Source organism: Triturus cristatus, chromosome 4_1, assembly GCF_964204655.1.
Source record: "Triturus cristatus chromosome 4_1, aTriCri1.1, whole genome shotgun sequence".
Classification (NCBI taxonomy): domain Eukaryota; kingdom Metazoa; phylum Chordata; class Amphibia; order Caudata; family Salamandridae; genus Triturus; species Triturus cristatus.
The window spans coordinates 510,097,706-510,169,794 of record NC_140585.1 but is presented as its reverse complement, the minus strand read 5'-3'; positions in this window follow the sequence as shown (position 1 = coordinate 510,169,794).

Genomic DNA, 72,089 nt, shown 5'->3' with positions numbered 1-72,089 from the left:
TACTATATAGGAAGCACCTAACCATGTTGCAAAAACAGATGGATGTGTCATTGCCATCCAATGGTGAGAGATCTTTCAATGGTCCATTGTCTTCGTCCTCGAGTCCCACAGTAAACATTCATGTCATCACGAAGTCAGTTAGAGATGGTGGCAACGTATTACAAAAAGTTACATCTATGGAGGTTCTCGTGAGAACCTTTTGCAAGCCTACTCTGTCTACCTGGTGTCCCATCATATAACAATGAGCTACTCTATAAAATGAAACGTTTTAAATTCAGGTATGTCCTGGTAGGATCGCAAACTGTAAGCTGCTACAAGCATTTTCTTTTCCTTAATACGCTTGTGCATGAGGTACATGTGGCAAAGAATACAATCTAAATACAGTGAAGTCATATGGTATGGTTCACTGATAGAATATCGACCCCCAAAATATCCCCATACACAAATATCGAGTTATAAATACCGATGTCAAAAATATCAACATCCTATATTTATAATGGTAAGTACAAAAATATCGAGAGAGAAAATACTGATGTAAAAAACTATAGCTGAACAACATATTGATTTATAAAAAATATTAAAACGATTAAATAATAAAATTACCTTTTAAAAAACATTTTAACAAATATAACAAATAAATGTAATACATTTTTTTAACACCTATATAAAATGTAGTATATATATATATAAATATATTTACTTTAAAGCAATTAATAAACTATTAATTTTAATTTATTATATAATTGTATATATGAAAATGTATAAATAAATATATATATGTATTTATATATATATATATATATATATATTCACTGAAAAAACCATAGGTTTCACACATGTTATAGTTAGCTGGACATTTCACTCATAAAAAACCAATGAAATTCCCCCGTTATAGTTAGTTCAGCTAACTATAACTCGCGCGCCCGCAATCCACTGCTGATGACGTCACATATTACATCACTCATGACATGGTCAGTGACATCACTCATGACATCACTGATGACATCTCAAATGACATCACTGATGACATCACTCATGACATCATCCATTGAGTATGTGTTTCTGAACAGTTTTAATATGGTTAATATAAATAGGGAAAGGCCTGTTGAAGAATAAGTGGGTGTACAAGTGTGTAAATGGATGATTTTCTGTGGTGCGTAACTGACTCTGTAAGTGAGTCATTAAATGTATCTTACTGCAGACTAGTGAGTAAACTGTGTAAATGTTTGTATGTGTCTGTATGTTGGTGTATAAGTGGCGGCATGGTTTTGTGAATACCTATATAAGTGTCTGTATGAGTTATTGATTGCTTGTCTTAGTATCCTTATGGGTTCCTCAGTGTTTGTGTGGGTAGGGTGTGTGTGACTCTGTGACTAGATGTGTGAGTGGGTGATTCACTGGGTGCATGGTTTTAAGAGTGCATCTGTGATGGACTGTATGGTTGGGTGAGTGTATGTATGGGTGTGTTAGTGATTGAATGTATATCTCAGTTGTACATGTGTCAGTAACTACATATGTGAAAGGGAGTATATATGTGTGTAACAGTATATAAGTGGGTAGATGTGAGAGTGTGTGATTGTGACAGTGACTGTATGGATGAGTGTGTGCTTGTATCAATGATTCTATAAGAGCGTAAGAATGTGGTACTATTTTTATGAGTAAGTGAACTTGAGTGTGTATAACCGCATAGGTGAGTAAATGGGAGTGTGATTATTTGCATGACTGAGTAGGTGTGAGAGTACCTCTATGGATGATTGGTAGTGTGTGAGTGTCTATATAGGTGTATAAATGCATATGTTAGTTTTGTATGGAGTGACTGTAAGTATGAGTGACTGTACAGGTGAATGAGTGGAGGTGTATGTAGACCTAAGAGTTAATAAGTGGGTATGTAGTTATTGGTATTGCAGTATGTATGGTTTTGAGAATGGAACTCTTAAATTATGAGTCAGTGTATCAAAGGTAATATTAGGGTGTGAGAAGATGTGGTAACTTATCACATGGATGACGTCATCAGTGATGTCATCAGTGATGTCATTTGAGATGTCATCAGTGATGTCATGAGTGATGTCACTGACCATGTCATGAGTTATGTAATATGTGACGTCATCAGCAGTGGATTGCGGGCGCGTGAGTTGTAGTTAGCTGAACTAACTATAACGGGGGAATTTCATTGGTTTTTTATGAGTGAAATGTCCAGCTAACTATAACATGTGTGAAACCTATGGTTTTTTCAGTGAATTTGCAAGGTTTTTTAAATGCTAATTCCTAACTATAACGTGTGTGAAACCTATGGTTTTTTCAGTGAATTTGCAAGGTTTTTTAAAAGCCAATTCCTAACTATAACGTGTGTAAAACCTATGGTGTTTAAGTGAATTTGCAAGGTTTTTTAAATGCTAATTTATGAATGTATTATTATATGTTTTATTTATTTATTTTACAATATGCTACCTATGTATATAATTATAGATTTACTATATCCTGCAATAAGGAATGGCTCAGCTTTTTTTTTTTTAATTTTAGATATAGTTGAACAGCATAGTTAATATCTTCTATAAACCTCTAAACATTTTTTGTTTTTATAAGGGCTTTTACCGTGCGCGCACCGTTCGCGTACCGTACGCGTACAGTACGGTACGCGTACGGTGCGCGCACGTGGCTTGCATGCGTACGTGCTCCGTGTGCGCATGCGTATGTGATTTACGTGCGCATGCGTACTTCGTGCGTGATGCGTACGCGCGTGCTCCGTATGCGCATGCGCGCGTGCTCCATACGCACGTGCTCCGTATGCGCATGCGCACGTGGTCCGTACGCGCATGCGCGCGTTTGTCGTTCGCGCGTGCTCTGTACGCGCATGCGCGCGTCTTACGTACGCGCATGCGTGCTTGTACCGTGCGCGCACCGTAAGCGTACCGTGCGCGCACGGTAAGTCATGTGATCAAGAAACAACACTTTTCATTGGTTTATAGTAGTTTCAGTTCCAGAAACTTCCAACACCACACCCACTCCCCTCATTATTTCTTCTTATTCCCTGGGAGAAGGAGCTGAACTGTTTTTGTGATACAATGGCAGAGCAGCAGCCATCTTCTGGGAGTGAGCAGGAGACCCTTGTGAGACAGAGACAGAGGAAACAGAAAGACTCTTTTATTTGGCAATTTTTTAGATTTCCAGAGGGGCAGAAGAAAATGAATGCTCCCAAAGTCACCTGCACTCTTTGTGAACGTGTCTTATCAAGAGGAGATCCTAAAAAGAAGTACTCTTTTAGTATCTTCACTATGATCAGGCACGTTAGGGATGTACATCCTGTGGCTTATGCTCAAGCTGCTAGAGAAAACCCACCAGCAGCTCAGCCGAGCACATCCGCAGCAGCTCAGCCGAGTACATCATCGGCAGCTCAGCCGAGCACTTCATCTGCGGCGGCAGCTTCACCTTCTTCAGCTCCTCTGGATATACACCATCTGTTTAAGAGAGTGCATATAAGGTGCAATACGTGTAATGCTCTTCTTGCTTTGGGGGAGACCAGCATTCACCTAATAGAGATCAAGATACAGCAGCACACGTGCGGCACCCTATAATTTTTGCCATTCTTTTCTTCCTCTGTCCCTCAATTAACACAACGGCTCTTTTTTGTAATCTTTTTTTTTTGTTTTTTCCCCCGCCGTGCGCGCACCGTGCGCGCACGGTACGAGCACCCCTGGATTTTTTTTATAAAAAATAAAATGTTTTTTTCACCCTTCATGGTCCTTCAGGGACCTCCTGTCAAAAGGTAGGGGGTCAGGAACTCTGTACCCTGCCCCCTTTTCACGTTCTCCACCTTTTTTTAAATGGAAACACACATTTCTTTTTTTTGCATATTTTAACCCTTTGCAAATGATTTCTACCCCCAATATGACTTCCGCCTGCAAGCATAGCATTAGATCATGTAACACTTGTGTGTGCAGAGATGTCAGAAGTTCAGCACATAATGTTTCTAATCCAAAGAACAAGAGTGCTTGACTTTTCAAACCTAACAGCAAATCCAAAGTAATGTTCTGTGGGAACACATTTTTCTGAACCAATACAAAACATGCTTTTAAAAATGTAAACATACAGCCTAGTTTTTAGTGTTGAATGGTCTGAAACAGCCAATGAGTTCTTTTTATTAAAAAAAAAGTATATAAGCCTCCATTTTACAACTACCTTTCTTTTCATTTTGTCATTCTATTGAAAGACACCTTCAGAGTGCATCCAGGTCTCCTCCTCACTCCCTGAAATACACTGCTGTTCTACCATTTTCAATTAAAATTGATTGCTGCTCAGCTCCTTGTCCCAGGTAATAAGAAGAAATAGTGAGGGGAGTGGCTATGGTGTATTAAGATTCTGGAAGAGAAACTACTATGAACCAATGCTTCTGAGTGCATCCAGATGTCCTCCTCACTCCCTGAAGTAGAGTGCTCTTCTGCCATTTACAACTAAAATTGATACCTGTTCTGCTCCTTGTCCCACGAAATAAGAAGAAATAGTGAGGGGATTGGCAAGGCATTTATAGAGTAGACGGTGTACATTTCACAGATGAAGGGAACAGAGTCTTCCTCTTGATCTTTACACTCTGCATCGATACTTACATATAGGTACCAAAAAACACTCAATTAACACAATGGCTCTTTTTAGAGCCAACCAACATCCAAACACTTAAACTTTATTTTTAATTCTATTTTTTATAAGATTTTTTTGTCGCATCTCTATGCTTCCCCTGCGCAGGTGTACAAACTGCAGCCATGCGCCAGCGCAGGCTCCCTTGCACCATGGTACAAAGATGCCTGCGTGGTGGGGAGATTGTTCTTGTGCAGGAAGGGTCACTTTCCTGCCCAAAAACAATCACAAGAGGCTTTTACCTCTTTCAATGCGTGCTGTAGAATGGAGGACGCACTAAAAGAGGAAAAAACGAGGAGAAATAAAAACATTTCTCCTCGTTGTGCCTCGCAACACCACCTCTAGGGTGGCGTAGCATTCACACGCATCTCCAGAGTTACGATTTCTCGTAAACCTGGAGATGTGTCTAGTTCTTTGTGTGTTGCGTGGGAACACCCACAACAACACCCATGGAACGCCTCTTCAACACACAGTGCTGCGTATGAAGTGGCTGTATTTATGTGGAGAGGAAAAGTCACGCAGGGTGGCTTTTCCTCTCCTTGTAAATATGAAGGAGCTCCCTGCGCCACCAGTACGTTATGAAAAGTAACGTAGTGGTGGCGCAGAGACCGTGTTAATCTTCCCCAGAGATGTTAAGCAAATTAAGGGTAAGACAGACAAAGGGAGAGAGACAGAAACAGAGACAGAGAGCAAGGAACTGAGAAGGAGTAAGGCAGTTAGAATGACTGAGACACATGGAGACAGGGAGAGAAATATGGTTGAAAAAATAGTGATGGAGGCAGTAAACCTAGGGGAGTAGTAGAGAAGGAGTGAGGGAGTTAGGAAAGAGCAGTAAAGGAAGAAGACAGAGAGAAGGGGAATGAGAAAAGCAGAGTGAGGAGAAGTGAAGAAAAGGGAGCATGAAAGTGAAGGGGTGAGAAATACAGATATTTCAAACTTACCTGACCAACAAAATAACTTAATTATAAATAAATTGATTTTTTTAATTGCTAGAAAAAAGGATTACATTTCCTAAATTTTCTTTCTCGATCTGAAAAAAAAGAAAAAAAGTAGTAATATTTAACAATACATTTTAGAATACAGAACACATATTTTCATATTTAACAAAGTAATTTTTTGCCCTTATTTTGCTGTTTTCAGAATATATTGAATTTCACTGCAAATTGTGAAATCAATTGCATTCATCACTTAACAGCGGGCAAAAAAATTAACAATCTGAAAGATTGTTTAAAAAAAGGCCTTAATCTCTCCTCAGTAAAACATACCTTGATAGAAATGTAACATATATATTAAAAATATCATCTAAGAACAATAACTATTTCCAATAAATAACGTCAGTAAATCTTGTTGCTTAAGCTCATACACCAAAATAATATCTGTCAAAGAAGTCCACAATCGAAATTTTTACCTTTCCATGAGGCCAAATGGTAATTTTTAAATTCTTTTTTGGTGAAATATCCAATGTTAATGCTATAAAATCGAAATATTGGTTTCTTCAGATGCTGCAATTTATATCTAAAATTTTGGTTTTAGAAAAATTAAGTAGGAATTTGGTAATTCTGCAGGCAAACGTTGCTTGAAAATCAATTGAGAATCATTACACAGTGTCCAGCCTTTTTCACATTTTAGATACACTGTGTAATGACCAGAAGTAATAGAAAGTCCATCATGGAAAATTATTGCAACTGCAACAAAAGTTTTTCCAGATATTGATAATTGATTTCCTGTAAACTTCTTTATTAAAGTGTCCAATTTTGTTCCATCAGCTTTACAACGTTGCATCATTAAAATTACATACTGCCCATATTTCGTTAAATATAACGTTGATAACATTTCTGATTTACATTGAGAACATTCCATGTTGTGATTTGCATCTTTAACTAATTTACTAAAAGTCACTGATTTACTCTCTGGTAATGTTAAATATATGAACCTTTCAGAATCAACATTAGAGCTGCATGTGTTCAAACAGTTTTCACAACTATGTTCCCATTTATAAGAGAGACCAAACATATTTTCTATTTCTACCCCTTCATCTTCCAGTACCATAAGCATATACATTAAGAATTCCTGTGCATCTTGATGGACATTTTGAGTAAACTGTGTACATCCTGAACATACATCTAAAAGATTTCTAACATCAGAAGCACTATTTTAGTTTTATCATTACTCAGCTTCTCATAAAGAAAACTCAACAGAGAACAGAATCTTTTTTCATGATTTAGTATTATCTGCTCTTGCAAACTTTCAAGATAAAATACAACATTCAGCACTACATTAGCGTAGTAGTTGACACCAGAGCTATTTTCAAAATGACAACCAACAACCTCTTCAACATTGTACTTTTTCTTTTTGCTTGGAATCACATCACTCTCCTTTTGTTTTCTCTTCTGTACATCCTCATTACAGATATTCTCAATTCTCCTTTTCCGACAAACAACACATTTTTCAAACACAGGATACTGACCTAAATGAGGAGCATAGCTTCTTCTTAATCTATTATATTCCTTTACACAGTTTGCATCAGCACTAACTTTTGAGTCATCAAAGTCTATCATGAATAAACCAGATATTTTTTTCACGCGTGATAAAGCAACATATGCCATACCTTCTTTAAACACAGTAGATCCAATGTTTACAAAAGCACTATCTACAGTTAATCCTTGAGATTTGTGAATAGTTACAGCATATGCTAGAGAAAACGGAAACTGCTTCCTAAGTACATATAAGTCTTTCACAAGCAAGAAACAAACTGAACAACGACTAATGTCTTTAACCTCTTCAATCTGATCAAATTTTATTTTTAAAAATTCAATTCCATCTTTTTTTCTGGTAATTAACAAAACCCACAACTTTACCCATAGCTCCATTCACTAAACCTTTTTCTACATCCAAATTACGTCTTAAAATTACTCGACAGTTCATACATACATAAAGATTCTTTTCTAAACCAGCTGTTTTCGATATGTTTTTCTCTAGAGAATCCAATTTAGTATTCAATTTGCTTGTCAATATAATAGTTATTCCTTCATGTTGTATTTTATCCACAGCTTCCAGTTTTACAAGCTCTTCATTTTCCAATTTCAAAAGTTCTTGATTGAATATAGAGCATTCATGTAGTGTTGGAATTAAGCAGATTACAGTATTACAGTATTTTTTCCAGCAATTTTCTTGTATATTTTCTCTGGAACTATTTGTTGGAAACAAATTACATAGCAATCGACTCTGTAAAGCTTTTCTTCCATGTTCTGTGAGTAGTCCAATTCTGATATCTTTGAGAATACTTGCATAATCATCATCATTCGCTTGCCGCATATTGGTAATGAGTTCTTTGTACTCAAAGTATGTCCAAATATTCACATTACCTATACTTCCTAATGACTTTTTCGTGTCTTCATGAGTAAGAGTATGAAATACTGGTTGTCCTTTAACTGGTGTGAGCTGCAATAGATCCCCAAAAACTATACCATGTTTTCCTCCAAATAGTACGTCATAGTTTGTCTTTAGAATTTGCTGCATTCTTAAATGCACAAAGGCAAGCATTAAGTTTGATACCATGCTTACCTGATCAATAATGAGAACTTTTCAATACTCTTGAAACTTCAAAACATGCTTCTCCTGTTAGCTTGTGGTATTGTATTTTGTTCTCATGCTCTACTGGTAACGTTAGCAAACGATGGAGGGTAATTCCTTTTATGTTATATACTGCTAACCCAGTTGGAGCAGTAACAACACAAGACAAAGTTGAATCAGTTTTTTTCTGTAGGTAGCTTCTAATTACTTTAATCAAGAAACTTTTTCCAGTTCAAGCTTGTCCACTCACATACATTCTTTATTTTCATGTAGTAATCGATGATCAATTTGTTTTGTGACTTCCTCATAAATTTGTTGGTGTTCATCATTCAGTTGCTGTTCCAAATTTGGTAAGTTTATTAAATCTTCCTGAGCTTGATTCATATCTGTTTCCACTTCAGTCATGGCTATTGCAGCTTCATTTTCGACGATTGGTTGTCCTAGGGGATCTTGACTGAGCGTCCCAGAACTGTGACTGTCTTGAGAACTGTCTCTAGCTACTTCAGCTGCAATTGTTGCTTCTTGTTCAATTTCTTCATTTAACATTTGTACATAAGTTGTGAAAGTACTGCATTCTATGGTATCTTTGCATGCATTAAAGGAATCTTCATAGCTTTGAAAATGTCCAAGTAATTCATCCTCTGAGCGCCATGGTTTAAAGAACTGTAAAAGTGCTAAGTGATAAAATTCCTTCTTGTCAGTAGTGTCGCAACTCAGCTTTCTGTGATTAATCAAACTTCCTTTTGTTTGTTTTACCAAACATCCTTCCTCACCAATGACTTTATATTTTCCATTGTTGATGTCTTCTGTGGCATTCCGTTTATAAATTTAGTTCTGCAGCACTTCATAGAGACACTGTTCTCAAGATGATGACTTCTCTTTGGGTAATATGTGTCCAACATGTTTGTTCTTAAAATGTCTGTACTTTCAGGTTCGTACTCTGCTAAATATTCAATTTCTAGAATAGATTTCAGTACCCGATTTCGCATTCCTGCAAGGCCTAAACTTACCCAAATTATTCTTCTGGATTTGGAGTACAGACTTGCAGATGATAACCTATCTGAGCATTCGTATGACCCAATTTCTCGATGCGATAACATCTTTAAACTGAAACTGTATAGCTTTTTACTGACAGTCTTCTTATGAGAAATCTCTTCCCACATTTCTTTCAATTCCGTTTTCTCAGATTTAGTGATGTAAGATGTGACATACCGAGCAACAGCAATAGAATTGTCAGCTACATACTGAATATCCATGTTAGCATTCCACATGGATAAAATGACTGGGTTGTAGTCATTTATATATTTTGACTCTTCTTTTCTTCTTAGGTTGTAGGTATTCTTAGGCGATTTTCTTGTAATAGTATGTCGCACAGCTGACATAAAACTGTTTACTTTTCCTTTTGAAAGAACAGGTCGTGGAAATCCAAATCGACATTTTGTGTAGAATTTATCTTTACTCTTGTACTTTCGTCGACAGTATTTTCCACACCGATGACTTTGGAAACGTAAAACTTGCTCTTTTAAATTTTTTTCTTCTGTGCTTTTAGGTATAGCACATGTTGCATATCCTTCAATGAAAGATAAAACTGCATCATCAGAATCTGTTCCAAATTTTGGGGCATCCTTGATCCACAACAGCATATGAATATGAGGAGCACCTCTTGCTTGGTACTCTTTTCTCCAAAAGAAATCCACAACTTCTCCAAGAGGTGGATTTTTTTTATTGCAGATGAAGGACATCATAGCCTCAAATCTATGATTGAAGTATTTGCAAACATTAACCGGATCCAATGAGCACAATTCTCCTGCTGTCTTGTATTGGATGTTTTCAATATTTGAATTTGCCTCTCGAAGAAAATCCAGTAAATCGTCCCAAGCGTACTCTGCACAGCTTAGGGTAAGGAACTATGTAGGAGTTCCTAAATTCCGTAACATACATTTCAATTCTCCATGGCGTCGGTACCAATATTCATTAGTCCCACGCTGACAAGCCATTAGATTAATCAATTGAGATTCCAAATGATCATCTCGCTGTTGCACTTTGTTCAGAAAATCCTTTGCAGACACATTATGTAGATGTACTCCAGTTTTCAAAATGTGATTTACTGCATAAGATAGTGCTGATAAGTCACTTTCAAATAAAAGATGGAACAAATAAGGAATACTTTGACGAAATCTTGGATCTTCTGCATATAATCTTGTAGTCCGATACTCAGAAGCAGGAATCTGTACTGGACGTTCATCATATCGTCCACCTTTTCCTGTAGGAAACAGCTGGCGAAAACAACGAGCTTCCAAGCTCTCCTCCCATACACTCACAGGAGTTCCTTTTGCTTTTTTCATCTGAAAGAGATCAATAGTGTTTCCCATAACTTCTTTAGAATGAAGAGGATGTATGCTGAAATGTTCATAAATTTCTTCTTCTTTTGACTTATCCACTTTTTCAATTTGCCCAGTTGGCATTCCTGTGTCTGCTAGTAAATCTTCTCATCTTCTTCCATATAAATTGATTCATACCATTTATTATTTCTTTTCAAATATAAATTTGCTCTTTGTACTTTTCGTACATCCACCAGCTCCTGCCAAATTTTCTTATTCTTTGTAGGTACACCATTAACCAGAATAACTAATGGTTCAGTTTCCAAACTATCTGCATCAATTGTTTCAATAATTTTTTTTCAAATCTAATGGCAAATAGACAACTCTTCCTTTTAAACCTCTTTGTAAATCTATAGGAGGTTATTTGCCTGTTTTGGGCTCCATACGAACTATAGTCTGAAACGGATGGACACATTGAGTGAGTATAGACTCATACGTATTTAAATCACTAAGTTCTGCAGGAATATCAACCAATTCTAAATTAGTATGTACAGCTCTGGCAGGCATTTTATTTTCTTCTAACTTGTTACAAATACGGTGATCTTCACCCAAATCAAAACAATTTTCCAGAAATAAATATGTAGCAAAATCCATCCACTTAGAATTATTTTCTTTTTCACTTTTTTTATAGAGATCAACATTCCTTGTTTGATTTTTATAATGGCTTCTCCGGCAACAAATACAAGTAATATTTAGTCTTTCATTAGAGATGACAGTAAATTTTGTCATTTGATCTTCAAATGTTTTACTAACAGTGGGTTCTACATTCTCTTCCACATTTTCTTCAATAACTGTGTCATTTCCTGCACTTTCTTGCTCTGGACCAAAGTAACAAAACTCAATATCCTCACAAACCTTCTTCACATCTGTTACAGATCCACGGAACAGAGCACTATTCAACTCATGTAACTTTAGTGCTGGACTTTTAGCAAAATACAATCTTCTCACAAACTTTCTCATTTCAGTATGATGAACTGCCAGCATCCTAAAATGGTGAAAAACACTTTGACAAACTTTCCTAGAAAGACAAGCCAGAGAATGTCCTTGCAAACCAGTATTCTCTCTCACTCTGCATGGATCTAGTCTTTGAAGCACCTTAATCTTCTGTTTAACACTTTTTTTACTATATTCTCTTAGAAAGTCACGAAATTTATCAATAGATTCCTGTCGTACAGTACAAATACTACTACAATTCCAAGTGTACACTGGGGCTTTAGGACGTCTCCCCATAACCTCATCAGCCAACACTTCTTCCTCATTTCTTGGAACCATTTTCTCCTTTTCCATTACACAACCATCCTTAACTTCATATGCTCGACCACTGGTGTCAACTGCATGCAGCAAACTATTACTTTGAAGATAACTCTCTTCATTAAAAAATGGTTCAGTACTTGAACTATGCTTCCATTCTCCTAAGAACACTTTACAAAAGTTTTTTTTTCACTTCTCTTTTTCTTTTGCTTTTTGACTTCATTACATTCACTAATTTATCTAATGTACGGATCCTGTTCAAAATTAAAATGAATAGTTTCCTTTTTAATTCCAAAGCCTTTGCAACAATTGTTTCAATATGTTTCTTTTTCTTATAAAATTTGGCTTTCTTCCTATATTTTTTCACATCCTTTAGCAAATTGAACATCACTCTTCTCTGAAACATTTTTCTACGAATGTTTTTAAAATCTATTTTTCTTTTTAAGTCATTCTTTCTTACTTCTGTTTGTACATTAGCATTTAGTATATTCTGTCGATTGTCTTGTTGTTTTCTACTTGAAACACTATTTCCAGTGGATATATTTTTTACATTTTTTCTTTGCTTGAGGATATTTTAAAAAAAATCCTGAGTTGCTTACCAGAAGGCTTTTTCTTTTTTCCAACATGAGGTTCTTCAACTAATTTTTGTTGTCCAGTTGTCTTCAAATATAGATGTTGTTGCTGTTCTTTTCTCTTTCTTGATTTTATAGGCATCTTTAATTTATTTCGGTCTTGTTCAGCAATACCTGAAAGAAACTAAAAAAAAAAATACCTTTATGTAATTTATATATATTACTATATTTTTTATGAGCTTTTCAAAACATATCATATGAGCTATCCCTTTTCTACGACTGCAATTCTTACACAATAAAAGCTACACAAATTAAATCTCTGACAACAATTCCTGTGTGCACACAGACTCATGGTGTGATTCTAGGCAGAAAACAATATTTGATTGGCAATTTCAAAGCACATTTACTACTCTGGTTGAGCAAGTGATAATTACTGTAACAGCCTGACACATTTTGCTTATAGTTTAGAGAGGCAGAAAAGAGCACATGTCCTAACAGCTACTTGAGAGCATGAGCATGTGGAACCTGGGTGAGTGATTAGACTAGAGCAAAGGAAATGAGCCTTGGTGATGTTGAATGTGGTAGCGTTACACACTACTATCTGAAATACCACACAGTGCTGAATACTTAGCATGGGAGTGCAGGAGAAGCAACTGCCTGAGTGCTAAGAGCGTGCTTCTAGAGACTGTGTATTGTCAGGTGCAAGTGAGATCTGCATGGACGCTTGCAGAACTGCATGAAGACTGCACAGATGTATGTAAGAGTACATGTGGGGTAAGGGTTAATTGCAGTTTTGAACATGTAGCAACTACCTCACCCATGGCAGGAGTGGAATGAAAATCTACCATGTCGATTTCAAATGTGTTAGCATTTGCCTCTCTTTTGTGAGATATTGATTTGTGCTGAATGCTAGCCATCACAGTTCAAGAAAACAAGCTGCCCCTTTCCTGCGAATGCAAGTCTTAAAGAACCAGACCAACTCGAATTAAATCTCTGACAACAATTCCTGTGTGCACACAGACTCATGGTGTGATTCTAGGCAGAAAACGATTTTTCATTGGCAATTTCAAAGCACATTTACCGCAGTGGTTTTGCAAGTGATAATTACTGTAACAGCCTGACATTTTTTCCTTATAGTTTAGAGAGGCAGAAAAGAGCACATGTCCAAACAGCTACTTGAGAGCATGAGCATGTGGAACCTGGGTGAGTGATTAGACTTGAGCAAAGGGAATGAGCCTTGGTGATGTTGAATGTGGTAGCGTTACACACTATTATCTAAAATACCACACAGTGCTGAATACTTAGCATGGGAGTGCAGGAGAAGCTACTGCCTGTGTGCTAAGAATGTGTTTCTGGAGACTGTGTGTTGTCAGGTGCAAGTGAGATCTGCATGGACGCTTGCACAACTGCATGAAGACTGCAGAGATGTATGTAAGAGTACATGTGTGATAAGTTTTATTTGCAGTTTGTAACACATAGGAACTACCTCACCCATTGCAGGAGTGGAAGGAAAATCTACCTTGTTGTTTGCAAATGTGTTAACATTTTCCTCTCATTTGTGAAATATTGATTTGTGCTGAATGCTAGCCATCACACTTCAACAAGACAAGCTGCCCCTTTCCTATGAATGCAAGTCTTACAGAACCAGACCACCACAAATTAAAACTCTGACAACAATTCCTTTGTGCACACAGACTCATGGTTTGATTGTAGGCAGAAAACAATATTCCTGGGTGATACCAGTACACCTTTACTTATAGTGAAGACATACTCCATAATATCTGACAAGTTCAAGGCAGTAAAATATCTATATAAAACACAACTTTAAAACAAGAATCTCATTTACATTTTTTATATCAAAATGCACCACATACATCCCCTCTCAAATTCATAACTCACCTTTAAAAGTAGTTAGTTGATAAAGAAATGTGGCACTCACACAGCAGATTATCAGAGCCAGAATCTCTGAACTGTACACCTCTCAGCAGAACCAGTAAATGGCAATGTTTCCCTCTCTTTTTTCACACATATACCTGTTAACTTCAAATCACAGTGCTTCCTACATTTTTTCAAATGGAAACACACATTTCTATTGGTTGCAAATTTCAACCCTTTCCAAATGATCCCTACCCCCAACATGACTTCTGCCTCCTACCATAGCAACAGGTCATGGAACACTGGTGTGAGCAGAGAGGTCAGAAGTTCAGCACACAATGTTTCTAATCCAAAGAGCAAGAGTGCTTGACTTTTCAAACCTAACAGCAAATCCAAAGTAATGTTCTGTGAGAACACATTTTTCTGAACCAATACAAAACATGCTTAAAAAAATTTAAACATACAGCCTAGTTTTCAGTGTAGAATGATCTAAAACAGCCAATGAGCTCTTTGGATTAAAAAAAGTATGTAAGCCTCCATTTTACAACTATCTTTCTTTGCATATTGCCATTCTACTGAAAGACACCTTCTGAGTGCATCCAGATCTCCTTGAAAGATGTTCACAGTGTGGATTGTAGGTCATAGCTATGTCTTCTGGAGTGAAAAGTATGCAGAAAAAAGAGGAATTTACAAAGACCTTGCTTTGCCAAATGTAGACATTAAATGGATTGGTCAGAGAGGGTTAAAGTGGCACCAATTAATGCCTTTGGTGAAATCCTTTCTACATCTCCCACAGCCTGACCTTATAATTGTGCACTGTGGTGGAAATGACCTAGGCACTTTAACTGGGGTAGGTCTGGAAATGCTTGTGAAGGACACCTTTGTGCAATTGATGTCACTTTTTCCACAAACTACCTTTGTATATTCTCATATATGCCAAAGGCAAAAGTGGAACTGGTCCAACCAATATTGTCCGCAGATTGACAAAGCAAGAAAGCACGTCAATAAGTCTGTTTCTGCTTTCCTCAGAGACTATGGTATGGGTTCTATATACCACAACAACTTGCGTTACAACATGCAAGGCATTTATAGAGGAGACAGTGTTCATTTCACAGATGAAGGCAACAGAGTCTTCCTCTTGAACTTTAGACTGTGCATTGGTACTTACTTGTAGGTACAAAAAAACACTCAATGAACACAACGGCTCTTTTTAGAGCCAACCAACATCTAAACACTTAAACTTGATTTTTTAATCTATTTTTTTTATGTTTTTTTTTGCCACCGTGCGCGCACCTCGCAATATTTTTTTTTTTTATTATTATTTTGAGACCCCTGAGAAGGCCTAGGGGGTCAGGGACTCTCTATCCTGCCCCCTCTCCACTTGTGTTTTTAGCTCTCTTCTGCATCTAAAATTGAAAATGGCCGCTAGGGGTGCGCGCACGGTGCGTTTTTTTGAAAAAAAAGAAAAAAAAATTCACCCTTCGGGGTCCTTCAGGGACCCCCTGACAAAGGCTAGGGGGTCAGGAACTCTCTACCCTGCCCCCTTTTCACGTTCTCCACCTTTCTTTTTCCCTGTCACACACACAACACACAAAATGGCGGCCGACGCTTCCTGATTTCGACCGATTCGAATGTTGACTGTCATGAATCCACCAATCAGAATTACGCTTGCGCACGTTAGGGTGCGCGCACCGTGCGCGTACGGTGCGCGGACGGTGCGCGGCTATAGATATGTATGTGCTTTTAACTGCAATTTTCTCAGGAACTACTGAACAGATTGACACCATATATCCAAAAGGCACATGCCTGACCTGAGGACTACCTCTTTGCCAAATTTCAAGTAATTCTGTTCAGCCGTCCGGGCTGTACCTTCGACTAAAGGTCCTATGGGAAAATGCATGGGGAAAACGCGTTTTGGGACCCCCCTTTTTTCTCAGCCCCCGCTTGACGAATCACCCCGAGACGTTCAGGGTAGGAGCTGAGCGGAGCGCCCCATTAGTTTTGAAAATTTCGCGAGGATTCGTCAACCAAAGTTATTCAAAATAGAATTTTGAGATTTCCTATGGAAACACGGTCCTAACTATAACTATCTACTGGCGACCGCCAGTAGATAATATATATATACATACACCAATAACATAAAATCTAATTTTAAAAGCCATTATATTATATATTAAAACATTAAACTATTTAAAAGTCTTTAAACTTTCATTTTCCACTTCAGTGTGTGCAACAGTAGGTAAAGTGTTGGATAGCAGAGCGGTACAGTGGGAACAGTAATTTGTACCCCTCCGCTGATTTTATACTTTGTGTATGTCAGCCAGCATGAATACAATCAATGCAATTGAGTATATACGTAAACACAAGTTAGTATTAGAGGGTATTTCAGAGATATAAGAACATTTTTATAAATTCATGCATGCATTTCTAAAGTTTAAATGCGGAAGAAGTAAGTGAGATATTGGAGATTGAAATGGTGATGTATGTAGTGCAAGGGAGGTGGAAGGTGTACAGACAAGCTTGATAAATCTGTTGTCGAAATGATCTCTTATTGTGTGTAGAGTGTCACAAGATAAATTACGGCAGCGCAACTCGCTATTTACAGGACATAACCTGAGAATGAAAACAGTAATGAACTGCTATTCGAGCTAATACAGTCATCGCATGCCTGCTAATTAAAGAGTGGTAGTGCATCCATCATGTATTATTACTTAAGTTATTTAACTTCTATGAGGAAGCACGTATATGCATACACCATTCTATATGGTAAAATGTTTCAGATACTGTAAAATGGACAGTGTAAAGATTGTCAGAAGTAGGTACATCTGAGCCTATCAAAATTATTCATCATATGCTAGTAGTATCAAGATATTACAAATCTCGGACACATGACATTCATAATCGTATTTGCGTGTTTCTTAATATTTAGACACATGGTCTATGTTGTTGTATCTATACATCCAACATGTACTATACTGGAGTCGTTTAACCCTTCTGAGGAAGTACGTATATGCATGCACCATTCTATATATTGCAATGTTTAAGATACTGTAGAATAGACAGTGTAAAGATTATCAATCGTAGGCACATCTGAACCTATCAAAAATATTCATCATATGCTAGTAGTTTCAAGACATTACACATCTCGGACACGTGACATTCATAATCGTATTTGTGTGTTTCTTAATTTAGACACATGGTCTGTGTGGTTGTAGCTATACATTCACCAAGTTCTGGTTGGCTGATTATGTAAGGTTATGTGGAACAGAAAACTTTGTGCCATGACAATTTGTGTTGTACTGTTTTTTACTCACATGCGTGTGCATAGAACTTGTTGTATGATGCGGATTCAGGACTAGCAGCACTGATATTCGGCATGCTAACATGCAATCGCGCCTGCGGCTGGCTTCTATGCAGAGATTCCAGTAGCGGCACTCTTTCTGTTACAAATGAAGTACTGTATAACAAATTGAGAAGGCAGGTGTAGGTAACATCAAATGCTGTATTAATATGCCTTACGTTTTGCTTTTTAAATCATTATAGCTTGCTTCTGAGTGTCAGCCCCCTCATCAAGGGCCCTGTGACCCGCAGTTCGTGCACACTACAAAGTTGAGGGCCTTTCACCACTAGTATGTGTCAAGGCAGCAGGGTGATAATGCTATTGGAACATTCAATGCACTCAAGGAACTAAACTGTGTTGTACTCCCATCCAGAGCTACCTACTATTGGGTTTTAAAGAAATTGTTCCATAACCATCCTTTGCAAACCCTTCCCATCACTGTTTTGACTCACTAATATTATTGGTGGTTATTGCCTGGTAATAGTTTACTGTAACTGTGTGCAGAATTTGGGATTGGAGGGGGGGGAAGATGGCATATAATGTTCTCATAATGTGATATGTTCTATTCCACAGTAACTCCTCCATTGACTGCTGGACTTTGAAGGAACAATGCTCCTGCCATAAACCTTGCCATAAAGTACTGTCTTCCTAACCACTCCCCTTTCTCCTCCATGTCATTGTTTCCACTCACCAATAATGCTCTTAAGGCAACTTGGAGTTACTTTACAGTAATTCTATGCACATTCTTTGGGATGCAGATACCTAATACAAGTTGTTGGTACGCATATGCACTTTCCCATCATCTGAAACTAGAAGATAGAATCAAAGAAGTATTCCATAGGAGAATAAGTGCATCTTATGTTCACTAATCACTACTCCTTTAACAGATGTACCATATAGTAGAGTGTGATGTCTCTTGGACAGCTGTAGTTGGACTGAGTCCGTTTTGATGCAACCCAAATGAGGTCCCTGCGTTCATCATATTTTCACAAATAACTATTTTTTAAATTAATTTATCACACAATAGAGAGTTGTTTGCACAGCTGCAGGTGAACCGACAGTCAGTTTTATTGCAACCCAAATGAGATCTCTACACTCACTGTTAGCTATTTGCCCTTACTGTGCTGGGACCAAACATAAATGGAGACAATACATAGAGAACATTATCACACCAGTTCAGTATTCTCCACTGGAAACCTCAACCCCTTTCGTTATGTAGGCAAAGCATCATTTTCAGTCCATGTTGGGAAACAGAGCAGGACTAGAGCACCCCAGGCCCTGAACACAGTCATCAAGACCTCACATGAAAATAGAAAAAAAATGATTTGGTATATATGGAACCCAGACAAGCCCAACGTGGGTCATTTGTCGCTGATCCTCGTCACATACATCTTACATGTTATCTGGCTGTACATTTGCAAGTCATGTTCTTTTATTGTCTTTATGAGTCATTTCAAGATAATTTCGAACTCAATTAGAAACATACTTCTTAATGGTTTCATGTGATAATGCTCGGTAGAGGAAGATGGGGTACCAGTGAGCAGTCGTTTCTATGCTTAATTTGTGACTTCCAGCAATAAGTGATTTGATGTAATTGGTTTACACAATACCATGAAAAGTGAATCCTCACATTCAAAGAGTGGTGCACATCACACACCATTTCAATGTGTGCTAGCTAAATGTCGGATGTAGTAACAGGATTGTGAACCTGGGTAAACAGATAGCATTGGGTAGAAGTTTGGAGGTTCAGAGCCGGCATAAGAAACATTCAGAACATAGGATATATAAAGGTGAGTGCTTCCTATGTAAGGGAGAGAGTGTAAAAGTTGCCTGTTGAACGTAAAGTGCTTAGGCCGCTTATGGCAGAATTTACAGTCTTATCCTGGAATTGTCCATTGCCCTGGAAGCTGGTGGGCTCTTCTGTATCCTGCCCCACACTAGTGTATTGTGCATGATAAAGACTTTAGGAACCTGTTATGTCACTGTTAACCATTAACTTTAGTCTGTGTCATGCTTGGCACACTTCTCCAGGGTAGAAGACCTGTAAGAAGCAAGAAAGAGCTTTTGTGGCAAGAAGAAGCAGGGTTCTGCTTGAAGATATTAACACAATGTTCTTATTACAAGTGGGCTGTTATAAACTCCGAACAGGTGGTGTTTACCACATCCAATTAATGCTGCCCCTCCCCCCCGTTGGGGATGTTTACATCCCAATTTTACTAATGTGCTGCCCAGAGGGCAGAGTGAGTTCATGGCCAGCCTGGGCGCATTGTATTATGTCTAATAGTGCGCGCTTTCCCTGGATATGCTTCCTCACACCTAGTTAAAGGTTTGTCGAGGCTCAAATGAGGACAATGCATCTTATCTGTAACACTGGCCCAGGTATAATGAATTGATGTGACTTGTGAGGAACCAACCATAGGCATGAGGCACAGGACAAGGGAACATAAATCTCTACGTAAGTAAAAAAGGGGCAAGAAATATTTGCACGCATTGCTTCGACTATATTCGCCTCATTGATGTCTTTCTCTGATGCATTTCTAGTCCTTCCACCTCTCCCAGAGGCGGACCTTTGCTGGACAGAGTTTGCCTTCTAATGTCTTCGTGCTGAAGACAGAGTATTTTGTTTCTTTGATTACAAATTTCTCAAAGAGAGAAATGCAGACATTGAAATATTATAATTGAAAATGTGGCGTACAGACGATTGTCCAGGACAATGATATAGAAGAAGCTTGCATTGACCTTGCTTACACTACTTTATCCGTCTCGAACAGGAGGCATCAGCCAAAGGACATTTCTAACAACACTGAACTAAACTTCACCTGACCTCAGCTGAATGAGCACAACCACAAGACTTTTCCACCTCCCCACAGATATTTGCACAGATATGTGTCCAGCAGAGACCTCTACTTTACCAAGCACATACTGGACAGTGGGTAACACCATATTGTGAAACAATGTATTTTGTCCTCTCTTCCTTATTAGAAGCTTATGAATCACAAAGGTTAACTTAGACAAGATTATCTGATAAAATGAATTGATACGTCTGACGAATGTGTTTTCAGTTGGCTTGTATCACTCTCCTTTCCCGAGAAGGCTACATGATGGACTCCATAATGAAACTGCTACAAGGATGTTTTGGGTTTCTTAACCTGTTATTTCAACAACAACGGTGGTGTCCATCTTAACTAACAAGTTACCATATCACCGATTCGTGAGTGCAGAAATTTTATAAAGATTTCCACAATTGAGAATCTAAAAGTTATGCACTTTTCTAGGTCGAAGAATCTTTGCCAATGTTTTAGAATAGCACTTTATACAATAAAGAGATTAATAATTTAATTTAATGTTTCAGTCAATAAAGAGAGGTTTGGTGAAGTTTTAAAAGTTTATTTTCGCTTTTTACTAGATTAGTCGCTATTTTTGTTCTTTTTATTCAAATCATTGGCAATTCGATTACAGAAATAATAAGAAATAAAACTGGTTAGAACACACATAGAGAAATGAAAACAGTGTGTTCCATTTGGAGTACAGTCCCTATTCTAAACTAGAGGACCTATCCTAACCTAAGAAGAACCAATAATGAGTTCCTTCTGGAAAACAAAAGAGCAAGTAGATTTTGGAGTAAAGTCAGATAACTAAGGATAATACCGAACTACCCATATAGGGTAGTTCTGGAGACTCAGCCGAGTTCTCAGGACAATTGCAGTAGCAACCATCTATGCAGGTGAGAAGGAGAGAATCACAGCTGTAGCTATGATCAGCATAAAACCAGAAAATCTCCTCCTAAAGCATAAAGAATCCAAAGAAATCACTGTGCGCAGTAGCTTATGGCAAATCAAGCTAGCACACCAGAGTGCTAAGGAGCATGGCAGGGTGGGATGTATTGAATGCCTCAAGGTGAGTGTTGTGTCTCTCTAACTAGGAACACATACTATATAGGAAGCACCTAACCATGTTGCAAAAACAGATGGATGTGTCATTGGCATCCAATGTTGAGAGATCTTTCGATGGTCCATTGTCTTCGTCCTCGAGTCTCACAGTAAACATTCATGTCATCACGAAGTCAGTTAGAGATGGTGGCAACGCATTACAAAAAGTTACATCTATGGAGGTTCTCGTGAGAACCTTTTGCAAGCCTACTCTGTCTACCTGGTGTCCCATCACATAACAATGAGCTACTCTATAAAATGAAACGTTTTAAATTCAATGAGATGATGGACGGAGTGCTGAAACTTTTCAGACACTCACCCCCAGTCACAGATCTGGGTTGAATCCATCATCGTTCTTTAGCTCACTTCACCTCCCCAGTTCAGACATAGCTATATGCAAATCAGCCTTGACCCTGTGCCTCATAGGAACAGTCCAGCCGAACTGCCAAGCCATGTCTTCCCTGGACCGGAAACAAGTATCCTGGGAACAGTTTCAGCCCTCATCAGCAAGGCTAGCTTGTATCCAGTGGCAAAGTGAGCAAGGGACCCACGCCTGGGCATACCCTGTCAACTTAGGGGAAACAAAGTAAACACAAGGAAATGATGGACGAAGCGCTGGAACTTTTCAGATACTCACTCCTAGTCACAGATCTGGGTTGAATCCATCATCATTCTTTAGCTCACTCTGCCACCCCAGTTCAGACACAGCTATATGCAAATCAGTCTTGAGCCTGTGCCTCATGGTAACAGTCCAGCCCAAACTGCCAAGCCATGTCTTCCCTGGACTGGGAACAAGCATCCTGGGACCGGTTTTGGGCTCCATCCATCATCTCCTTGTGTTTGCATCAAAAGACTGGTGCCTCCTATTCGTTTGCGGTTGTATGTCAGAATATTGTTAGCAAAAATGTCCGTCATAAATATCATGCCCTATATTTTGTTATTAGAAATATCATCCAACTCGTTACATTTTCTATATTGAACTCTAATGTGGCAATTTGCTTGCTCATTCTGGTATATCTGAATACCCAAACATGAATGCAGAGAACCCTGTTCAATTTTTCAGCCCAAACTCAAATTTCCTGGCCCTTACTGAGCCCATCACCCTGGGAGAATGGGGAACTGGAAATCCTTGTTCATCGACAGTCAGATACCGCAATTTGTTTTCCAGATAACATTTCTTCGTATTGTTTAGCAAAATTATCATTTGCAGATTTTCAAACTTTCAGTTGCGTTTGATGCATCCATCCTAAAGGTCCAGTTAAAGTTTTTTACTAAAACTGTTGACAATGCCCACTGGGGCGCGCGCAATTGCTTTATGGGAGGAGGCACAAATGACTTGAGAGGAAATGGTGAGGAGAATCGGTGTCAGCAGAAGTGCTCCCCGATACTTTAGAGGTGAAAAATGAATGAAAGTGCACGCGCCTTGCCAGAGTGAATCTCACGTCCTCACAGCACTTTCCAACCTATTTCACTTTGTCGTCTCAGATATTGTTTCCCAGTTCATCACTTAGGCCATATGGCAGACGGTTATATATGGGCACTGTTCTCAGACATATTTATGCTTATAGGAAGGAACTATTTGTTCCTGGTAAAAATAGACCACGACTAACTGCTCCAAACTCCAAATAGTACACGAAGTGTTCAATAATTATATACCACCACTGAGAGAGTTCAATCGCACTCTAAAAAACACATACCAATATTTTCCTCCATAAATGAGTTATATGTTACATTTATGTGTTGCGTTGTGTGTGAGCCTGTGTGTGTGTGTGTGTTTGTGTGTGATGCTGTGCTAATGGCAGGAGAACTTTGAAATACATTATAATATCTTATCCCATTATTTGTTTTGACCAATTGACCACAATATTAAAAATGCAATGGTGGAGCAGCTGACAAGTGCGGTTGCCTAATTTTATAGAAGAGTTTTTTCTTTCCCCATTTTTCCATCCTGTTAGCGCGGATGCCTGTGCCCAGACAGTAATGGGCTTCTTGTATGCCCACGACTGTTATGATCATGTAAATTTATTGGTGCTTAGAAGAAGCGAGCTATTAAAACATTACAACAGCCATTACAGCCGGGCGCGTGTTGGCTTTCGCTCCCTACGAACATATGCTTCCGAGTGAATGCCTAAACTCTTATTTATGGATTTAATTTAATATGCGGAAAGAATTCAAAATTAAATTTTGTGTCTGCCTCCAGAGAGTGTCAGTGTATAATAACATGGTAATTTTTACACATCTTTATGAGAAATGGGAAAATTAATTCTTTCTGACAAGTTGTAATTATTCGACTTGGAACAGTTGCAGCTGAGCAGTTTGCATGCCTGTTGTCGGCTGTTGCGCAGAGTAAGGGGAAACCGTGGGATGGAGATATATTGTGCGCTGGAGAGCTTGTAATAGCATCTGACATTCCTGCCTAAGGAGTCTATCCGAGAGCTCCGGTAGCAGTACCGACAATTGCTTGTCTTGTGGTATGGACGCTCGGGTTGAAATACAGGAGGAGTGGGGCACAGAAATACCACAATCATTCTTATAGAAATGATGCTCATTGTTCCCACAAGACACAAAATCAGTAGGTGCTTTTGTGAGGCGTGTATTTTATGTGGTAAAGGATGAAACACCCTACTATGGTTCCTTTTTTCAAGTTTGTCGGATACAGTGGAATACTCACAACACATGGGGAATACAATTACCACATGGTAAATACCTCCTATTTTGAGTTTTCAACAGGAAAATAAGGGATAATGGGCCATATGTAGGTAGCTAAATACCGGTCGGTAACGGTCGCAAATCGGTAAATTTCCCGTTACCGACCGGTATTTAGCCCTTTGAGATGTAGGAGGCTGGATTGAAGGATTAGGTAATTTACCGATTCGGTATTTTAAGAAATCGGTAAAATACCGAATCGGTAAATTACCGAATCCTTAAATCCTATGTAGGGAGCACTCAAGTGAGTGCATTTTTGGTTTAAGGATTCGTTATTTACCACCAACTACAAGTTGATGGTAAATACCGAATACCTTTACAAAAGCAATTTTGTGCTTTTTTAAAAGTGCCATGTGGCAGACATACATGCCCTAAGGGCATGTATGTGCGCCACATGTGCACACATGCACGATTCAGGGGTGCAACAGGGTGTCAATGTGACACCCTGCCACCCTTGAATATGCTCCCCCTATTACCGATTCGGTATTTACCGAATCAGTAATAGTGAATTGTTTCTCATTCATTCCTATGGGCCTCCAGGCCCATAGGAATGAATGGGAAGGTATGCCTTATTACCGATTCGGTAAATACCGAATCAGTAATAACGAATATTACCGAATCGGTAAAATTTACAGATTTTTTACCTACATTCTATTTACCGATTCTTAAATACCGAATCGGTAAAATTCGGTATTTATGAATCGGTAAATAGAAATTACCTACATATGGCCCAATATGAGGAATCAAATTTTTAACACGCGGATTACTGCATGTTATTTTGCGTGTTATGCCTTTTTTCTGAGCATTTTCCCCCTGATAAATAGGGTGTAACTCATAATTCCAATCCCTGTGGGTGTTTGCACAGGGATCGGAATTTAGCCCTTAAATCATAAATAGGGTCTATGTGGTTGTGTGGTGCTGGCTTGTCAAATAAGGATTGTGAGCTTTGGACCTGTAAGAAGGATTGACCCAACTGATGTGCTGCTCATGCAGGTTTGAATTATTGCCACTCAGTTATGGCTGAAATCATTATAGTATTGTGGCATTTCAAGCCATTAAAGGAGTGATAAACAGACAAAGGGCCTGATTACGAGTTTGGTGGTGCAGGAGCGGGACTGCCACACTGCCACCCGCTTCCACATGGCATCCACATGGCCAAACCTGTGTGCACACTACCCGCCAGATTAAGACTTTTTTAGTTACTGGTGGCGGTTCTTTGGCGTTTCCATGGCGGTGCCTAGGAATAGGCATCGCAAAGGGAGCCTCAAAGGCAGAACGTGCACGGAAAGGACTGGCGAAGTCCATGCCGTTCAGGTAATGGGGTGCATGCACAGGAGGGCACAACATGCCCCCCCTGCATGCACCCTATGGTGCAGAGGCAACAGGGGGCCATGTAGGGCCCACATTAGTTACTCTGCACCATGGATTTCATGGAGGACTGCTGCGGGACTGCCAAGTATATTGGGGCCTCAAGACAGCCGCGCCGTCACCAGGGATCTCTGGTCCCTGACGGTTGCGGTGGTGCAATGATAGTGCAATCGCCCTAGTTGTAATAGGGCAGCCGGAAGACCACCACCACAGCGCCACCATGAGTTTGGCGGTCCATGGACTTTCAGACTCATAATCAGGCCCATAGCGTGTGGTCATACGTGAAGAGAAAAAAATTAACATAATGGGGAAACACATCTTGGTAGTGTGACGGGCTGGTGAAGTCAGTCATCTTCCTTATCACTCAGAGGAGGTGTGCTGTGAGTGAATTCTGAGACTTCAGATTGATACTCCAAGGGATGGCAGAGGCGGGGCTCAGATATGTATGAGTGGCAGGGGTGTCACATGGAAAGTTAGTTCTGTAATGGAAGCAATAAACTGGGTTTTCTTCTAGCACTGGGTCCATACGAGTAACTGTTTACTCTCAGATTCCATATTTCACTCACACAGGCGGTGGTCCTCCAATGGACCTTTCTACTTCATAGTGAGGAGCGAGAAAAAGGGTGTCTGACTGTCGGCCACCCATAGAGTACCAATAATTGTCAGCCAACTCACAAATTGACGATCTGGTTCAAATAAATTACTCTCAGAACCATGCTATAGAAAAAGAGTATTGCAATTGGAAGACCCAGCCTTCGATAGACGTTTAGCTTAACAAGAATTATGCAAACTAGGAGCTCTGCTGTTGCTACACAAAACAAGAGCAAAAGAACCTGCTGTTCTGAAAATAATCTATGACTTTCTTTATCAGGTATTTAGAAATCATGCAATTAAAAGCACAGTTTCTGTAGAAAGAACATTGAGCAGTAGCAGTCCGTGGATGGAGTTCGGTGGGGCAGTGAGGCGGGGCGGGGGAGGGGCAGGGTGGGTGGAGAAATGTAAACACCGGAATATGGATGAACGGAGGTAAGTACACATTTAAATAAATAAAACGAATTCCTTTGCGCTCGCTGCATCGCAAAATGCGATGCAGCGCGCGCAACGAAATTCGTTTTATTTCTTTAAATGTGTACTTACCTCCATTCATCCATATTCCGGTGTTTACATTTCCCCACCCTGCCCCTCCCCCGCCCCGCCTCATTGCCCCACCAAACTCCCTCCACGGAACGCTACTGACATTGAGACACAATAAAAGACTTAGCCAAATTTAGATAACTTGGTCATTGTATTAGAGATCCAAAATCAGTCCATATAAGTAAAATTTTTAGGAGCTCAGTCATAAATCTAACAGCTTGTAGTATAAAACCACACATTTAGTCAAAGTAAATCTATTGCTAAATAAAATAATCCATAAGCGGATGTTTTTGAATCAATTCCTACCACCAACAAAGGCTGGTTCACAAGAGTTCTCTCGGCATGGGCAAATGGATCAAGTCAAAGTCCACTAGGGACAAGTCCATGGGCATGGGTAAGGGGAATGGAGCATAAATCAGGAAAGTTCAAATCTGGTCTCTCACCAGACAGCTCCAAATATTCTGGCAGGCAAGTTCATCAGCAAGTGGAAAAGGCAAGGGAGATAAAAAGATAGTCCAGCAGGCAGTCGACAATCGAGGAGAGGGGGAATGAAAAAAAGGCCCTGAAATCATAAGAACGGCTCGGCTAAGCACAATAGGAAAGTGGGCATAAAATAAGGCAGCAGCCCTCTCCTCCTAGGAAAGTCACTTTTTATTCTAGAAATTGTTCTTTGTGACATCAGTATTCACAATATGATGGTCTGATCATCATGTGATCGTTCTTCCATTGCGCAGTTACAAATGAATGCTTCAACATACTTTCCCATATTCACCATGAGAAACTATTGTATATTCCATCCTCACAGGTTAGGTGACGTAGAGCTTATTTACTTTGTGTCGCTTCACAGATATAGTCCAAAGGTCCGGTTCCCATCAATTCACACACAAAGAAATTCAGGAAAGTGTCTCTTGTCGCTTAAAGAATGTCGTATGAACAGAATAAATAAAGCCACATTTGAGGAAACATATCAAAAGTCCATTACATCAGTCTATGGAATAATACAGAGGGGCAGTTATTTTTAAGAAGGGTTTTCAAGTTAAATTTACAGAAACTATGATTCCTGGCTGCAAAGCAGCCTTTTTCTCTATATCTTTTAACAGCTCACGGTCGTTGGCAGGTTTCCTTATTTATAGGCCGCCAGGCCTTGCTTGGGCATTTTTTAATGCACTGGCGGATGTTCTATCACCTTATGCCATCTGCTACTCGACCCTTTTGGTTCTGGGCGATATTCATTTACATGTTGAGGACAAACTGCCATGAAGCATCAACGCTTATAAAAGAACTAAAGGCCTTGGAATTGATTCAGTCAGTGCACTCCTCTACGCACATTAGGGGACATATCCATGATAATATTTTTTTGAATAGTACTCAAATAAAAGCCTTGCCCCCAATTCCTGTTGCGTGGTCCGACCATTTCATTCTCCCTTTTCAGATTCTGGAATTCTGGAATGGTTTAGACCCTTTGAAGCAAGATCCTTCATCTAAGAAGACCCGGAAATGGTCGAGAGTATCTCCGGCCGCCTACACTGCTAAACCGACTATAAGTACTCCTATACTTGATCCCTGTCCACAGACGGCCAAAAAACAAATTGCATCCTGGTTTACGGGAGTGCTGGACACCTTAGCACCCATGAAACCTGGTAGTAGTACTCGCCACAATCATTCAGCAAAATGGTTTATAGAGGAATTTCTAGCCTTAAAAAAGGTTGCAAATGACTTGAGCATCTTTAGAGAAGAAACTTTCAGCCTGAGAATGAAATAGTTTATTTAGAAGCTCTAAAAAACTATCATAAACAGATTTGGAAAATACGCCTGGAATTTTACTCACACAAAATTGAATCTTCTAGGGGTTCTGCTAAAGAGATTTTTCGAATTGTTAGAAATCTTTCTTCCCTTAAGTTTTTTACGGTTGATGCCTTCTTCCACAAAATACTTTAGCCAAGGGGCTGTTTATTTCGCGGGTAAAATTCATAAGATCTATGGAACTTTTCCAGAAGCCGTAGAAACTTTAAATTTGTTCCCCCACATAATGAATTACCACATGAAGGGCTGTTTAATTTCCAAGCAGCTACTGTGGGGGACATGCTTCAGATTTTTTCAGTGGTAAAATCTGGCTCACCCACAGATATTATTCCCCCTAACACTGCCGTTATGAGGGGAGGAAGCCATTGCTCCTGTGCTTTCAAAACTTATGAATCTTTCTTTCCTTTCAGGGCTCGTCCCAATGGACTGGAAACATGCGATGGTGGTTCCTCTCATGAAGAAACCTTCATTGGACCCTGTGCTCCCAGAACATTTGAGACCTGTATCCTTGCTTCTTTTTCGCTAAAATAGCCGAAACATTTCTCAATCTCCAATAGACTAAATTTATTGAAGAAAAACATGTGCTACACAAGACTCAATCTGGTTTCAGACCCTGGTATAGCACTGAATCTGCCTTGCTCTTAGCCTCCGAATCACTGAAAACTGCTGCAGACAAAGGTAAGACAGCAGCCTTGATCCTGCTGGTCCTGAGTGCTGCCTTTGATACAGTTTCCCACGGCCTTCTCCTGAAACGACTGTGGGACATTGGAGTTAGGCGTGGTATCTTGGATTGCATCACCGATTTTCTCCAAGACCAGTCCTTTCAAGTCTTCCAGCGGCCTTTCAAATCAGAGATCTGATCCCTGTTGCAAGGGGTTCCACAGGGCTCAGCTCTAAGTCCGACTCTGTTTAATGTCTACATGACCCCACTAGCAGATGTAGTAGCTGATCATGGGGTGAAGCTAGTATCCTATGCCGATGATACTCAGCTGATTACCACTTTGGAACAGAATGAAGCTGAGGCCACTCCTAAGCAAAGAGCATGTCTAGTAGATCTGGCCAACTGGATGAAATGTAGTTGTTTGAAATTAAATGCAGGAAAAAAAGTTTTGATAGTAGGCAAACGACTTTCTATCTGGTCCCATGCTTGGTGGCCTCCTAAATTAGGGCTGCCCTCGGACCCTAAACCTAAGATAAAAAACCTACGGGTGTGGTTTGATACTACACTGTCTTTTGATGAACAAATCTCAGACCCTGGCCGGCACTTGCTCTGGTATGTTGAAGACTCTGCGTAAAATCCTAGATTTGCTACCACAGGTGGTGATTGTTTCCAGCTTGAATTATTGCAATGTTCTATATCTTGGAACTCCAAAAGGCAAAATGAGAATGTTGCAGAGAGTACAGAATACAACAGCCCATATGTTACTTAACATCCCGAGAAGCTCCCCTTTAGGGGCGGCTCTTGTAGAACTACACTGTCTCCCTGTACAGGACAGAGTGACTTTCAAAGCCCTATGCTTCAGACATAGAATTTTAAATGAGAACGACCCTAACTACCTGTTTTCCTTGATTACACCTGATAGGCCTATTAGGAGTCTTAGGTCTTCAGGTACTGCAAGGGTGATCATCTCAAAAGTGCAAAGAAATCGGTTGGAAGGAAGATCATTTGTTTTTCTTGCAGCAAAAATGTGGAACCAGCTGCCGCTGGATCTCAGGATGCTGCCCTCAGAAGTGCTGTTCCGTATGGAGTTAAAAACATGTTTTTTCAGGATATCCATCTCCATGTAACGGTGTTGCAGCTGGCAGAGTATTTTTTGCTTACTGATAAGGAGGAATAATTCTTAGCACAGGGACACTCTGTTGGAGTAACCAGGCGCCATATAAACTTCTAATCTAATCTAATCTAATCTAATGCCGCCTAAATAGAAAGGTCAATTCAAATGCATTTTAAAGTTAGCATGTCTTATTCAGTCAAATAAACTCCTAATTAAGTTCAAGCATAATGAAATAAATCAAACATATCAAATATGAGCATATTGGTAGTGTTGTCAGTGATTATTACACAAAAATGTTCAACTTTAAATAAGGCCTGCTACCACAATTTCAAAAAAGTAACTACATGTAAAATATTTCTAAAAATCATTAAAATAAAATAGTTTTTATGGATATAAGATCTTTATAATGTTAAGCACTTACACTGAAAGTTTCAGTCATTCAACACATTATGGACGTGAAATGCACCATTGGCGAGGTTGTTATGGCACTTTTCAATGAACTAAAAAGAAATGCTAATATTCACCAAAATATTCTGTAGTGGGCTGGCCCCACGTGTGCAGGATGAACAAGTAGACGCTGTAGACGTGGCCAGGTAGGAGTAGATGAAGTTTATTGAGATCTTAGGTGTAGAAGTAGTAAACCCAGAACAGGCCCCAGATCAGGCTCCACAATAGGCCCCACCAGGAGCAGCATCCTAGCTGCTCAGCCCATCTTCCCAACTGTCTCAGTCCCACACAGGCATCCAAGCATTCCACCCACACTAACATTCTACGCGGAACACTGACACTGGCTGAACAGCTAGGTACAGTATGAAGGGAACATATTAACATGACCTGAGGATACTACATATCCTCTTCCTTTACACTGAAAATTAATAAAACCTAAAATAAACCCAAACTAATAAGCAAACAAATAAATACAGAAATGTACAAAAGATATGAAGAGTCCATAAACCCAGGAGTGCATGTAGAAACACATCACGAGAGGGAAAACAGACACACTAAGGAGAAAAGAAAGATGCAAGCATAGATCAACACACTAACACCATCCCCTTCCCTTAATACTGAACAAAGAAAATTTTAAGAAGTGAAATAAGAGCTCACATACAACAAATGAATATGATACCCAGAATAGAATCCAACGGGTAGTAAACCTATGGGTAGAACAACACCCAAGGAAGTACTTCTCACATGAGAAGACTGTGGCGACAAACCAATACGCCACCCCTCATGTGAGGAACACTATGGGACTAAAACCCACGTGAAGAAAAAAAAAACATTGTTTGAGACTGACACCCAAATGTACATAATACGTCACATGGGACTAAAACCCACTGACTTTTGCAGCATGAAAAACCGACATGCAGCACCGTGTGGCATCAAAAGATGGCTACCCACACACAAGACAGCGAATACGTAAATGAAGAGACTAAATCCCAACACAAACGTAAAAGGTGGGACTAAAACCCCCTTTAAACTTAGTAAACAGGACTGGCACCCATTACTAACTACATAGGTGGGACTCTAACCCCCTATAAATAGGTGGGACTCCAACCCCCTATACCAGAGTAAATGGGACTGACACCCAAACTCATAATAACAAAGGTGGGACAAAAACCCCCTTTAAAAAAAAATGGGGCTGAAACCCATTCCCATATACATTACTGTGAACGTGGGGTGATGGGACTAAAAACCCACTCCCATCCCTAAGCAGGGATAAAACTATCTAAAGAGGAAATGGGACTAAAACCGACTCCTATCCCTTAGGCAGGGATCAAACATTTGAAATAAAGGTCATGGGACTAAAAACCCACTCCCATCCCTAGGCAGGGATAAAAAATTTGAAACGAGAAACTGTGTGAATAAGAGACATGGGACTAGTACCCACTCCCATGCCAACAAAACAAGAACATGTACAAAGCGATACAACAACGTTGGCATACAGCAATCACAAGACACTGTAGAAAGAAATCACACTAATCTGTGAAATAAAACATTTTTGCGTTAAATTTATTCACTTGTGAAATAAAACATTTTCGTGTTAAATCTTTAAAACATGCCCTACAACTCGTATTTCAAAAGTCAATGGTGTGCCTGTCACCGCGACAGGCGTTCCTAAGAACAATTGAGCACTAATAAATGTAAATAGAATCTGTGTCCAGTTCTTGAACCAGAAAGAACTTTAAACCAACACCACGTTTTGAAAATGCGAATTGCTGCGCTTACGTCGAAAACACAATACTGTCCAACACTTCATGGGTAAATTACCTATGAACTGTGAGGAAAATTTGTTTAACAATATCTTGGGTGCCCACCGTACTTGCTTTTACTTGCTTCCATGAGAACATGCGTAACAGGAGAAGTGATCATAGACATCGCGGCATCCTTGTCAATGAAAAGCTTTATTGAAAACGCTGTACTTGAGGGGCAAAAAAAACGTGGTTGGCAGATTGCGAAATAACGTGGTTGGCAGATTTCGAAATACCAGACGAACACACTTCACCAATTCCAAAATGGAGGCACGCCGCCTGACGCTGTCCCGGATGGCTCCCGGCATCACCAAGCATAGATACGTGTTTTGCCAGCAATGCGTGTATTCGAACAAAAAAAACGTCATGGAGAACAGGAGCTGCTTCACGCGACTCCCAGACCAGGTACGGTGCACGAGCCACATTTGAATGTTTAAAATAAGCGCAACTGTAATATCTCACCAGCCATACAGAGAAAAAAAACTTGACAAACTTCAAACTATTCTAGAAAATGTTTTTTTTCTCACTTAGATGGCTTAAAGTGGCAGTTTAGTCGAAAAGAGGCAATATGAGGTCACATTTTCTCACGATACAACACCTGCTTCCATAAAACTTTCCGTACAACGCTGACTTCCTATAAACTTGGCAGTTTTTTTCTCGCATCCAATGACTTTCTATAAACTTGGCAGTTTTTTTTTCGCATCCATTTAAATGACATTGTACCAGTCACAAAATAAAAAAATAAAAAACTTCAATAACAGTTTGGGCACGTAATAGCACACGCAGATTTGAATAACAAGTCACACTTTCAGAGTCCATGGGATATTGAAGTCTATAGCTTCTGCACAGCCACAAATTTAAAACTGGATTCCTTTTGCCAAAGAAAACATTTCAACCCCACACTGGTGGGCAAAGTCACAAACAGCCACAGATTACCTTGTTACTTGTTGCTCAAAATTCCTTGGTTGTAGCACAATAGACGTTTTTGTGGCATAATTTCTTTTCCAGATGTAGACTGGCTTGTAACTGTATTATTTGATGTAGTAGATGATGAGATGAAGACACAGCATGCCTGGGCTGGGCTGTCCGGTGTGATGGACACTGGCGGGGCAGACAGGCATACTTGACATATTTCTTTGACTTCAGCTGCGACGCTAAACAGGTTTCTTTCCTTTTCTTTAAATTTTTTGTCGCTTGTTTCTTTTTTTTCTCACTTTACTTGACATAGGTTCTTTTCACGTAATCTTGCTCCACTCCTCATTCTTAGTTGTCCCCAGGCTACCTTTTGCGTGAGATGAGCTCCAGATCGTCGCCATAAATGTAGTGGGCTGGCCCCACGTGTGCAGGATGAACAAGTAGACGCTGTAGACGTGGCCAGGTAGGAGTAGATGAAGTTTATTGAGATCTTAGGAGTAGAAGTAGTAAACCCAGAACAGGCCCCAAATCAGGCTCCACAATAGGCCTGACCAGGAGCAGCATCCTAGCTGCTCCGCCCATCTTCCCAACTGTCTCAGTCCCACACAGGCATCCAAGCATTCCACCCACACTAACATTCTACGCGGAACACTGACACTAGCTGAACAGCTAGGTACAGAATGAAGGGAACATATTAACATGACCTGAGGATACTACATATTCTCATGCTGCCTTTGTTACACTATACTCTAATGGGTTCATTAAACATGTTAAATTAATTATTTTACTAATTCTACTGTTTCTATCTATTCAAGCACACTTTTTTCGGTGCTGTTTCTTCCACTTTTCTCAGTTTCAGTGTCATTTTTCTAGATGTGTGCAAAGTGTGCATTTGTGTTTTCATTGACAAGACTGATTTATGTGTCTTGTAAAGCAGTATCAGCTTTTATGCTGCATCACTACAATGCATTTGTCCATTCAATATTGTTGATGAAGAATTTCTCTGAATTACAGCAAACATCTCGCAAAAATACATAATCTAAGAGATCATATGGACAGGGTTTTACATTTTCTTACTTACTTCCAGGTTGTTCAGTAGACAATTTGGCAAAACCTCAAACAACTTACAGCTAAAGCTATTAGAGATTTGGGTTAAGCAACATGGATATTCATTATACTCTTGCCTGTGCAAATCAGACTTAGTTATTGATTTTGCCACATTTGGGAGACACATTGTGGTAGATTTTAATTTAGAATCTGCCCCATCTAAACTGATCCCTGAGCCAATGGGTGGATTTACCCCAGGAGCTTGAAGGGCAGGGCACTGCCTGATGTCATGTTCAGAAATGAAGTTGTCAAGGGCTGACTAAGTTATATTTCTTTTTTCATAGAGGGAGGGAAGCACACTCCTTGGGTCATCAACGCCTGTTCTCACCTACGTATTATGGTAGATGCAGTACATGGATACTGTCATTTTAATTTACTCACTAGTAGCATAGTGTTTTCCATGTGTTGGAATAATAAATGCCTTAATCTTCAGACCTTTTTCTGGGTGTTTGTAAATCCTCAGCAGAGATTTCAATTGCTTGAAATAAGGGCAACCCTTTTCGGTAGTCTTGGTGATAAACTGCACAGCTAGAAGGTGAATAATGATGTTTTCCCTCCATAAGCACTCCTAAAGAAGAAAATAGCTGCAAAGGAAAAAATCTCCAAGACTCTCTTGAAGTGCTTAGTTTCAGAAATACGGATGCAGAACAATAGCAAGACAACAAACCAACCCTAAACCAGTATTGAGAAAAGAGAAGATTAAGTAATACAATTTCGGAGTCCACCATTAATTAAGCTGCAGAAAAACTGAGGCAAAATGATGGACAAAATTGATAGCAAGTGGGTGATGAATGCGACAAAAACTATCCTTTGAATGCATTTCTATATATCTATCTCTGGTGCTAGCTTCCTTTTATATGGTTCCTACAGAATATTATGTCCAAGAATGTTCATTGAAATCCACCTGGGATTGGTAAATTAGAAATAGTAGCCATAATGGATTGGAAAAGTAAGAGGATTGTCCACACCCTATCATGACCAAAAAACGATAATCTGGAGAATTCTAGGCACGGAATACTACTCCAGGTATGGGGTAGTCTGAATAATAGACTTCTCCTACTTCACACTGCCACAATGACAAAGAAAGCCTTCATCACCATGGACCTCACTGAGCCTGATGTAGAGGCATGGAAAATGTGGGTGTGATGCCGCTGCTTTCCCTGTTTAGAGCTGCAGGGCATCCACAACCTTCACAGCGCATAAAGATCTCTGCTCCACTGGAATGAAATTGGGACAAAGGGGCCAACGTTGCTATGGTTGATGTTAGTCACATATCTATGCACCAGAGAAGATGCTGAACCTTAGACACATGAGATGGCATCACCACAGGAGATGCCAGTTCCAATATTGCCCCCTCCTGAAGCTCTTGTTTGTCTAAATGATGTGATGGACCAGTAAGGGAGTTTGGAATAAAGACAGAGCTTCCGAGGAACATTCACTTGGAGCACCTTCAATTTATCACAAATTTCTTTCACTTTAAATTTAGAATGTCCCTGTACTATAAGTGCAGGAGGTGGTGAAGCATGAGAAATCTGTACATTACAGGACTGCCTTGAGAAATAAAAGAAAAGACCAAAGAGATGAGGCTAAAATTTGACCCCAATCATCTTTCAAAAGTGTAGTTTCTACAAATAATCTTTTGATAGAGTCAAGATGACAAAGGATCTGAGCTTGTGTGAGTAAACTCTTATTAATGGCTAATTCAGTCTGACAATCCCATAGAAAATATTATTTCTAAAATTATTTTTTTCAGAACAGGAATGCTTCCCCAAGTCAATTGTGTGAATTGTTTGATATATTGCTGATAAAATCTTATAAATCCAAGGAAACTTTGTCTTTAACACTCATAGGTGATGGCTACTCCAGAGTGGCTGAGATTTTCTTAGAACCCATCGAAAAGCACGATGAGTTTAACTGGAATCCTATCCACTCAAATTCTACCTTTCCAAATTCACAATTGTTTGGCTTGCAGGTCAATTGAAATTGTGTTAACCTTGCCAAAACTGCTGATATATATTTACAATATTCAGAGAACTTGCTAAACAAAATGATGACATTATCCAGTTAGATCAATAGAAAATGATTCAAAATATCTGCTAATACGTCAGTGAAATATTAGAAAACAGTGGGAATGTGGCACAACTCAAATGGCAACACACAATATTCAAAATGTCCAAACATGGTGTGAAACACAATTTCCTCTCACCACCTTCTCTATTGTGCAACAGATGATAAGCACTGCACAAATCCACCTAGGTGAAAATTTGAACTCCTTGTGCTGATTCCATGATGTCCTTGATGAGGGATAAAAGGAAAATTATATAGTTTCTACCACAACATCTCATAAAATCCTCAGCCCTTGCCGTAAAGTTTAGAAATACAGACTGTCCTAGCAGGCCTTCCTCAATTCACCCTAACCCTCTCAAGGGCTCAATTGATGATTGAGATTCTATGAAGAGGATGTATAGCGATGCTTTAAATGAAAATAAGAGGATTTATTTAATAACTCAAAGGCCTCATTGGGCTGGGCTATTAAATTGAATGCATTGTTCTAAGAAGGCTTTAATAAAAATTGTACACTTGATTTAAATATTTTGAAGGGTCAGAAGACATCCTTTAGCTATCACTTGTAGAATAGCGTACTCGGCTAAACACAGACCCGATGTCATGAAATGTCATGGGTTCGAATAAGGTCTAAGGTCCTGATTTAGAGTTTGGCAGATGGCATACTCTGTCACAAACATGATTGATATCCCGTCCGCCGTATTACAAGTGCCATAGGATATATCCCACTTTACAACATCGGACCGGCTAGTCGTTATATTTCTGACAGAATATCCCTTCCTAAGTCTATAGTATGGATGAGTATGGATGAATTTGTCTAAAGTAGTAACTTTCGGGTCACAGTTTACACATGTATAAAACATTATATGGCTGGGTCCAAACAGATGTGGCATGGTGTACAAAATAGCGATGGACTGAGATGCGACTCTGAGTAATTACCAGTGGCTGAGATTAATTCAAGCACTCCACACATCACTTTTTTCTGTACTTCAGTGCGACACCCTAGGTGGACAAGGGCATGCCGAGATGAGAGCCCCATGCTCACTGATCGACTGGAACCACGTTACACCCAACTGAAGAGCCCCAATCAGGGGAAACCCAGTCTTGCAATACTTGTATTCTGGTTCTATTATTACAGTCGGACTTGGTACAGTTGGACTGTTCCTATTGGAGCAGGGTGAAACTGATTTCCCCATGGCTGGGTCAAACCTGAGCTGGCATGGTGTGCAAAATAACAATGGACTGGGATGTGGCCTGAGTAATTACCAGTGGCTCAGATTAATTAAAACATTCCACCCATCTTTTTTTTGTTTTAGAGCGACGTTCTAAGCTGGCAAGGACATGTCCAGACGTGAGTCCCATGCTCATTGTGCTATTTGAACCAAGCTACAAGTGACGGAAGACCCCAATCAGGGAGAAACTATTCCTGGGTTCCTTGTGTTCCTGTACAGGTAAGACATGACTGGTAGGTTGGGCTGAACTGTTCTTATTGGAGCAGGGACGAGACTGATTTTCATGTGGCTGGGTCGAAACTGAGGTGGCATGGTGTGCAAAATAACGCTGGACTGGGATGCGGCCCGTGTATCTAACAGTGGCTGAGATTAATTCAATCATTCCATTCCATACTTTACAGTATACTTCAGTGCGACATCCTAAGTGGCGAAGGGTTGGCCCAGATGTAGGTACTGCGCTCACTGTGCCACTGGAACCTAACTACATCTGACTGACTAGCCCCAGTCAAGGCAAAACCGGTCTTGGGTTGCTTGTGTTTTGGACCTGGCCTGGTATATCAAGCTGGCATGTTCCTATTCAAGTAGGATTGAGACTTATTTATATATGGCTGGGTCCAAACTGAGGTAGTATGGTGTTGGACCAGGCAACCTTGGTGTGGTTTCACCAGTCTTTTTGCCTTTGCCTCCAGGAATTTTGCTGTGTTCTGAATTTCGTTTTTATTGGTCTAGATGCTTTTGGCACTTTGCCACTGCTGATTAGTGCCAGTGCAAGTGCTTCTTATATAAATTATGATTATGATTGGTTCTCCATGAATGACATATTTGATTTACTGGTTAGTCCCTAGTAAAGTGCACCAAGTGTGCCAGGGCCTGTAAACCAAATGCTATTAGTGGGCTGGACTGTTCCCATGAGGCACAGGGTCAAGACTGATTGGCATATGGCTGGGTTCAACATGGAATGGCATGGCGAGCAAAAAACTATGGATTTAGGCCCAGATCTCTGTACTGGGGTGAATGTATGAAATTGTTCTGCATTCTGTCCATCAACTGTTGTTTTTGCATTTGTCACCCTGAGTGGGACGGGTATGCCCAGACGTGGGTCCCGTGCTCTCCATGCCACTGGAATCAAGCTATCTTGGCTGAAGAGGGGTGAAACCCTGAAACCGGTCCTAGGATGCTTGTTTCCAGTCCAGGGAGGACCTGGCTTGGCAGTTCGAGCTGGACTGTTCCCTTGAGGCACAGGGTCAAGGCTGATTTGCATATGGCTGAGTTCAAACTGGAATGACATGGTGAGCAAAGACAACAATGGATTTAAGCCCAGATCTCTGTACTGAGGTGAATGTATGACATTGTTCTGCATTCTGTCCATCAACTGTTGTTTTTGCATTTGTCACCTCGAGTGGGACGTGTATGCCCAGACGTGGGTCCCGTGCTCTCCATGCCACTGGAATTAAGCTATCCTGGTTGAAGAGGGGTAAAACCCCGAAACCGGTCCTAGGATGCTTGTTTCCAGTCCAGGGAGGACCTGGCTTGGCAGTTCGGGCTGGACTGTTCCCATGAGGCACAGGGTCAAGAATGATTTGCATATGGCTGGGTTCAAACTGGAATGGCATGGTGAGCAAAAGAACGTTGCATTTAGGCACATATCTCTGTACTGGGGTGAATGTATCACATTTTTCTGCATTCTGTCAATCAACTGTTGTTTTTGCATTTGTCACCTCGAGTGGGACGGGTATGCCCAGACGTGGGTCCTGTGCTCCCCATGCCACTGGAATCAAGCTATCCTGGCTGAAGAGGGGTGAAACCCTAAAACCGGTCCTAGGATGCTTGTTTTCAGTCCAGGGAGGACCTGGCATGGCAGTTCTGGCTGGACTGTTCTTATGAGGCACAGGGTCAAGACTGATTTGCATATGGCTGGGTTCAAACTGGAATGGCACGGTGAGCAAACAAACAATGGATTTAGTCCCAGATCTCTGTACTGGGGTGAATGTATGACGTTGTTCTGCATTCTGTCCATCAACTGTTGTTTTTGCATTACTGGGCCTGCAGCACTGATTATCACTGACTGGACTCAAGAGGAACATCTACCATGAAGAAGATCTCGGAATCTGGAGGAATATACTGTCCCATTGCTGTTTTGATGCTTTTCTGGGTTGGCCTGCAGTTGCTACATCTGTCAAAGAGAGGACAAAGACTGAAGTGTGCTGTGTATCCTTCTTGAAGAAGATATCCAAGGCTCGTTGTAGAGCTTGCCTCTTGTTCTGAAGTCTCAGGAACACAAAGACTTAATTTCATATGTCGTTCTGCACCTGGAACTGCTGTTTCAGTTACCCCAGAGGGAAAAACAACACTGACGCCAGCAAGCGACGCTGTGACCTGAAACAAAGCCATGGGCACTACTTATGCAGTGCACACGGCACTGCCCTGTCATGCACCACATCCGAATGCCTACCGAGGCTGCACAATATCGACTCTGACACTGTCACCGAGTCCGCTGCCTGCATCGGAGCACAGGGCACCATTTGTAACTCTCACGACGCACCAACCCGAATCGCATCGCAGCCCAGACCTCACCGACGCTGGTGCTTCTTCATCATGGAGATGATACCTGATGTGGGTGACCGCTCGTATCCATCGACTCTGCACCATCATAAGGAACTGATGCATCGCCGCCGACATGACGTCACCTCCCCGGCAACAGTAAGGAACCAATACCCGACCTCCCGGGCAACAGTAAGGAACCAACACCTCACCTGACTGCCTCGCAGTAAGGAACCAATGCCTCATCTCCTCTGTGGTCATAAGGAACTGATGCTTCACCGCACCTGTAGTTGTAAGGGATCCATGCCACACAGTGCCAAAGATGCATCACCTCCCTGATGCCATGCACCATCTTTGTTTTCATTGTTTGGCAAGGTATTGTTCTTGGGAGTGCATGCGAATCCGTGTCCAGCCTGCGCACAACACGGTCGGGCCGTACTTTGGGATTTTTATCTGTCACAACATCATAATAGTCAAATGGGGTGCTATTTGTTGGTATAAGCTTTATTTGTGTGAATAACCTATTTTTGATGATATCTTGACATATGTATGGTGGATTTTTGCTGTGGATTTTTGTTGTTTTGGCCTTGTTTGGTTTGGATAAAGTGGTGTGGTGTCCATTTGTAGTGTTTTCACTGTGTTACTGTATGTGTGCACAAATGCTCCAAACATTGCCTCTGAGATAAGCCTGCTTGCTCCTGCCAACCTACCCAGGGGGTGGGCAGGGGTTGTCTTAGGGCGTAACTCCCTTACCCTATCTGAAAAGCAAGGTTCCCTACTTGGACAAGGGTGCAAACCATTGTCAACTAGAGACCCCCCTTTCAAACAATGGTGGTTAGCGCTGAGGATTAGGACTTGCATTTTGTGCCTCACATACAGTGATTGGTGTACACTACTAATATAGTTCAGACCATTACGCAACCACATACTATTTGGTGAACATTTATTTTGCCTACAACTTGTGAACTTCCAATTTCATCATGTCTAAACCAGCATCAATGGCATCTGTGGATATTGATTTTGAAGAGGATAGAGTGGAGCTCTACACTGTGCCACAATTGAAATCAATCTGCAAGTAATCTATTGCTTGTCTGGTTTTGGAGGGACAGGGGCTGGGGATGTACATTCACTGTGGACAGCCACTGAGGTGGGGTTGAGGTGTGCCCTGCCTTTCCTGAGTGACTCAGAGCTGAGCTGAATAGACCCTGGCTGCATTTAGAGTAGGGGGGAGGAGTTCCCCTTTTACCTGAATAAGTCATGCCTCCTTTTCACTATGCTGACCCACCTCCTGTGGTTCTGCTGCACTATAGAGGAGAGAACTGGTTTGGGCTGAGCTGAGAGACTTTTTGCCACCAGAGAATAAAGAAAATGTGATATAAATATTGGAACCCAGAACTTTAGAATACTTCTGGACTCAAAAGGAACCTCTGCCAAGGAGAAGAGCTGCAGAAGCTGAAGGAGGAGTTCTGCCCCATTGCTGTATGGATGCTTTACTAGGTTGGCCTGCAATGGCTGCTCCTGCCAAGGAGGGGACAAAGACAGAACTGTGCTGTGTATCCTGCTTGAAGAAGATATCCAAGAGCTTGATGTGGAGCTTGCCTCCTTTTCTGAAGTCTCAGGGACACAAAGACTTCATTTCTTCTAGCCTCCTGCACCCGAAATTGCTGTTTCAGTTGCCACAGATGGAAAAAGCCGCAATGACGCCGGAAAGTGACGCCGCGACCTGCAACAAAGAGTATCCTTTCAGTACAAAACATATGCTAATCACATGCAGATACCCTTTCACTATAGTGCAAAGGTATGTGCTGTGTGCACTGCAGCACATTTCTGCACCGGCGTTAGGGAGAGGGGAGGAGAGTGCCATATTTCTGTAATTATGGCACTTCCTGCTCTGTCCTTCTCATTCAGTGCAGAATTTGCAGTTGATGCACTGTGCTGGGTGATGATTCAGTAAATCTGTGCCTAATTGTTCCATTGCTATCCGATGATTCTGATTTGATCACAATTATGTTTAAGAACTTGATCACATATAGGGCATACTATTGCTTCAATTTCTGTTTACAGTTGATTTAAATTCCTTGCTTAGATATTGTTAGAAATGGGGGTTTCTAGTTGACTGGGGCTTTCACCCTATCCAAATAGGGACCCTTTCTTCTAGTCAGGATGAGTAAAGTACACACCTAGCTTGCCTGTGCTAACCCTCTGGTAGCTTGCCACAGAGCAGTCAGGCTAAACTATAGAGGCAATGTGTAAAGCATTTGTATATAACTCACAGTGATACAGTGAAAACACAATTGGACACCACACCAGTTTAAAATTATATTTATTTAAACCAAGCAAGACCAAAACAACCAAAATCCAACATACAGATATCAAAATATTTTAGAAAGTAAAAAAGGCAGAGTTCATAGGAAACTATCGATGCATCACTTTTAGCACAATGTACCTGGGATGAGTCAAAATTACAAGCAAAAACAGCCACAGGGGAGGTGATGCATCAATTCCTTACTGCCAGGCAGGGGAGGTGATGTGTCGGTTCCTTAGAGGAGAGGAGGTGGCACGTCAGTTTCTTACTGTGCAGAGAGGTGATGCATCAGTTTCCTACCTCAGCCATATCGTTGTTGTAGATTCGGCGCACAGGTGCAATGTGTGAAACATCCAGACACGCGGGAGGCGATGCCATGACGGCGAACAAGGTACTGCATCGATTTTTACAGCCGCTGACCAGTGATGCATCGATTCTTCTTGCCGCCCAGTAGGGCCTGCGTCGGAGTCGGTGTGGTGGTCTTCAACATCAAAGATCAGTGCACGGAACTCAATGTGCGGCAGTTTCTCAAGCTTCTGGCAGGTGCTGCGTCGATTTTTCGGCCACACAGGGCTGTGCATCAGAAAATTCAGCCACAAGGAAGGTGAAGCATTCATTTCTTTCAGAACTTTAGTTCTTGGCAGCTTCCTATAGCAAGAAAAAACTCAAGAGGCCCAAAACTGTAATAGGCACCTCCTGACAGGTCAGAACTCCCAGCAGTGGAGTTCCATGAATCTGTGGGTGAAGTCTTTGTGGCCTTGAGACTTCAGAATAGGAGGCAAGCACACCCAAGCCCATGGAGAATCTTCTCAAGCAGGTTTGAAAGCAAAGTCCAGTCTTTGTCCTCTCCTTAGAAGAAGCAGGAACTTCAGGTCATCCCAACAAAGCAACACACAGCAAAGGGGCAGTACTCCTCACAGCTCTTCAGCTCTTCTACCTTGGCAGAGGTTCCTCTTGATTCCAGAAGTGATCTAAAGTTCTGGAGTTTTAGGTCTAATATGTGTTAGACCTGGCATCATTGGCATGAGTCTCTCCTCCATTTTTTTCTGTTTGCCTCCTCTGTTTACGATGTTTTTGCTGGATTATTGCTTTGGGCACTGTGCCACTGCTGATCAGTGCCACAGTGCAAGTGCTCCCTATGTTAAATTGTTACATTGATTGGTGTTACCATGATTGGCTTGGTTGACTTACTGTTCAGACCCTAGTCTAGTGCACTGCGTGTGCCAAGGGCGTGTAAGTTAACTGCTGCTGGTGGGCTTGCAGCACTGGTTGTGCCACCCACAGAAGCAGCGTGCAAAATGTGTCTCAGGCCTGCCACCGCGGCGCCTGCGTGCAGTCCCTGACTGCCATGTCGACTTGGCAAGGCAACCTACTTGCCAGTCTCTAAACCTTCACTTTGCCACATTTCAGACACCTCTATGGTAGGCCCTAGGGCAGGGTGCATTGTTGGTAAAAGGTAGGTCATGCCCTGATGTGTGTGGCATGACCTAATAGTGAATTACAGCCATTTTCGTTTTTCACTATTGAAGGGCTACCTGCCTCCAATAGGCCAGACTGGGCAGACTGATTATTAACTCCATTATAATCTATCTGACTCAGGGAGCATGGTAGCAAGTCGAGTTTAGTATCCCTGAACTCAGAATTTAATAACACACCCTTTAGGATGGATGGTTTTTAAATTCTATGTTTGAAAATAGCACTTTTAGGAAGTGGCTATTTTCTTGTCCAACTATCTACCGGTCTCTGCTGGTTTGGTGTGTGTGTCAGGGGCTGGGTGGCTCCAGAGGTCTGAGTGAGTCAGTGTGGGGTGAATGGGGCGTTTACACGTAGAGTGAGGGAAGAGTAGCCTGCCCTGCCTGACACAATACTGGCTCCGCCTCCTGCTGGGCGACTGATAGCCCTGCTCCTGCCAGTGACAATACTGGCTCCGCCTCCTGCTGGGCGGCTGAGGACTCTGCCCTGCTCAGTGAATAGGCCAGGTGCCTCTGCCTGGCAACACCCACAACAAACCTGAGATGGTGGGAATCGCCCTGCTTGGACAAAGGGAACAAAGGGAAAAAGGGGTATAAGAGAAGGACCCCTGAACCAAGAACTCAGATCACTTCTGACAAGGAAACCTGTACCAAGGACAAGAAGCCTGCTGATCTAAGGACTTGCCTCCCCTTTCTGCCAGAGTGCTGTTTTGCTGTGGAGGAACCTGAAAGCTGCTTCTTTATTTTTGCCAAGGAACAAGGAGAGAGGAACTTGGTGTGTACTCTCTGAACACTTGCTAGGAAATCTCCAAGGGCTGGAAGAGTGCCAGTCTCCTGCTGAAGTCACAGGGCCAAAGGACTTCACCATTTGCTGAATTGCTGGAAAGTGTTGTTTCCAGTACACAAGGGAAAATCTGCAGTCTCGACGCCGCCGACGCCGCCGAATCCAGCTCGACATCGTGAGTAACGGCTCCAGTGCCCCGAGCCTTCGACGCCGGCCGCCGGGCCCGATCGACGCCAGCAGCAACGCCAGTGAGCAGTGGGTATCGGCCCCGGCTCCAAGTGACCCCGTCTCGACGCCGGTATCGACCCCAGTGAGGAGTGAGTATCGGCTCTACCTCCAAGCGACCCCGTCCCGACGCCGCTGCTGATCGCATCGACTCGACGCCCTTCTCGACGCCGTGAGCGCTGCTCCGGCCCGACATCCCTCGACGCCGCTGCGGATTGACCCGACTCCGAGGCACGATCGACGCCGACCTCGACGCCGACATCTCGGCGCCGTGGATCATCGTTTTCTTCGTTTCTCAAGGTACTGTACTTGTGGGGTCTGTTGCAACTCCAGGCTCGACGTAGCGCTCCTCGCGGTCGACGCCGAACCTTGGGAATCTTGTAGACTCGACGTCGTGTGACTCCTGTGGGGGTTACATTGTTGCCAAAGAACTGTGCTCAGAAGAATACTTTGCTAAAGAACTATTTGCCAAGAAGAAACCTTACTTGAACTATTATTTTTCCTTCCAAAGAGTATTTATTGAGACTGTGGTATATTTTTGTCGTTATTTGGTCTTGTGCTAAGCCTTATATAAAAATACTATTTTTATAATAACTTCTGTGTCGTGTCCATCTATAGTGTATTTACTTTATTACTGTATGTGGTCATAAATGCTTAACACACTGCCTCTGAGATAAGCCTGTCTGCTCTGTCAAGCTACCAAGGGGGTAGCAGGGGTTATCTGAGTGTGTAATCCCCTTTCCCTGACTAGAGTTGGTTGGTCCCTATTTGTCAGAAGTGTATACCTCTGCCAACTAGAGACCGCCGGTTCTAACATTGGTGGTCAGCGGTGAGGATTGAACTTTGCATTTATGACTCATGTGCAGTGATTAGTGTACGCTACATAGTGAAAGCAGACCATAACGCAGCCACAATCTGTTTTTGGTAGGATATCCTATTTTTGTTCTCCGCTTTCCTGGAGCTTATTTTCTTAAACACTGCCAGTTTTTACCATGGAGAATGCCGGAGCTGCTACACCTGTGGAGAATGTTGTGGGGGAATTTGATAAGGAGAAGATAGATTCCTACACGCTAAAAGATCTAAAAGGATTTTGCAAGCAGTTTAAAGTTCCTACCACAGGTGTCTCAAAGAAAGAGGGCTTCCTCAAAGCGCTGAAGGCCTGGTTAGAGGCCAGAAATCCCTCTGATCCGGTGGTGGTACCGGAAGAGGAAGAAGAAGAGGAAGAGGAAGAGCCCACAGGTGGGCCAGTGTCATCTCCAGGCAGTAGTGCGTCCTCTAGGAGCCTTTCCCCCGAAGAATTAGAAGACAGGGAGAAGGAGAGGGGGTACAAGTTAGAAATGGCAAAACTTAAATTAGGAGGGCAGTTGGAATTAGAGAATGCAAGAAGCAAGAGAGAAGCTGAAATGGAGAGCAAAAGATTAGATTTTGAGAGAGAGAAATTAGCGTTTGAACGTGAGAAGATGGTGAGGGAGATGGAGCTTAAAACTAAGAGTTTAGAGTTGAATCCCTCTGGTGGCAGCACTCCATCTGTGCCTGCAGAAAGTAGGTTTTATTTTCCTAAAGATGTGATCAAAGATTACAGTAAGAATGAAGATATTAGCCAATGGTTTAAAGCGTATGAGTTAGCATTGTTGGCCCACCGGGTCCCTGAGAAGGATTGGGGAACGGGGTTGTGGAGCCGCTTTACAAACGAGGGGAGAGATACCTTGTTGAGCCTTCCTGCTGAGGATAGGATGTCTTATACTCATATGAAAGATGCTTTAATGCTGAGATATGGCTTAACTCCAGAAAAGTACAGACAAACCTTTAGAGAATGTAAGAAGTTGCCTGGTACTACGTGGGTTGAATATGTGTCTTTTTTCTGCAGAACCATGGATGGTTGGATAAAGGGTAGCAAGGTTGATAGTTATGATGCTCTTTATGATTTGTTTGCTTGGGAGCACTTGTCTAATAACTGTTTTCCAGAGCTACGCCAGCACCTTGTTGATAGCAAGCTATCTAACCCTAGAAAACTTGCTGAGGAGGCGGACCGCTGGGTCAGTACCAGGGTCCACAAGGGTCCAGTGGGAGACTCAGCCAAAGGTGGGCAGGGTCCCCAGCAGAAGAGTGGGGGGGACAGGGGTAAACAGAGGGAGTTTCAGAAAGGGCCCCAAAGTAGTCCCCAAGGGAACCAAGGGAAGGGTTCCCAGCCTCCCCCTGTAAAGAAGCCAGAGGCCCCGACAGGTAAACCTGTTCACAGGGGCCCCATGACCTGCTATGCCTGTAAGCAGGTGGGACACCGTTATTATGATCCCCAGTGTCCCATGAAGGATTCGAATGCACCGCCGCGTGCACCCCCTCGTCAGGTAGCGAGTGTAGCCCTGGGAGGGGATGAGATGGGTGCCCCCGGTGGGTGGGGTCCCGCAGAAATGTCCCTGGTCTCTTTAGGAGACGTGGAAATGGTCCCTCCAACCCCTCTGCCTAGTAACACTAAGAAATATAGGCAGTGGGTGACCATTAATGGCCATAGGGTGGAAGCTCTCAGAGACACCGGAGCGAGTGTGACAGCTGTCAAGTGTCACTTGGTGTCCAGAGAGCAGGTGGTCCCTCATGCATTCTACCCCGTTGTAGCTGCTGACAACTCACAGAGTCAGTGTGAGGTAGCTCAAGTTCCCTTTGAGTGGGGGGGGGGGTCTCAGGTACTCTTCAGGTTGCTGTGAGGCCCGCCATGCCTGTTGATTGTCTCTTGGGCAACGATTTGGAGGACTCCCCTTGGGCTAAGGTGGAGAGAAAATCGCATCTGGAAATGTTGGGTCTGCCTGAGTGGGTGTGTGCGACCACCCGGTCCATGTCAGTCAGTAAGGGTGTTGATGGGGGCCTGGAGCCTGAAAGTATGGCCCAGGTCCCAACCGTGAAGAGAAGAGGCAGGGGGCGCGGGAAACCGTCCCCCATCGTTCCCGCGGTCCAGGAGGGAGCAGACCCTGAGGGGGATGCCCTGGAACCGACAGGAGAACAAGTGGCCGAACTGGGAGACCTGCCCGAGCTGACCCATTGGCAGCAGGATGGTGGTCCCTCTAGGGAGGAATTTTGTGCTGAACAGAAAGTGTGCCCTTCTCTTGTCGGTATGAGGCAGCAGGCCTCAGCCCAAATGACAGGTGATCAGTCAGGATCACATTGGGTCTACTGGGAGAACGACCTCCTGTATAGCGAGCCTAAGGCTGCTGAACCTGGGTCAGCCCGTGTGCTGGTGGTACCCCAGCGCTTCAGAGCCTTCCTACTGGGGTTGGCTCATGACGTTCCGTTAGCTGGACATCTGGGGCAGGACAAGACCTATGACAGGCTTGTCACCCATTTTTATTGGCCTCAGATGAGAAGGGATTCAGATATCCATTGTAGGACCTGTCAAACTTGCCAGGCAAGTGGGAAAAGTGGGCGGAAGCAGAAGGCTCCCCTCCAACCTTTTCCTGTCGTCAGTACCCCCTTTGAGCGAGTGGGAATTGACATTGTGGGGCCACTGGACCCCAAGACAGCCATGGGCAACAGGTTTATCCTGGTCTTGGTGGACCATGCCACCCGGTACCCGGAAGCCATCCCTCTCCGAACAGTGACGGCCCCCGTGGTGGGACGGGCACTGATGGGTGTTTTCTCCCGCATGGGGTTCCCCAGAGAGGTGGTGTCAGACCGGGGCACCAACTTCATTTCGAATTATATGAAGTCTCTGTGGAAGGAGTGTGGGGTAACCTACAAGTTTACCACTCCTTACCACCCTCAAGGTAATGGGCTGGTTGAGCGATTCAACCGGACCCTAAAAGGCATGATCATGGGTCTTGAAGAACCAATGAGGCGTAAATGGGACGTCCTCTTGCCATGCCTGCTGTTTGCTTACCGTGAGGTGCCACAGAAGTCTCTAGGGTTCAGCCCCTTTGAGCTTTTGTATGGTCACCCGGTAAGAGGACCTTTGAGTCTGGTCAAAGAAGGCTGGGAGCAATCTCCCAGGAAACCCCCCCAGGATGTATATAGTTACATGCTGGCCTTTAGGAACCAGACTCGGCGCTTCAGAGATCTTGCTCAGGCAAATCTGGAGGCCAGCCAGGAAGAGATGAAGCGGTGGTACGATCAGAATGCCACTCTGGTTGAGCTTCAACCTGGTCAGAAAGTTTGGGTCATGGCCCCTGTGGAACCTTGTGCGCTCAAGGACAGGTGGACTGGACCATTTGAGGTTGTGGAGAAAAAGAGCGATGTCACCTACTTGGTGGACTTGAAGTCTCCCAGGAACCCCTTAAGGGTCCTGCATGTCAACCGGTTAAAGCCCCACTTAGAAAGGTCCGAAGTGGGCATGCTCCTTGCCACAGATGCTGGGATGGAGGAGGAGAGTGAGCCTCTTCCTGACCTCCTGTGTGCAAAAGAAAAAGATGGGTCAGTGGATGGTGTTGTCCTCTCTGACACACTGACCCCTGAGCAGCAGCAAGATTGTCGCCATCTGTTGGTACAATTCCCTGATCTGTTCTCCTTAATCCCTGGTGTCACTCAGTGGTGTGTCCATGATGTGGACACTGGGGACAGCACTCCTGTGAGGCACAAGGCCTACAGGGTGACTGACAAGGTCAGAGCATACATCAAGGAGGAGGTCTCCAAGATGTTTGCCTTAGGGGTGGTTGAGTCCTCTAGCAGTCCTTGGGCCAGCCCAGTGGTCTTGGTCCCAAAGGCTGCAGCGCCTGGTGCTTCACCAGAACTTCGGTTCTGTGTGGATTACTGAGGACTCAATTCGGTCACCAAGACTGACGCGCACCCCATCCCCAGAGCTGATGAGCTCATCGATCGGTTGGGGGCTGCCCGGTACCTTAGTATGTTTGATCTAACGTCTGGGTACTGGCAGATCGCCTTGACTGATGGGGCAAAAGAGAGGTCTGCATTCTCCACACCAGATGGGCACTACCAGTTCCGTGTGATGCCCTTTGGGATGAAGAATGCCCCTGCCACATTCCAGAGGTTGGTTAACCAGGTATTGGCCGGGCTGGAAGATTTCAGCGCCGCCTACCTGGACGATATAGCAGTGTTCAGCGCCAGCTGGGAGGAACACTTGCGCCACCTCCAGGAAGTGTTGTTGGCCCTGCGCAGAGCAGGCCTCACAATCAAGGCTAGTAAGTGCCAGATTGGGCAGGGTTCAGTGGTGTACTTGGGGCACCAAGTAGGGAGTGGCAAGGTGGCCCCCCTGCAACCCAAGATAGATACCATCCTGGCTTGGGAACCGCCCAAAACCCAGACTCAGGTGAGAGCCTTCTTGGGTCTCACGGGTTACTACAGGAGGTTTGTCAAGGGGTATGGCAACATTGTGCACCCCTTGACCTCGCTGACTTCCAGGAAGCAGCCGAGACTTGTGATCTGGACTGACGCCTGTCAGAACGCCTTTGACACCCTGAAAACTGCAATGTGTACCGCACCGGTCCTCCAGGCACCCGACTTTTCAAAAGAATTCATTGTCCAGACAGACGCTTCAGAGCATGGTGTGGGGGCTGTTCTAGCACAGATGAATGAGGAGGGCCGAGACTTACCTGTAGCCTTCATCAGCCGGAGGTTACTTCCCAGGGAACAAAGGTGGAGTGCGATAGAGCGTGAGGCATTTGCTGTGGTCTGGGCGCTGAAGAAGCTAAGACCCTACCTGTTTGGGACTCACTTCCGGGTTCAGACAGACCACAGGCCCCTCAGATGGTTAATGCAGATGAGGGGTGAGAACCCAAAGCTGTTGAGGTGGTCCATTTCCCTACAGGGGATGGACTTTACGGTGGAACACCGCCCTGGTACAGATCACGCCAATGCTGATGGTCTGTCCAGATTTTTCCGCCTTAGTGATGAGGACTCCCTGGGTGAAGGGTAGTTCTCCCCACATTTCAGCTGGAGGGGACACGTGTTAGACCTGGCATCATTGGCATGAGTCTCTCCTCCATTTTTTTCTGTTTGCCTCCTCTGTTTACGATGTTTTTGCTGGATTATTGCTTTGGGCACTGTGCCACTGCTGATCAGTGCCACAGTGCAAGTGCTCCCTATGTTAAATTGTTACATTGATTGGTGTTACCATGATTGGCTTGGTTGACTTACTGTTCAGACCCTAGTCTAGTGCACTGCGTGTGCCAAGGGCGTGTAAGTTAACTGCTGCTGGTGGGCTTGCAGCACTGGTTGTGCCACCCACAGAAGCAGCGTGCAAAATGTGTCTCAGGCCTGCCACCGCGGCGCCTGCGTGCAGTCCCTGACTGCCATGTCGACTTGGCAAGGCAACCTACTTGCCAGTCTCTAAACCTTCACTTTGCCACATTTCAGACACCTCTATGGTAGGCCCTAGGGCAGGGTGCATTGTTGGTAAAAGGTAGGTCATGCCCTGATGTGTGTGGCATGACCTAATAGTGAATTACAGCCATTTTCGTTTTTCACTATTGAAGGGCTACCTGCCTCCAATAGGCCAGACTGGGCAGACTGATTATTAACTCCATTATAATCTATCTGACTCAGGGAGCATGGTAGCAAGTCGAGTTTAGTATCCCTGAACTCAGAATTTAATAACACACCCTTTAGGATGGATGGTTTTTAAATTCTATGTTTGAAAATAGCACTTTTAGGAAGTGGCTATTTTCTTGTCCAACTATCTACCGGTCTCTGCTGGTTTGGTGTGTGTGTCAGGGGCTGGGTGGCTCCAGAGGTCTGAGTGAGTCAGTGTGGGGTGAATGGGGCGTTTACACGTAGAGTGAGGGAAGAGTAGCCTGCCCTGCCTGACACAATACTGGCTCCGCCTCCTGCTGGGCGACTGATAGCCCTGCTCCTGCCAGTGACAATACTGGCTCCGCCTCCTGCTGGGCAGCTGAGGACTCTGCCCTGCTCAGTGAATAGGCCAGGTGCCTCTGCCTGGCAACACCCACAACAAACCTGAGATGGTGGGAATCGCCCTGCTTGGACAAAGGGAACAAAGGGAAAAAGGGGTATAAGAGAAGGACCCCTGAACCAAGAACTCAGATCACTTCTGACAAGGAAACCTGTACCAAGGACAAGAAGCCTGCTGATCTAAGGACTTGCCTCCCCTTTCTGCCAGAGTGCTGTTTTGCTGTGGAGGAACCTGAAAGCTGCTTCTTTATTTTTGCCAAGGAACAAGGAGAGAGGAACTTGGTGTGTACTCTCTGAACACTTGCTAGGAAATCTCCAAGGGCTGGAAGAGTGCCAGTCTCCTGCTGAAGTCACAGGGCCAAAGGACTTCACCATTTGCTGAATTGCTGGAAAGTGTTGTTTCCAGTACACAAGGGAAAATCTGCAGTCTCGACGCCGCCGACGCCGCCGAATCCAGCTCGACATCGTGAGTAACGGCTCCAGTGCCCCGAGCCTTCGACGCCGGCCGCCGGGCCCGATCGACGCCAGCAGCAACGCCAGTGAGCAGTGGGTATCGGCCCCGGCTCCAAGTGACCCCGTCTCGACGCCGGTATCGACCCCAGTGAGGAGTGAGTATCGGCTCTACCTCCAAGCGACCCCGTCCCGACGCCGCTGCTGATCGCATCGACTCGACGCCCTTCTCGACGCCGTGAGCGCTGCTCCGGCCCGACATCCCTCGACGCCGCTGCGGATTGACCCGACTCCGAGGCACGATCGACGCCGACCTCGACGCCGACATCTCGACGCCGTGGATCATCGTTTTCTTCGTTTCTCAAGGTACTGTACTTGTGGGGTCTGTTGCAACTCCAGGCTCGACGTAGCGCTCCTCGCGGTCGACGCCGAACCTTGGGAATCTTGTAGACTCGACGTCGTGTGACTCCTGTGGGGGTTACATTGTTGCCAAAGAACTGTGCTCAGAAGAATACTTTGCTAAAGAACTATTTGCCAAGAAGAAACCTTACTTGAACTATTATTTTTCCTTCCAAAGAGTATTTATTGAGACTGTGGTATATTTTTGTCGTTATTTGGTCTTGTGCTAAGCCTTATATAAAAATACTATTTTTATAATAACTTCTGTGTCGTGTCCATCTGTAGTGTATTTACTTTATTACTGTATGTGGTCATAAATGCTTAACACACTGCCTCTGAGATAAGCCTGTCTGCTCTGCCAAGCTACCAAGGGGGTAGCAGGGGTTATCTGAGTGTGTAATCCCCTTTCCCTGACTAGAGTTGGTTGGTCCCTATTTGTCAGAAGTGTATACCTCTGCCAACTAGAGACCGCCGGTTCTAACATTGGTGGTCAGCGGTGAGGATTGAACTTTGCATTTATGACTCATGTGCAGTGATTAGTGTACGCTACATAGTGAAAGCAGACCATAACGCAGCCACAATCTGTTTTTGGTAGGATATCCTATTTTTGTTCTCCGCTTTCCTGGAGCTTATTTTCTTAAACACTGCCAGTTTTTACCATGGAGAATGCCGGAGCTGCTACACCTGTGGAGAATGTTGTGGGGGAATTTGATAAGGAGAAGATAGATTCCTACACGCTAAAAGATCTAAAAGGATTTTGCAAGCAGTTTAAAGTTCCTACCACAGGTGTCTCAAAGAAAGAGGGCTTCCTCAAAGCGCTGAAGGCCTGGTTAGAGGCCAGAAATCCCTCTGATCCGGTGGTGGTACCGGAAGAGGAAGAAGAAGAGGAAGAGGAAGAGCCCACAGGTGGGCCAGTGTCATCTCCAGGCAGTAGTGCGTCCTCTAGGAGCCTTTCCCCCGAAGAATTAGAAGACAGGGAGAAGGAGAGGGGGTACAAGTTAGAAATGGCAAAACTTAAATTAGGAGGGCAGTTGGAATTAGAGAATGCAAGAAGCAAGAGAGAAGCTGAAATGGAGAGCAAAAGATTAGATTTTGAGAGAGAGAAATTAGCGTTTGAACGTGAGAAGATGGTGAGGGAGATGGAGCTTAAAACTAAGAGTTTAGAGTTGAATCCCTCTGGTGGCAGCACTCCATCTGTGCCTGCAGAAAGTAGGTTTTATTTTCCTAAAGATGTGATCAAAGATTACAGTAAGAATGAAGATATTAGCCAATGGTTTAAAGCGTATGAGTTAGCATTGTTGGCCCACCGGGTCCCTGAGAAGGATTGGGGAACGGGGTTGTGGAGCCGCTTTACAAACGAGGGGAGAGATACCTTGTTGAGCCTTCCTGCTGAGGATAGGATGTCTTATACTCATATGAAAGATGCTTTAATGCTGAGATATGGCTTAACTCCAGAAAAGTACAGACAAACCTTTAGAGAATGTAAGAAGTTGCCTGGTACTACGTGGGTTGAATATGTGTCTTTTTTCTGCAGAACCATGGATGGTTGGATAAAGGGTAGCAAGGTTGATAGTTATGATGCTCTTTATGATTTGTTTGCTTGGGAGCACTTGTCTAATAACTGTTTTCCAGAGCTACGCCAGCACCTTGTTGATAGCAAGCTATCTAACCCTAGAAAACTTGCTGAGGAGGCGGACCGCTGGGTCAGTACCAGGGTCCACAAGGGTCCAGTGGGAGACTCAGCCAAAGGTGGGCAGGGTCCCCAGCAGAAGAGTGGGGGGGACAGGGGTAAACAGAGGGAGTTTCAGAAAGGGCCCCAAAGTAGTCCCCAAGGGAACCAAGGGAAGGGTTCCCAGCCTCCCCCTGTAAAGAAGCCAGAGGCCCCGACAGGTAAACCTGTTCACAGGGGCCCCATGACCTGCTATGCCTGTAAGCAGGTGGGACACCGTTATTATGATCCCCAGTGTCCCATGAAGGATTCGAATGCACCGCCGCGTGCACCCCCTCGTCAGGTAGCGAGTGTAGCCCTGGGAGGGGATGAGATGGGTGCCCCCGGTGGGTGGGGTCCCGCAGAAATGTCCCTGGTCTCTTTAGGAGACGTGGAAATGGTCCCTCCAACCCCTCTGCCTAGTAACACTAAGAAATATAGGCAGTGGGTGACCATTAATGGCCATAGGGTGGAAGCTCTCAGAGACACCGGAGCGAGTGTGACAGCTGTCAAGTGTCACTTGGTGTCCAGAGAGCAGGTGGTCCCTCATGCATTCTACCCCGTTGTAGCTGCTGACAACTCACAGAGTCAGTGTGAGGTAGCTCAAGTTCCCTTTGAGTGGGGGGGGGGTCTCAGGTACTCTTCAGGTTGCTGTGAGGCCCGCCATGCCTGTTGATTGTCTCTTGGGCAACGATTTGGAGGACTCCCCTTGGGCTAAGGTGGAGAGAAAATCGCATCTGGAAATGTTGGGTCTGCCTGAGTGGGTGTGTGCGACCACCCGGTCCATGTCAGTCAGTAAGGGTGTTGATGGGGGCCTGGAGCCTGAAAGTATGGCCCAGGTCCCAACCGTGAAGAGAAGAGGCAGGGGGCGCGGGAAACCGTCCCCCATCGTTCCCGCGGTCCAGGAGGGAGCAGACCCTGAGGGGGATGCCCTGGAACCGACAGGAGAACAAGTGGCCGAACTGGGAGACCTGCCCGAGCTGACCCATTGGCAGCAGGATGGTGGTCCCTCTAGGGAGGAATTTTGTGCTGAACAGAAAGTGTGCCCTTCTCTTGTGGGTATGAGGCAGCAGGCCTCAGCCCAAACGACAGGTGATCAGTCAGGATCACATTGGGTCTACTGGGAGAACGACCTCCTGTATAGCGAGCCTAAGGCTGCTGAACCTGGGTCAGCCCGTGTGCTGGTGGTACCCCAGCGCTTCAGAGCCTTCCTACTGGGGTTGGCTCATGACGTTCCGTTAGCTGGACATCTGGGGCAGGACAAGACCTATGACAGGCTTGTCACCCATTTTTATTGGCCTCAGATGAGAAGGGATTCAGATATCCATTGTAGGACCTGTCAAACTTGCCAGGCAAGTGGGAAAAGTGGGCGGAAGCAGAAGGCTCCCCTCCAACCTTTTCCTGTCGTCAGTACCCCCTTTGAGCAAGTGGGAATTGACATTGTGGGGCCACTGGACACCAAGACAGCCATGGGCAACAGGTTTATCCTGGTCTTGGTGGACCATGCCACCCGGTACCCGGAAGCCATCCCTCTCCGAACAGTGACGGCCCCCGTGGTGGGACGGGCACTGATGGGTGTTTTCTCCCGCATGGGGTTCCCCAGAGAGGTGGTGTCAGACCGGGGCACCAACTTCATTTCGAATTATATGAAGTCTCTGTGGAAGGAGTGTGGGGTAACCTACAAGTTTACCACTCCTTACCACCCTCAAGGTAATGGGCTGGTTGAGCGATTCAACCGGACCCTAAAAGGCATGATCATGGGTCTTGAAGAACCAATGAGGCGTAAATGGGACGTCCTCTTGCCATGCCTGCTGTTTGCTTACCGTGAGGTGCCACAGAAGTCTCTAGGGTTCAGCCCCTTTGAGCTTTTGTATGGTCACCCGGTAAGAGGACCTTTGAGTCTGGTCAAAGAAGGCTGGGAGCAATCTCCCAGGAAACCCCCCCAGGATGTATATAGTTACATGCTGGCCTTTAGGAACCAGACTCGGCGCTTCAGAGATCTTGCTCAGGCAAATCTGGAGGCCAGCCAGGAAGAGATGAAGCGGTGGTACGATCAGAATGCCACTCTGGTTGAGCTTCAACCTGGTCAGAAAGTTTGGGTCATGGCCCCTGTGGAACCTTGTGCGCTCAAGGACAGGTGGACTGGACCATTTGAGGTTGTGGAGAAAAAGAGCGATGTCACCTACTTGGTGGACTTGAAGTCTCCCAGGAACCCCTTAAGGGTCCTGCATGTCAACCGGTTAAAGCCCCACTTAGAAAGGTCCGAAGTGGGCATGCTCCTTGCCACAGATGCTGGGATGGAGGAGGAGAGTGAGCCTCTTCCTGACCTCCTGTGTGCAAAAGAAAAAGATGGGTCAGTGGATGGTGTTGTCCTCTCTGACACACTGACCCCTGAGCAGCAGCAAGATTGTCGCCATCTGTTGGTACAATTCCCTGATCTGTTCTCCTTAATCCCTGGTGTCACTCAGTGGTGTGTCCATGATGTGGACACTGGGGACAGCACTCCTGTGAGGCACAAGGCCTACAGGGTGACTGACAAGGTCAGAGCATACATCAAGGAGGAGGTCTCCAAGATGTTTGCCTTAGGGGTGGTTGAGTCCTCTAGCAGTCCTTGGGCCAGCCCAGTGGTCTTGGTCCCAAAGGCTGCAGCGCCTGGTGCTTCACCAGAACTTCGGTTCTGTGTGGATTACTGAGGACTCAATTCGGTCACCAAGACTGACGCGCACCCCATCCCCAGAGCTGGTGAGCTCATCGATCGGTTGGGGGCTGCCCGGTACCTTAGTATGTTTGATCTAACGTCTGGGTACTGGCAGATCGCCTTGACTGATGGGGCAAAAGAGAGGTCTGCATTCTCCACACCAGATGGGCACTACCAGTTCCGTGTGATGCCCTTTGGGATGAAGAATGCCCCTGCCACATTCCAGAGGTTGGTTAACCAGGTATTGGCCGGGCTGGAAGATTTCAGCGCCGCCTACCTGGACGATATAGCAGTGTTCAGCGCCAGCTGGGAGGAACACTTGCGCCACCTCCAGGAAGTGTTGTTGGCCCTGCGCAGAGCAGGCCTCACAATCAAGGCTAGTAAGTGCCAGATTGGGCAGGGTTCAGTGGTGTACTTGGGGCACCAAGTAGGGAGTGGCAAGGTGGCCCCCCTGCAACCCAAGATAGATACCATCCTGGCTTGGGAACCGCCCAAAACCCAGACTCAGGTGAGAGCCTTCTTGGGTCTCACGGGTTACTACAGGAGGTTTGTCAAGGGGTATGGCAACATTGTGCACCCCTTGACCTCGCTGACTTCCAGGAAGCAGCCGAGACTTGTGATCTGGACTGACGCCTGTCAGAACGCCTTTGACACCCTGAAAACTGCAATGTGTACCGCACCGGTCCTCCAGGCACCCGACTTTTCAAAAGAATTCATTGTCCAGACAGACGCTTCAGAGCATGGTGTGGGGGCTGTTCTAGCACAGATGAATGAGGAGGGCCGAGACTTACCTGTAGCCTTCATCAGCCGGAGGTTACTTCCCAGGGAACAAAGGTGGAGTGCGATAGAGCGTGAGGCATTTGCTGTGGTCTGGGCGCTGAAGAAGCTAAGACCCTACCTGTTTGGGACTCACTTCCGGGTTCAGACAGACCACAGGCCCCTCAGATGGTTAATGCAGATGAGGGGTGAGAACCCAAAGCTGTTGAGGTGGTCCATTTCCCTACAGGGGATGGACTTTACGGTGGAACACCGCCCTGGTACAGATCACGCCAATGCTGATGGTCTGTCCAGATTTTTCCGCCTTAGTGATGAGGACTCCCTGGGTGAAGGGTAGTTCTCCCCACATTTCAGCTGGAGGGGACACGTGTTAGACCTGGCATCATTGGCATGAGTCTCTCCTCCATTTTTTTCTGTTTGCCTCCTCTGTTTACGATGTTTTTGCTGGATTATTGCTTTGGGCACTGTGCCACTGCTGATCAGTGCCACAGTGCAAGTGCTCCCTATGTTAAATTGTTACATTGATTGGTGTTACCATGATTGGCTTGGTTGACTTACTGTTCAGACCCTAGTCTAGTGCACTGCGTGTGCCAAGGGCGTGTAAGTTAACTGCTGCTGGTGGGCTTGCAGCACTGGTTGTGCCACCCACAGAAGCAGCGTGCAAAATGTGTCTCAGGCCTGCCACCGCGGCGCCTGCGTGCAGTCCCTGACTGCCATGTCGACTTGGCAAGGCAACCTACTTGCCAGTCTCTAAACCTTCACTTTGCCACATTTCAGACACCTCTATGGTAGGCCCTAGGGCAGGGTGCATTGTTGGTAAAAGGTAGGTCATGCCCTGATGTGTGTGGCATGACCTAATAGTGAATTACAGCCATTTTCGTTTTTCACTATTGAAGGGCTACCTGCCTCCAATAGGCCAGACTGGGCAGACTGATTATTAACTCCATTATAATCTATCTGACTCAGGGAGCATGGTAGCAAGTCGAGTTTAGTATCCCTGAACTCAGAATTTAATAACACACCCTTTAGGATGGATGGTTTTTAAATTCTATGTTTGAAAATAGCACTTTTAGGAAGTGGCTATTTTCTTGTCCAACTATCTACCGGTCTCTGCTGGTTTGGTGTGTGTGTCAGGGGCTGGGTGGCTCCAGAGGTCTGAGTGAGTCAGTGTGGGGTGAATGGGGCGTTTACACGTAGAGTGAGGGAAGAGTAGCCTGCCCTGCCTGACACAATACTGGCTCCGCCTCCTGCTGGGCGACTGATAGCCCTGCTCCTGCCAGTGACAATACTGGCTCCGCCTCCTGCTGGGCAGCTGAGGACTCTGCCCTGCTCAGTGAATAGGCCAGGTGCCTCTGCCTGGCAACACCCACAACAAACCTGAGATGGTGGGAATCGCCCTGCTTGGACAAAGGGAACAAAGGGAAAAAGGGGTATAAGAGAAGGACCCCTGAACCAAGAACTCAGATCACTTCTGACAAGGAAACCTGTACCAAGGACAAGAAGCCTGCTGATCTAAGGACTTGCCTCCCCTTTCTGCCAGAGTGCTGTTTTGCTGTGGAGGAACCTGAAAGCTGCTTCTTTATTTTTGCCAAGGAACAAGGAGAGAGGAACTTGGTGTGTACTCTCTGAACACTTGCTAGGAAATCTCCAAGGGCTGGAAGAGTGCCAGTCTCCTGCTGAAGTCACAGGGCCAAAGGACTTCACCATTTGCTGAATTGCTGGAAAGTGTTGTTTCCAGTACACAAGGGAAAATCTGCAGTCTCGACGCCGCCGACGCCGCCGAATCCAGCTCGACATCGTGAGTAACGGCTCCAGTGCCCCGAGCCTTCGACGCCGGCCGCCGGGCCCGATCGACGCCAGCAGCAACGCCAGTGAGCAGTGGGTATCGGCCCCGGCTCCAAGTGACCCCGTCTCGACGCCGGTATCGACCCCAGTGAGGAGTGAGTATCGGCTCTACCTCCAAGCGACCCCGTCCCGACGCCGCTGCTGATCGCATCGACTCGACGCCCTTCTCGACGCCGTGAGCGCTGCTCCGGCCCGACATCCCTCGACGCCGCTGCGGATTGACCCGACTCCGAGGCACGATCGACGCCGACCTCGACGCCGACATCTCGACGCCGTGGATCATCGTTTTCTTCGTTTCTCAAGGTACTGTACTTGTGGGGTCTGTTGCAACTCCAGGCTCGACGTAGCGCTCCTCGCGGTCGACGCCGAACCTTGGGAATCTTGTAGACTCGACGTCGTGTGACTCCTGTGGGGGTTACATTGTTGCCAAAGAACTGTGCTCAGAAGAATACTTTGCTAAAGAACTATTTGCCAAGAAGAAACCTTACTTGAACTATTATTTTTCCTTCCAAAGAGTATTTATTGAGACTGTGGTATATTTTTGTCGTTATTTGGTCTTGTGCTAAGCCTTATATAAAAATACTATTTTTATAATAACTTCTGTGTCGTGTCCATCTGTAGTGTATTTACTTTATTACTGTATGTGGTCATAAATGCTTAACACACTGCCTCTGAGATAAGCCTGTCTGCTCTGCCAAGCTACCAAGGGGGTAGCAGGGGTTATCTGAGTGTGTAATCCCCTTTCCCTGACTAGAGTTGGTTGGTCCCTATTTGTCAGAAGTGTATACCTCTGCCAACTAGAGACCGCCGGTTCTAACAATATGTATACCCGATTTCTCTTTGTAGTCTTTGTTGAAACAGTATCTGGGCTCAGTAAAACCAGTTCTGTCTTCCCTGGTCCAGCTGCACTACAGGAGGTGGAGACAGCATTGTACGGAGCAGACAGGGTATTCAGGTGCTATTGACAGGTCTGAGACACATTTGAAAGGCTACTTGGGTGGGTGGCACAACCAGTGCTGCAGGTCCACTAGTAGCATTTGATTTACAGGCCCTGGGAACAAACAGTGCACTTAACTAGGGACGTAACAGTAAATCCAATATGCCAATCATGGATAACCAATCATTATCACAATCTACACAGAGAGCATATGCACTTTAGCACTGATCAGCAGTGCTAACGTGCCCAGAGTCCTATAGATAACAAAAACAGGGTCAGAAAAATAGGAGGCAAAAGGCAACACGTTTGGGGATAAACCTGCAAAAAGGGCCAGGTCTAAAAGATATGGCGGTGTATTATCAAGAACGGCGTTAAAATTTGCGCCGCTTTAGCGGCAGGAAGCTGCCGCTAAAGCGGCAATAATGGACTTGATAATATGCCCTTCAGAATTCCAATAAAAGCCCAGGTTCATACCAGAACATGGGCTTCTATTGGAATTCTCTAGGGCATATTATCAAGCCCATTATCGCCGCTTTAGCAGCAGTTTCCTGCCGCTAAAGCGGGGATAATTTTAATGCCTTTCTTGATAATATGCTCCATGGTTGCATAATTTTGCAGAATCACTCTTCTACCACAGTGTCCTTACTGTTGGATGCAACTAAAAGAATCCTGTGTCTGTAAAGTTCTCTTACATATATAGTAAGTTCATTTTAGGATTCACAGATTTGTGTGAAAAGTAGAATAAATGAAATGCACTTTTTTAACATAAGTAGCAAGATTTCATAGAGCCTGGCAGCATTACCTGGGGAGGTAAACCACATGATAAATGTACTGCTTTCGCATCTAGAGAGGGAGGCAGACCTATTTCCGAATGGCAAAAACTTTACTGATCTGTAACTACCAAGTTGATGAATGCACTAAGAGGACATTTTTGGGAACAAGCCTGAAAAATACAAAGTAGCAGAGGGATACACATCCTATGTAAAATGACAAGCAGAATTAAAGATTTGACCTTAATCACTATAAATGAGTATCAGCGTTTTAGCAAGCCACCTGTAAGCATACCACAATACTCTCCCTGACACTCTGGTCGTGTAGTTTCTATAAATCTATATTGGATCAGTGCATTGACACAACATAAACTGTAAATGTAAATCCGTATTTGTAAAGCGCGAGTTACTCACCCTTACGGGTCTCAAGGCGCTGAGGGCCGTAGTAGAAATTAAGTAAGCTATTGCCCAGAATCACATGGTGCTGAGCTGAACTACTGCCGGAGCCAGGGATCGAACCGTGAACCCTGTGCTCCAAAGTCAGCTGCCCTGGCTGCTGCACCACATCTCTCCACTTGGGATTGGTGTCCAGACTGATTCCTGACAACCCCACCGGATATGTTTGACTGAATACCAGCTAGCTCACAGTGCCACTATGAACTCCTCTTACCAAGAGTTTCTGGCAACTATCGAACATGACAACCCTGTCCCATCAGGGATCGTGGAAACAGTACAGTACTTTTCGCTCAGTCACTCGTGCTCACTTTGTCTCGGAGGAATTCACGATGGGGACATTTTCAATAAGTATTTATTGAACCAGCATCATTCTAGTGTAAAATAGGTGTGCTGAAGCAACCAATAGCAGAAACAGATATAAATGATTATAAGCACCAACAGAGTAAATGAATGGTAGATTTCTACCATAGTGCTAAAACAATGAATATAGGCAGGTATGGAAATACATGACAATAATAATGAGTACTCCTACGATGCAACCCTAACTAGATGTACCTAAGTGTACCTAGCATGTATGTAGGTGTAGAGCCACGAATACCCCTAGGATGAAGTCAACACCATTACCTGGTGTGAGAGAATGAAGGAACCCTTCTTGGTCTCGTTATGGACTCCCCGTGAGGGATGTCAGACCACTGCGAGCTAGAGTCTCTGCGTGCAGGAACCTCGGAGGCACGCGTCAATGTGTCAGCATGGAAGTCTTTCTCCTCTGCCCACCCCAGCAAGGATATGGTCTTTATATACCCAAAAGTTACCCTCTACCTTGCTGTGTCATCTCGGGCAAGGATGACGGACGGGATGACCCTTATACATAGCTATTATGCAGAAGATGGAAATCCTGCTGTGATTCTGAGAATCCTTATGCATAATTAATGAGGCTAGTTTTCTGGGAAAGCCACACAACATTTTATGCAGCACCTAACTAGGTAAAAGGTCAATACCAAAAACCGTTATGTAGTACAATTGGCAGGGAAAATGTTGGTGAAAGGTTAGGTGACTATCCAGGCCTATATTAGGGTGCATTACAAAACATAGCATCCATTCCTTATCCGACCGGACGATGTACTAAAAATTGAATGTCCTTCTAATCAATCGTAAAATGTTGTTACAAAATGTTTAGAATAAAATGTCTAAAAGTATATCAAAAGTGCCTAAAAACTCTATGGATCCTTAATATATGTTTAAAAAGTCCTATAAGTCCTTAACAATGTGTTCATATATATGTTTGGAGCAACTGAGAGTGTCTGAAAGCCATGTTGCTTAGTAATAGTATGGAAGGAAAAGAAAATGTTGTTTAAAATTCCAATTTCGGTTGCTTTGGAAAAAGGCCGAATTCTTCCCAGCACGCAGAGAACCTAATGTTTATGTGTCCTGTGTGGGAGACACAACATCACTGCTGCTTGCCATCGCAGACGACGGTCCCTGTAACACCTCACAGATCAGGTCAATCGAGCAAAGATGCTCTTCTTCAGTTCCCACAGCTGATGCTGAGGAAGCGCTTTAAAAATCCAAAGCCTGTGTGCCTGTAGTAGAGCCGGTATCCAATCCAACAGGAGCTGAAACATCATGTGGTGGCTCTAAGAATTCCGACATCAACATGGGAATACGCTGGGGACACTGCAGTACGTGGGCCGTTAACGGGTCCAGTAATACATCCACGTCCGGTGGCACAACCGATGGAGGTGTTAGACAGAGATCCATCATGCATTCTTGTCCGCAGAAGAAGTAGCAAAGGACAGGCAAAACACAGTCAATCCAGACTGGTTGGAATGATAGGAACCAAGACTCGCTTAGCCCCCGAAGACGAGGTGTGTCCAGATGGAGTAACATGCGATCACTGTAAAGTCGCTCCAAGAGCGGTGACTGGGACGTCCATTGCATAGCAGAAAAAATTTAAATCAGGATTCCCACTACCAGTAGCAGGATTAGCGGAAGTCCTCCAAAAATGCTTCCAAAGACTGAGTGTATAAAAGCTGGAATCACTCCGAAGACTGTCTGAAAGGTGCTTAACAGTCCAGAACATATTGTCTTAAATAGGTGTACTATACCCTTCATATCAGACATGTTAAAGATACGCTGTACCATTTCTCAGAAATGGAAAGGGCAGTTAGTTTGTACCAGTGCCTGTATCTCAGGTGAGGACCTTGCAACCTGAAGCTCAAAAGTCTCCCGGACCGAGGTTAAGGGCACGTCTTTCTGTAAAAGCATGGCTTTCATTCGGCTCTGAGTATCAAACCGTATAAAGGAAATATTCAACAAAGGCCATAACGTCGCCTCTCTGACTGTGTGGGTCGGTGCATACAACAAGTAACCCTGGAGCTTACTGTGACTAGATATGGGATGCCTGGAAGCATCCCACAACAACCTTGATCATTCAGCATTAAGCAGCTCCCAGTTGAGAGCAGCTTGAAGACTGGATTAATCACAGCAGCTAGGGACCCATTCGAATGACAGGACAAGTTGAACCATTACAGGCCCTGTGATGCATAATATCATGGCAACTGAGCGATCGACTCAGTGAATTCTCGCTGTCTGTAAGGCTGAGAAACACTTCAGTGTCCATGTTCCTCCATCTAAATCTATACGGTAATTCCCACGATTCATGGATGAATTCCTTGCCCATTGCTTCATACCTGCCTACCTGGTGGTGTTCTAGGCAATAATGAAACTGGAAAGTTATTACTGGCAATGTTATGTGGCCATGAAATTACCATTCTGTGAATGTTGCCTCTGCCACAGTGAAAGGTAATTGGTATAATTTTTCAATGTGCAGCATTGTATATTTCACATCCCTTTGTGCCTTTCAAGTCAAAGTATATGCAGAGAACAGAGACGTACTGTCGATATATCACCAGGGCACATAACAAGAATGCAATGATTGTAGGGTCTAGCTTAATGATACAATAGAACGTAATTGTGATTGTCCATGTTGTAAGATGGACAGATCCTATTCCTTCATAGCTATAGCAGAAGATACAATGTTGCCCAGTGAATAAATTCTGGATGTTAGTGTGGTCTTGCCATTGTCAACCACAGCCAAAGCCTTTTCTAAGTTAACTATGTCAATTTCACGCAATCTCTCCGCAGCTTCCTGTTGAGAAATTTTCCAAATTTCATTACAAACAGTGTATAGGAAGCGTTGCTGACGTGGCTTTCGGGGACCTAGCAAAAAATTCCTAAGATCCATGTTATCTGAGGGTAAGGACAAGTGTTGTTTCACCTGTGACAGTGTTGAGGTTCTTAGCCAATCTAGGCATAACTTCCCAACACTGTATGATGTCACCACCCCTGGATGTTCTCGCTGTACATAGCGCAAGTCAGGCCTATGGATACTAAACCCTTTGGTGGTACCCCTGAATCTTGACTGACATCTGTTTGTGTCGATTGGCCAAACTAACCATTCCTCCAATTGGGGTCTGTTGAGGTGTATGAAACATCATGCACAATGTCATTCAGTGTACACTCACTATTTTCTGTATAGTTTTGACATCCCTCAAAGTGTGAAAGCAAGGGAATACGAGGTGTGTTCAAGTCCTTAATCTTGGCTAACACAAGACAGGAAATCTGTTGCATAGTGTCGTTCAGGAAAATAATCTGTGTGGTATGAGGCATGCTCGAAATAGTGCCTCAGTTCCCTGAACCTGCCATTCCTTAGTACCACAGACTGATTTTATGTCTATAGTGTCTTTCCATAAGTCGAAACCCTGTTCAGACAGTTTGGCAATAAAGGATGCAGAATATATCTGTTTTGTATTAGTAAGCATACTTTTCTTTGGCGATGTGGGTGCAAGCTTATAATAATATGAGCGTGGATCTGATATATTAAACCCAGAAAAATAAGCAAACTTTTGTGGAAACATTTGTGATCTACCTTCCGGTGGTGTTGGGCAATGTTCCTATTGGTGGTATGTGAAAACATTACGAGGTGTACTTGTTTTATGCAGAAAGTGATGACCATAATGTTGGTAACAGTACATGGTATCAAAATCAGACGAGTCATCAAACATTTACTTTTTCATTAATGCTGCAGACAGTTCAAAATCAGACAACATAATATTAACAGTTTCAATATCCCAATCATCAGAGTATGTACTGGAGGTAATGATATCATTTACAGACATTTTGAATACATGTGGTATTTTTTAAAGGTCAATGGGACCAAATACATCATATGAAACTCTGTCCCATACTATTCCATCATGATTTGGAATTGCCATAATATTCACATAGGACAGGTCTGTTTGTTCACGATAAGATGACGTGTGAGTTTTCAGCACCAAGTTCACTTCTGATAATGCAGAGCGTTCTTAGAGATAGTGTCTCTAATTACAATCGATTAGCTTCACTCAAATATATGTGATCTACTCACAAATATATTTATTTTTTGCTCATGTAAAACAAAAAACAAACAAAAAATAGATAAATATATATATATATTGGTGACCAAGGCGACACGCCGCCGAAACGCGTCTAACCTTTGTTGGATTAAAATTTCATTTTTGCCACAATTTCAGGGAGTCTGTGCCTCACTGTTTGTCGCCGCCACAATTGGAAAAGAATATATATATATATATATATATATATATATGCTATGTTATGTTATGTTAAAAGTTTTTATAAAGCGCACGTACACCACAACGGTTTCATGGCACTATTGGATAAGATGTAGCACAAGTATACTGGGCCAGAGTGTTTATAGATAAGCCTGTGTGAATAAAAGAGTTTTAAGAAGGGTTCTGAACCGAGGAAAAGAAGTTTCAAGTCTGAGCTCAAGAGGGAAGGAATTCCAAAGTTGGGGAGCAAGGAACGAGAAGCTCAATCCACCGTGTTTTTTCCGCTTAAAAGGGGGGATGACAAGAAGGTTGGAGTGAGAGGAACGAAGAGCACGAGAGGGTGTGTAGTGAAGAACCGAAGAGGAGATGAAGACAGGGCCAAGGCCGGGGAAAGCTTTGAAAATGGTGCAGCCCAGTTTGAAGATACAACGCTTGGCCACTGGGAGCCAATGAAGGCTCTTCAGCAGGGGACGGACATGTTGATGTCGTGGTAGTTGGATAAGACGAGCAGCTTGGTTTTGAGCCAATTGAATACGGTGCAATAGGTAGGCTGGAATGCCAGCATACAGTGAGATGGCGTAATCTATACGAGAAATGACTAAGGCCATAAGAAACAGAGTGAGGGCCTCGGTAGTAAGGAACCTCGAAATCTTGAGGATTCTGCGAAGATGGAAAAAGCAGGATGAAATCACAGCGCTGACTTGGGCTTTCATGGTCAAGTCGTTGCTGATTATGACTCCGAGGCTTTTCACGGACTCAGTAGGTTTAGGGGGGTTACCTAACGTAGGAGGCCAAAAGTTGTTGTTCCAGGGATTGGAGGTAATGGAGGAATCGATTTTGAACACTAGTTGAAGGTCATCAGCGTAATTAAAGGAAGCTACCTCGAAATTACGAAGAGATCGGATCAAAGGAAACATGTACAAGTTGAAGAGGAGAGGGGAAAGAGAGGATCCCTGAGGGACTCCGCAGGTCAGGCTGACCCTCCTGGCAGAAAAGGTGTCAAGGCGAACAGCCTGAGACCGATTTTCGAGAAAAGAGGAGATCCATTTTAGAGCTGTACCATGGATGCCAGCATCCTTGACACGGTCATTCAAGAGATTATGATCGACCGTGTCAAAGGCGGCGGATTGATCCAGAAGGACAAGGGCATCAGAGAAGTTATTGTCGGCCCCCTTTCTGAGTTCATTCATGACAGCAAGCAAGACCAGCTCAGTGGAATGAGCTGGTCTGAAGCCAGCCTGTTGAGGGTCAAGAAAGGACGAGAGTTCAATGAATGAACTGAGACAATGGGTGACATGGGCTTCTAGGATCTATATATATATAGGCATGGCAGATGTCTCCTGTAGAGGCATATTGATGTAGATGTCGGTGTTAGGCTGTATTGATATGTGTTTTATTTCTTTTTTGATGTTCAATAGGTATGAGTTCCATTTAATTGTTGGTGACTCCATTACTACACATAGAAGACTTTTCAAATGTTATCAGTATTTCTGTCCGAACCTCATGTATGGTAGTGAGAGGAGATCTGTGGCTAACCAGGAGCCCACATGGCCTGCTATTCAGTATTGGCCACATAGTGTGGTTTGATCAGATCAATGGAGATGAATCTCTTTTCTTTCCTGCCGGCAAGAGGCAGAAGAAGTACTGTCCATGTTCCTTTGACAGCCAGGACAGGTACAGCCTTTCTGTAGGATAAATTCTTTCTTGTCCACAATCTTTTCTCTTACCAGATCCCCGACCTTTGGGATCCAGGCAGGTCTAGACCATTACTGTTTTTACTTCCCCAGTGGTATTGCGTTTTACTTGGATGTTGCTTTCTAGTGCCCGAAATTCATTGAGTTCCTGTAAAACAGCCAAATGTTTATTTATGTCAAATGGTTTTTCATCCACCACTGTGCTGTCACAATCAAGTTCAGGTACCCACATTCTCATCCCAAATACGACTTCGTAAGGGGTGATGCCTCCTACGAAACTTCTTGGCATGATATTAAGTGCCCTCTGGACCCCATACAGGTGATTGACCCAACTACCACCCGAGCCTAAGAGCCATGCTGTTAAGGATTGCTTTAAGTCCCAGTTTTTCCTCTCCGCAATCGAATTTCCGTCGTGATGATACAGAGATGAGTACCGCAATGCTATACCCAAACTTCACATGGCTTCCATGTAAGCCCTAAAGCTAAACGCGGGCCCAATGTCAGAATGTAATGTGTCAATTGCTTATGTGCCTATGTAGGCTCGCAAATCCTTCATAACAGTTCGGGCCTTAGCCGAGTGCTGAGGCCAAACCCACAGGAATCTAGAGTATGAATCCACTGCCACCAAGATGTACTTGTAAGCCCCATCAGACACAAGCGAAAGGTCTGTCTGATATTAGTAATGGTGTTCGTGTTGGACATGCTACGATGGAACCTTCAATCCGCTGACAGATGTTTGGTAAGACCTGGCTACCAATAGCGTTGTTTCAGTAGAGAAACTGTTGTGGTAATCCCTGTGAGTGCAGAACCCAGACCCTCATATGCAGCTAGAATTAAACATAATCTGCGAACCATGTTTGGTATTACTCTATCCCTCAGTCCTGGAATTTGAGTATACAGAATATTTTTTGCATATAACTTGTAGGAGTACTTGAGTGTAAAGCCTTTTGGCATGGCTGGGCTGTTTTTGCATTAAGCAATGACAGCTACCATTATCTGTCCGTCTATTCTCATGCTAGAACGAGTGATTGCAGCTACGGCAGCAGTTTGTATTGTCTCCTTGGCGGCTTTATCAGCCAATTAATTCCCTTCAACGTGAATGCCATCAAGTTGATGACTCATCATGTCTATCATGTGAGCTCTCTGCAAGTCTTTTTTCAGCTCTGCCACTTGCTCCCCAAGCTATTTGTGCTTTATTGTTCAACCTTGTGAGTCTTTAAACCCATTCAGACCTCAGTAGTGAAGATATTCATGGTAAGACTGGACACAGTAAAACGAATTGCACTCTATAAGTGTGGGGAATTCCCGATCTGTATTTAGAAGTGCTAGTAATAGGGCTTTTAATTCTCCCAGCTCTGCCACACAGTCTCCTAGAAACTGTGTTTTCATACTGGTAGGATGGAACGTGCCTTCCTGCATACTTCCTTTTACAATCGCACAAGATGGGCTGTATTGCTGTTTACTTCCTACAGCAGGGTAAGCAGAACCGTCAGTGTAAAAAATGTATTCATACTGATCCAGAGGCATTATTTCATTGAGGAGAGGATATTCTTGTTCGTAGTGCAAACATTTTTGTGTTTTGAGTGTAGAATCAAATTTGTAGTCTACATCTGTTGCAGTGTGAGAATTAGCCCATTGTATCCACCGTGGATGTAGTGCTTTTGCATTAGGAACGCTAATTTTTGTAACAGCCTCTAAGGCCGGTACTGGAGTCATGACGATTATTCGTTTTCCCTGTGCCAGTGCTCTTTCTCTCACTACAGCAGTCTGTACTGCTGTCAGAATGTTCTCTGTAGAAGCAAAGCACATTTCAGTGTGTGTGTACAAGTGTGATTTGTATGCTATAGGTACCGTTTCGCTTTCATTGAAGGTTAGGCAAATATACCCTGATTGACCCGCAATTACACAGATCACCAGATTTGTGGTATTTACACGTGTTTGTAGGTGTTTGGAAGCTATCATGTCAGCTTGTAAGGAAGGAAGAATATCTGTGTGTCCCTGAGACCAATGTCTAATCGAAAAATCAGGTCTGATTAGATCGTAAAAGGGTTTTTACTTTTTCTGCGTATTCCAAAATGTATGTTCTGCCAAAATGTAGGAATCCTAATATGGATTGTACATTTTTCAGAGTTTTTGGAGGTTGGGGCAATGTGCACTTGTCTAAAAAGTTAGCTGCTAGGCTTTTTCTTCCTCTTGATAACTGGTATCCCAAAAATAGGACATTGATGTGGGCTATTTTTGATTTTTTTCAGTGGAATTTGTAGCCCTCAGAGGGGAATCTCAAAGTTTTGTTGCTCACCCTGGTCAAATGATCCATTAAATCATCATCCGTCAGATAAATATCATCTACATAGGACAATGCCTCCTCATCAAAGCTTTGGAGTAATTGTTACCTTAGCTGAGAATAACCCGGACAATTTTATACCCTTGGGGCAGTCGACAGAATTCAACTGAGAGCCTAAGGCTGAGAATAATGTCAAATATTGGCTTTCAGGTGTTATATTTTGCCTGAAAAATCCATTTGAGATATCTAGGGCCAGATGTACTAACATTTTTTGCATGTGCAAATGGGTTTTAGACCCGTGTGTGACTGCAAAAAACGTGTGGCCCTAGTACTAATCCTATTTTGCGAGTCACAAATGAATTTGCGGCTTGCAAAATAGGATTAGCGACTCGCTATTAGGATGGGGCATACCAAGGGCGTCCCTTCCTAATAGCGACTCATGAAGCTATGTATGACTAGTTTGTGACCGCAATTACGGTCGCAAAACAGTCGCAGTTTACCACCCTTCACAGAAGGGTGGTAAACCACTCGCAAACAGGAAGGGTTCACGAGGGGACCCCTTCCCCTTTGTGAGAGGCTCTAAAAATATTTTTGAAGGGCAGGCAGGGACCTCTGCCTTCCCTTAAAAAATGAAACTGAATAGTTTCATTTTTATTTTTTAAATGCATCCTGTTTTCTTTTAAGGAAAATGGGCTGCATTTAAAAAAGAAAAAACTGCTTTATTTAAAAGCAGTCCCAGACATGGTGGTCTGCTGACCCCAGCAGGCCACCATCCCTGGGAGTGCCAGCCATTCCCAATGGGGTCGCAAATTATGACAGCCTCATTAATATGCATGAGGCATGCAATTTGCGACCCCATTGGGAAATGCAAACAGTGTCTTAGACACTGTGTTGCATCCCAATTTGTGAGTCGCAAATGTGGCGCAATTTGCGACTCGCAAATTGGTGAGTCGTACATCTGGCCCCTAGTGTTGTTTTGTATTTTTGCCGCACAATGTTATTTATTAATGCGGCACTGTGTGCATTCTGTACGGCAAATGTCTTTGTGCATGTGTTCAGATGTCTGTAGTCTAAAACTTGATGGTATGAATTGTCAGGCTTCATTATGGGAAACAAAGGATTATTATTATTGAAGAGATGCAATTCTCTTTTACACCTTGATATTCAAGTTGATCTGAAATCTCCCTGACTTGCTTTTTTGCTTCCTATTTTATTGGGTATGGTCTTGGTGGAGTTGGAGTTGTTTTTACTGGGATTATATGATGAGCTGACTCAGTATACCAACCCAACATGTTTGCTATACAATGCAGGAACTAATGCTATCGCCCACTCCTGTGCGTATGAATTTTTTAGTGATACTGGAAGAAGGTCGTAAAAAACTG